The sequence below is a fragment of the Balaenoptera musculus genome, chromosome 14, assembly GCF_009873245.2.
Source record: "Balaenoptera musculus isolate JJ_BM4_2016_0621 chromosome 14, mBalMus1.pri.v3, whole genome shotgun sequence".
Lineage (NCBI taxonomy): Eukaryota > Metazoa > Chordata > Mammalia > Artiodactyla > Balaenopteridae > Balaenoptera > Balaenoptera musculus.
In genome coordinates this window covers 50,753,649-50,812,265 of record NC_045798.1, presented here as the reverse complement: position 1 = coordinate 50,812,265, position 58,617 = coordinate 50,753,649, and the positions used below count along the sequence as shown (strand labels likewise).

Here is a 58,617-nt window from a genome sequence, read left to right as displayed (position 1 = left end):
TGTATTTGGGCTTACATCTATCATGATCCTATTTGTTATCTACTTGTCTTGCCTATTTATATTCTTTTTCCCTTGCCTTCTTTGAGATTAATCAACAATTTTTATTACTACATTTTACTTTTTGTTAATTTGTTAGTTATATTCCTCTTTTACTCTAGCGATTACAGCATGCACCCTTGGTTTATTAGAACCTAATATAAATTAGTACTTCTACCATCTCTCTGAGAATGTATTTAGTTCCTAACTTTAGGCATTATTATCTTTTCTTACAGTTAATATTCATTTAGATTTACCTTCAGATTTACACTTTCCATGGCTCTTCATTTCTTCCTAAACTGTTTTTTCCTTGTGTCTGAAGAACTCTTTTTAGTATTTTTTTGTTTGAGTATGTGAGCAATGAATTCTCTCATTTTTGTTTGTCTGGAAATGTCTTCACATTGTCTTTACTTTTGAAAGTTATACTTCCAAGATATTTCATTATCTTCTGGCTTTATGTTGAGAAGTTAAACCTCAGTCTATTTGTTGCTTATTTGAATATAATGTTTTTTCCCCTTTTTTCGATTTTTCTCTTTTTCTGTGCTCTTGTTTGGTACTATGATGTCCCCAGGTATACTTTTCTTTGTAGTTTTTGGTGTCTGTGGTGCTCCTTTAATGTATGACTTGATTATTCATGAGGGTTGGAAAATTCTTGACCACTCTTTCTTTAAATATAGCCTTTGTCCCATCATCTCTTATTTCATTTTGAGACTCAGATTATGTGTATGTTAGGCCTTTTTTTCCATATCAGATATGATTCCTATGCTCTCTTCTGTATCTTCTATAATTTTTTCCCTCCATGTTTCAGCCTTCATGTTTTCTACTTATGTAGCTTTCACTAACTCCCATTTCAGTGTATCCAATCTGCTAGGTACTTCATGTAAGTGGGATCATAAGATATTTGTCCTGTGCCTGGCTTATCTCACTTAGCATGATGTCTTCAGTGTTCCTCCAGGATGTAGTGTATATCAACATTTCTTTTTTCTATAATGCTGAGTAATATTCTATTGTATGTATACACCACATTTTGTTTATCCATTTATCTGTCAATGGACATTTAGGTTGTTTTCAGCTTGTGACTATTGTGAATAATGCTGCTATGAACATCAGTGTACAAATATTTGAGTCCCTTCTTTCAATTATTTTGGGTATATACCCAGAAGTGGAATTGCTGGATCATATTGTAATTCAATGTTTACTTTTTTGAGGAACCACCATACTGTTTCCTACAGTGGCTGCAACATTTTACATTCCCATCAGCATTGTGCAAGTGTTCCAACTTCTCCATTTCCTCACCAACAATATTATTTCCTTACTTCCTTCCATCCCTCCTTCCTTTCTTTCTTAAATAATGGCTATCCTAATGATCAGTGACGTTGAACATCTTTTTATGTGCTTTTTGACTATCTGTATATCATCTTTGGAGAAATGTCTATTCAAGCCATTTGACCAATTAAAAAATCTGGTTAGTTTTTGTTGTTGTTGAGTTGTAGAGGTTCTTTATATATTCTGGATATTAATCCCTTATCTGATATACGATTTTCAAATATTTTCTCCCATTCCATTGATTGCATTTTCATTCTGTTAATAGTGTCCTTTGATGCACAAAAGTTTTAAATTTTGATGAAATCCAATTTATCTATTTTTTCTTTTGTTTCCTATGCTCATGTTGTCATATCCAAGAAATCACTGACAAATCCAATTGCATGAAGACTTTCTTAATGTTTTCTTCTAAGAGTTTTGTAGTTTTAGCTCTTATGTTTAGGTCTTTGATCCTCTTTTTTTTTTTTTTCGCTGTGCTGTGCAGTATGTGGGATCTTAGTTCCCTGACCAGTGATCAAACCCGTGCTCCCTGCAGTGCAAGTGCAGAGTCTTAACAACTGGACCACCAGGGAAGTCCCCTTTGATCCACTTTGAGTTAATTTTTGTATATGATGTAAGGCAATGGTCAACCTTCATTCTTTTATATGTTGATATCCAGTTTTCCCGATACCATTTACTGAGAAAACCGTCTTTTACCCATTGAATGGTCTTGACACCCTTGTTGAAAATCATTTGACCATTTATGGGTGGGTTTATTTCTGGGCTCTCTATCCTATTCCATTGGTTTATACATTTGTCTTTATGCAAGTATCACACTGTTTCTATTACTGTAGCTTTGTAAGTTCTGAAATCAGGAAGTGTGAGATTTCCGACTTTGTTCTTTCTCAAGATTGTTTTGACTATTGAGGGTCCCTTGATATTCTGTACCAGTTTTAGGATGGATTTTTCTGTTTCTGAAAAAAATTGTGGGGGTTTTGATAGGGATTTCACTGAATCTGTAGATTTCTTTGGGTAGTATTAAACATGGGATATCTTTTCACTTATTGGTGTCTAATTTCTTTCAAAATGTTTTGTAGTTTTTAGTGTACAAGTCTTTTGTTTCCTTGGTTAAATTTATGCTTAAGTATTTTATTATTTTTGATGCTATTTTAAATGGAATTGCTTTCTTAATTTATTTTTCAGGTTGTTTATTGTTAGTGTTAAACATAACTGATTTTTGCATGTTGATTTTGTATCCTACAACTTTGCTGAATTGATTTATTAGTTCTAACAAGTTGTGTGTGTGTGTGTGTGTGTGTGTGTGTAATTTTAAGGACTTTCTGCATATAAGATCATGTTATCTACAAAGAGAGATAATTTTACTACCTGTTTTCCAATTTCAAGGCCTTTTATTTATTTTTCTTGCCAGTTGCTCTGGCTAGGAATTCCAGTACTACGTTAAAGTGGCAAAAGCAGGCATTCTTGTGAGGAAAAGTTTTCAGTATTTCACCTCTGAGTAGACGTTAACTGTGAGTTTTATGTATATGGACTTTATTATGTTGAGGTACTTTCCTTTATTATATTGAAGTACTATTCCTGGACTGTTGAGTGTGTTTTTCATTTTTTAATCATGAAAAGGCGTTGAATTTTGTCAAAAAAAATTTTTTTTCTGCATCAATTGGGATGATCATGTGGTTTTTATCCTTTACTCTGTTAATATGATGTATTACATTGATTGACCCATCCTTGCATTTCAGAAATAAATCCCACTTGGTCATGGTGTATAATCCTGTTAATATGTTGTTGAATTCTGTTTGGTAATATTTTGTTGAGGGTTTTTGCATCAATATTTATAGGAGATATTGGTCTGTAGATTTCTTTTCTTGTAGTGTCTTTGTCTGGCTTTGGTGTCAGGTTAATTCTGGCCTCATAAAATGAGTTTGAAAGCATTCCCTCCTCTTTAATTTTTTGAAGGAGTTTGAGAAGGATTGGTGTTTCTTCTTTAAATGTTTGGTAGAATTCACCAGTAAGCCATCTGGTCCTGGGCTTTTCTTTGTTGGGAATCTGCTTACTAGCTATAGTTCTATTCAGGTTTCCTATTTTTTGATGATTCACTTGGTAGGTTGCATGATTCTAGGAATTTGTCCAGTTTATCCAATTTGTTGGTGTACAACTGTTCCTAATGCTCTCTTATGATCCTTTTTATTTCTATAATATTCACAGTAATGTGCCCTCTTTCATTTCTGACTTTAGTTATTTTGAGATTATACGTTTTTGGAAAGAATATACAGAGCTGAAGTGACCTTCTTATTACATCATACCAAGTGGTTCATGATATCCACACATCACTGGTGCTGTTAAACTTTAGGCAGTGCTTCTCTGGCAGGTGTAATTTTTGCCCTCAGGGGACATTTAGCAATGTCTATTTTTGGTTGTTGTAACTGGTGGGGCAGGGGGAGGATTGCTACTGGTATTTAGTGGAGAAAGGCCAGGAATGATACTTAAAATCCTATAAGTGGAAAAAATAGCCCCCATCCCCAACAAAGAATTATCTGGCTCCAAATGTCAATAGTACTGAGGTTAAGAAACCTTAGGTTAAAGTAGTTTTTGCCAGGTTTCTCCACTGTGGTTACTATTTTTCCCTTCCCATACTCTATTCCTTTGAAGCAAGTCAACAGGTCCAGCCTCCTCTAGGAGTGGGAGGTGGGGATTAAACTCCACATCCTGAGGGGGGAAGATCTACATATATTATTTGGAATTCTTCCATAAGGAAGATTTGTCTCTTCTGCCATATTTATTTATATCAGTATGGACCCATGTATATTTATTTGGCCTTGGGAACACTTTCAGGTTGGCTCCTATGTTCCTTTGACCTGCTCCCAGTGTTTTGTTTCTTGAGTTCTTGCTTACTTTCTGGTGCTATAACATGCTCCTGACTCATCTTGTATTTTCCCTGCCCTAGCCCTAGAATCAGCCATTTCTCAAAGGAGCACTGGTTCCTTTTATTTGTAGAATGCTATCTACAAACCATGAGCTAGGTATGCCTATTGATACTGGAGTATCATTGCCCTGAGTCCTCTCAGAGAACAGAGCTATGTTATATACGTATGTATATGTGTGTGTGTGATATATATATATATATATATATATGTGTATATATATATATATATATATATATATATATACACTCACACACATATATATATATATTTACTAACCCATGTATACACACATTCTATAACTGTTTCTGGTCTATCCATCTGCATGGGTGTGTGAATTTATATTAATGTCTATGACTCTAATGATTCTGGTAGTTTTTGATTTGAACACTGGACATTGTGCATGAAAAGTTAGTTATAGCCTCTGGATGAGGTTGTCATTCTCCAGACAGGATTCACCCTCTTTTCTCTTCTCATTGGCAGCTAGATTAGGAGTAGATAACTTAATTCACTAAAAGGCTGACCTGACTTGAGATTGCATTTCAGACTTTTTTTAGACTTGGTCCACACATATTTCATTCTTATTCTGAGGGCATATATAGCCTTTTAATGTTTACCCTGAAATTGTGGGGTGTTTATAAGAACACTTCCTACTTGGTGTGTCCTGTATTCCCAATTTTTATCCACTATCACAGTGAGTTTGCTGAGTTCCACTTGACCTTCCAGTGTCCTTTGGTTAGATTTCTTGACCCTTTGCCCTGCTAGTTTGAGAATCAGCAAATGCCTGGGGGAAATCAAATAAAATGTCAGATCCAATTCTCTGTGTTTCTCTTCCCTTTTTACTCTGTATACTTCACTACTGTTTAAATTTTTACAGTAGGCAGTGTTATTTTTGTAACTCAGAAATGACCTAGTGAGCAAGTAGATTTAGAAAACTGGGGGAGAGTGAGGAGTGTAGGATAGCAACCAGTTATTTTATCTGGATGGCAAGGTGTTTAGTAGGGGATTCAGGAAGAAGATATCATGGGTGTGTGTCAACTTCATGAATTTGAGTTTACTTGTAGGACACTAGATAGTAACGTGTAGTAAGCAGTTGGCTCTTAACGTTTATTCTCAGGAAAGATGGCTAAATTTCAGATATAAATTTGATCATCTTATTTTTTCTTCTTCACTTTTAAAATTCCCTAAAGAACAGATGATAATTGATTGTACGCTTTTTTTCCCTACTCACTTCTCAACCTATCATCATGTCTATGCATTTTAGCTCCTCTACTTCTGGATCTTGTGATTTTACTTCCAGACTTCCCAAATAGTTTTCCTTTCTGCTCCTCCTTTTAATTTTAGACTCTTCTGAAAACAGGAAGATGATCATGCCATTCCCTGGTTCAAAGATCTTAATGGCTTCCCATTACCTTGAGAATAAAATGCAGAAATATGAAATCTATTCCAACCATACCTAGTACTTCTCTGTTTTACAGATGACACTAAACCCCAGAAAGCTGAAGTGTCTGCTTGTTTAGCATCACATTTCTTTTTCTTTTAATTTTAAAAAAAATTTATTTATTTTTATTTTTGGCTGTGTTGGGTCCTCGTTACTATGTGTGGACTTTCTCTAGTTGTGGCAAGCGGGGGCTACTCTTCGCTGCGATGTACGGGCTTCTCATTGCAGTGGCTTCTCGTTGTGGAGCACAGGCTCTAGGTGCACGGGCTTCAGTAGTTGTGACACGCAGGCTCAGTAGTTGTGGCTTGAGGGCTCTAGAGTGCAGGCTTAGTTGCTTCACAGCATGTGGGACCTTCCCGAACCAGGGCTCGAACCCGTGTCCCCTGCATTGGCAGGCAGATTCTTAACCACTGCGCCACGAGGGAAGCCCTAGCATTACATTTCTTAACTGTCTTTTCTCCTATTTCATTTTAATTTCCACTTTATTCTTACTCTTTTAAGTACATGCTTCAGTCATTATTTTCATAAACATTTGAGCAAGAGGGCAAGAATCATTTTTTCTTCAGCAGCACTTGGTACAGTCCCTGACACTGAATATTTATTGAATTAATGACTAAGCACCATACTCTATATCACTTCTTATATTTTCTTGCTTCTGTTTTATTCCTTCTCTGCCTTTATGCCTCTACTCCCATCCTTCAAAACTCAAATCTCAGGAGCTCCACAAAGCTTTTCCTTTTCTTTCCAATCAGAATTGAACCCTACCTCCTGTGAGCTCTTATAAGCATCTTGCCTAACTTTATGATTATATTGAGCCATATATTTTCTGTATACATCAGCCTTTATCACTGTACAACACATGCTTTTTGGGGACAGTATATTCTTTGTGTATACTACAAAACCTAAAAAAAATGCCTTGCACATAATAATTTAACAATGTATGTTACATTAAAATATTAATTGGATAATTATGGGGGATAGTCAAAGTAAATGACAGTAGCAGGATTTTAACAAATGGTTAATACCACAAAGACAATTTTTCTTATTTTTAAAAATTGTTTCTGTTTTTCAGTTGAAAACATTGTGTACACATGGCGTATTATCAATATATATGTCAGAAATCAACAAACAAAACAGTCTGATGAATGTTGCCATTAAAAAAAAGATCAATAGGTCTTTTTATTTTTAGACAGAATATGCAATATAGTCATGTGGGTGTTACTTCAGCTAACATTTTTGTTCCATCTATAGATGACAGACAGGATAAACATAGTAGTAGAGAAATATTCACACTTTAACATATGGAATTATTTTTTAAAAAATTGTTTCACATATTTAGAAACTGTAATTAAATGGTAGTGTTGAAGAAGTAATTTCAAACCACTAAAGTTTGTGGATGGGCTACATTATTAAGAGCAAAATAAATTCATGTTTGCTGTGAACACCACAGGAACTTGAAAACTCATGCTCACTAGGAAGACCAAAACTTGGCCCCCTCCCCCAAAAAAAGGATATTTCAGAAAATGGGGCACTAGAGTTATGCAGTTAGTAAGTTTAATACCAGCATAGCATAGCATGTTCACACAGAGGGAATTTAATAACTAATGTTTGCATAAGGTAGGATTCTCCAGCTGTCAGGAGGTAAGTGGTATGCGGATTATCAGAGTGAATGCCAATTAAGATATGGGAAGGGTTTAAGTTTTCCCTACATTCTCTAAAATAACTTCTCTGATATGCAATAGGTGAGCTGGGCTCACTAAAGGTTTGAGATTATAACACTAATACATTTCCTTCTGAGTTCTGATTGCACACAACACCACACTGATTTTTACAATATCTGATAAGGTTCTGCATTAATATGGTTAGACATTTCTTATAATGATAAAACTTTCCTCTTGTGTAGTGTTTGAATAAAAGACTAGAGCTTTTCTTACATTACAGCAGATAGAAATTTTTTTCCATTGTTTCTGACATTCAGTAAAAATTTTTTCACATTGAAGGTTTTCCAACAACTCACAGGATTCATCCTCAGAAATTTTCTTTAGTAATGTCTGGGCTCTGAGTTAAACTTTCATTATAAAAATTGAATTAATATGCTTTCTCTCTAGTGTGTGTGTGTCTTTTTTTAATGTAGCACAAAAGTTGAGCATTGATTAAAACCTTTTTCATAATCATCCATAGCATTCATAAGATTTTTTTCTGGCAGAGTGTCTCTGGTACTGAATAAAGTTGGTGTATACACTAAAGGTTTTCCCATATTCAACACATTTAGAGTGTCTTCCCCAGAATGGACTTTCTCATGATTAATAAGATCAGAGAGTTGGCTAAAACTTCTGCTACATTGAACACACCTGTGGGGTTTCTCTCCAATGTGGATTCTCTGGTGTTCAGTAAGATCAGTGCATGTGCTAAAGGCTTTCCCAGACACATCACATTTATATGGATTTTCATTAGTGTGGATTCTTTGATGGTTAGTGAGATCAGAGCGCCGATTAAAGCTTTTGCCACACTGATCACATGGATATGGTTTCTCCCCAGTGTGGATCCTCTGATGTAGGACAAGAGCTGAGCACTGACTGAAAGCCTTCCCACATTCATTACATTTATATGGTTTTTCCCCAGTGTGGATCCTCTGGTGCTTGATAAGGTCGGAGTTCTGACTGAAACTTTTGCTGCACTGTGTGCACAGATATGGTTTTTCTCCAGTGTGAATTCTCTGATGAAGAATAAGGTCAGAACTCTGACTGAAGGCTTTCTCACAACAATCACAATGATAGGGTTTTTCCCCAGAGTGTACTCTCTGATGTTTAGTGAGGTCTGAGCTTTGACTAAAACTTTTATTGCACTGATTACATGCATACGGTTTCTCTCCAGTGTGTATTCTCTGATGTTTCACAAGGTCTGAACGACGACTAAAACTTTTAGTACAATCGTTACATGGATAGGGTTTCTCTCCAGTGTGGATTCTCTGATGCAGAATAAGGTTTGAGCTTTGACTAAAGGTTTTCCCACACTCATCACATTCATAGGGTTTCTCGCCTGTATGAATTCTATGATGTTTAATAAGGTCTGATCTTCGACTAAACATTTTACTGCACTGGTTACATGGGTAAGGCTTCTCTCCAGTGTGAATTCGTTGATGATTAACAAGATCTGAAAGTCTACTGAAGGTTTTGCTACACTGATTACATGGATAGGGTTTCTCTCCAGTGTGAATTCTCTGATGCAGAATAAGGACTGAGCTCTGATTAAAAGCTTTCCCACATTCATTACATTTATAGGGTTTCTCTCCAGTGTGGATCCTTCGATGTTTAATAAGGTCTGAGTTCTGACTGAAACTTTTGCTACACTGATTACATGGATATGGTTTCTCTCCAGTGTGGATTCTCTGATGTAGAATAAGATCGGAGCTCTGACTGAAGGCTTTTCCACACACATCACATTTATATGGTTTCTCACCAGTGTGGATTCTTTGATGTTTTATAACATCAGAACTCTGACTAAAATGTTTGTTACACTGGTTACATGTATAAGGCTTCTCTCCAGTATGTATTCTTTGATGTTTAACTAGGTCTGAGCGTTGGCTAAAACTTTTACTACAATGACTGCACTGATAGGGTTTTTCTCCTGTATGTATTCTCTGATGTATAATAAGATCAGAGCTCTGACTGAAGGCTTTCCCACATTCATCACATTTGTAAGGTTTTTCACCAGTGTGGACTCTTTGATGTTTAATAAGGTCTGAGCTCCGACGGAAACTTTTAATACACCAATTACAAGGATAGGGTTTCTCCCCAGTATGAATTCTCTGATGCAGAACCAGGGCTGAGCTCACATTAAAGGCCTTTCCACACTTATCACATTCATAGGGTTTCTCCCAATGGGTTCTTCGATGCCTAATAAGGCCTGTACTACAAGCAAAGTTTTGCCCACATTCATCACAGTTATGTTGTCTTCTTTTGAAGAGGTTCTGATCCTTTTCATTGAATTTATCCCCAAATCCACAGAATTCTCTGCATTCAGGATCCTGGAGAACATCATCTCTGGGGTTACCAGACTCTTCAGTCAATGGTTCAATTTTTGCTGTAATTTCCTCCTCAGAAGCCAGCTCTCCAACCTTGGCCTTAGTCTCACCATCTAGAACAATAAAATATAAATGGAATGTGTTCTCCATACTGTAAGAAAGTTTCAGGTGAAATAGATTAGTATTTTCCTATGAAAATACTAAAAATTATCTTCTGAGAGGGAAATTAAGAAGAATCAACAAGTAATGGATAATCGTTTATTGAAGTGGCTTATCAGATATATTCTGTATATGTCTGTCACAGGAGATATGGGAATACTGAAACCTAATTACAGTGATAAGGAAAGTTTGACTATATTAGAGCTAATACATAAACAACTTACTGACGTATATAAAGTAGTCAGTATGAATGAATACGTGGGTGAAGGAGTGGGGGAGGAGGTGAAAGGGAGGGAGAGGAGGAGGAGGCAGTGGCAGCCAGGCTGTCACTGTGAGTGTATACCAAGCAGGCTGGTCACATGTTGTCATTAGGGGAAAGAAAGAAGCATCAAGCCCAGGAATGGTTAGAAAAGAAGCCTGCACTTTCAAAAATAGGTCTGCATAGTCCTCCACCTCTTTTGCCCCGATTATTAGAAGGAATTGGCCTAGAAAACATGATCCTTTTGGGAACAGCCATATTCAGTGACCAAACTTCCTTACTAAGGTATGTGGACCAGAAAAAAGGTTAGGGAGGTAGGATCAGAAATCTCTTTTGAGTTGATTTTGAGGAGATTATTCCTCTGCTCAACAATACCAGAGGGCTGTAATGGTAGAGAACATGGGAGCTCCATTGAAATTCTTGAGACTATCATTCCATTATTAAGTGGTGTTTACTATAAAAGGCACACCATTCTCAGACTGCAAATGATCTAGAGAGCTGAAAACATGACAAAGATTAATTTCAAGGGCTAAAGTCCAAAATCCCAAGCCTCCAAGTGGAGGCTTATCCTCTTTGCCAAAGGCAAAGGGTACTGGAAAAAGTAAAGTATTGCGGTAAATCTAAATGTGTATATACTGAATGATATAAGCAATATGAATGTCTCATGGATTTTACAATATATATGTAGAGTTAAAATACATGGCAAAAATAGCACAAGAGGAGGGAGGTAAATAGAACTAAAATATTACAAGGTCTTTGGGTTATCCTAGAAATAGTAAATTAAGATAAACTGTAATAAATCAAATGTGTATGTTGTAACTTCTAAGGCAGCCTTTTTCAACTAGGGTTCCACAAGAAAATAAAAAGAAAATAATTTGCCTATTTTCTTAATTCTCCCAAAGATGGTAGATACCAAGTAAATCAATAGATGTACAGGAGAAACATTAATATGTAAGTTACAGTGGATGCCTTAGAGCATTTTGGCTTAATTCTCTCACAGAATCACATTTGAGAAAGGCTGCTATTAGGTGACAATTAAATAACAATAAAAGGGTGTATAAACAGTAAGCTAATAGAGAAAAAAACGGAAAAACAAAAAACTTGGTAACATAATTAAATTAGGCACAAAGGGAGAAAAAAGAAAAATAAAAAAGAAACAAAATATGGGAAAATAACAAAAAATAAGATGGTACATTTAAATCCAAACATCAACTATGTTACATGTAAATTAACTACTTCAATAAAAAGCAAAGAAAGACCAACAGCTAACATCATACTTAATGGTTAAGCATTAAATGCTTTTCTCCTAGGAACAAAGGAGGAAAACAAGGATGCCCTCTCTTACTACTTGTATTCAATATTGTACAACTTCTATTCAATATTCATAGACAATGCAATATGACATGAAAAATAAATGAGACATACAAGAAGTCAAACTGCCTTATAGACTATGCAGTCACGTATACAGAAAATCCGAAAGTGTCTTTAAAAAGTTATTAGAATTTGTAAATGGTTTTATTAGTGCAATACACAAAACCTGATTGTATTTCTGTATACTAGCAATGAACAATTAGAACCTAAAATTAAAAACAATTGTTTTCAACTGCACCAAAAAAATGAAATACTTAGAAACAAATTCAACAAAATATGTGCAATATCTGCATAATGAAAACTATAAAATGTTGCTGAGAGAAATTAAAGATCTAATAAATAGAAATATATGCCATCATTTACATATAGGAAGATTTAATATTGTTAAAGTGATGAAATTCTCCCCAAATTGATCTATGGATTCAGTGCAACCCCAATCAAAATCTCAGCAGGCCTTTTCGTAGAAACTGACAAACCAATTCTAAACTTTGTGTAGAAAGGCAGAGAAGGGTCTAAACAATTTTGAAAAAGAAGAACAAAATAAGCGAGTTTATATTCCCTGATTTCAAGCTTTACTACAAAGCTACAGTAATCAAGGCAGCGAGGTACTGGCATAGGACACACATATCCATTAATGGAATAGAACAGAGTCTATAAATAGATCCAAACATGTATGTACAACTGACCTTCAGCAAAGTTGCCCATATAATTCAATGGTGAAAGGGTAGTCTCTTTTCAAAAAAAGTGTTACAACTGGATATCATAATAACAAAAATTAACTGACTCTTTCCTTATGCTATACACAAAAATTAACTAGAAATGTAATATAAACCTAAATATAAAAGCTAAAACTATAAGACTTCTAGAAGAAAGCAAAGCATAGATGACTAAAATTAATGCACAGAACTGAGTAAATAAATTTGTGTTGTTTAAGTCACCCAGTCTGTGGTTTTGTTATAGCCCTAGCAGGCAAATACAGCATGTTTTTGAACTTTATACATTTATGGAATCATACCATACGTATTCTGTGACTTGTTTTTTTTACTCAACATTATGTTTGGAAGATTCATCCACAGTCATGTGTGTAGCTGTAGTCCATTCATGTTCACTATTATAGTGTGACATATACAACAAGTGATTTATCCATTCTTCTTCAATGCATAAGAACATTTTGCTATTTCAAACAATGCTGATATGAATATGCTGGTACGTCTATCTTGATACACATATCCAAATGTTTCTCTAGGTTATATAAATTTAGGATCAGAACTGTTAGGTCTTCAACTATACTTTTCCAAAGTGGTTAAGCCACTTCACACTTCTATCAGGTGTATATAGTTCACATTGCTCTATTTTCTAACCAACATCAAGTCTATTCTCTTTTTAACCCAATGCAATTAGGCTTTTATCTCTGTAACTCCATCAAACCTGCACTTATTAAAGTCCCTAATATGCTCTATCTTGACAAATCCAGTGGTCAATTTTCAATCTTATTCTTGATTTTTTTGACATAGTTGACTACTCTCTTAAATCATTTGCTTTCTTCCTGCTAACTTACCTTTCTCCTGCTCTCCATACAACAGTCAGAGTGATCTTTACATGTTATCCTGTGTAAAGAGTTCCAATGGTTTCCCATTTCACTGGGAATAAATTCTAAGTCCTTACTGTGACTTAGAAGTTTCCATATGATCTGGTCCCTTTCTTTCTCTCTACCCTCATTTCATTCTAAACCACCCCTATCACCTGTCTACCCCAGGCTTACTCTGTTCCTGCTATATCTATGGGCCTCTGACTTTTGCTATTCCTTCCACCTGGAAGACTCTTCTCTCAGATGGTTACATGGCTTATTCTTTCACTTCGGTTATCTCTCTAACCAACTGTTACCACCTCAGAAAGGTACAATGCTTGGTGGGCCCTGCATTTTTGAGGCAACAGATACCATAGTAAATGTGCTGAAATGACCAATTTGAGTACCTTGCAAGGTTGCTACTTTTTTTTTTTTTTTTTTAAGGTTGCTACTTTTGAGTGAGGCTTAGAGTAAAAAAACGTTCTGCAGTAGGACCATGTTGCAATGCAAGCTGTCCTGTCACATGACCCTTATTAACCAAGATAACCAATGGTATTGGAAGTGTCTGCAGCAGTCATGGTTGCTGTATGAAGCCTCTTGCAAGCCTCTATAAGAGAACCACAGTGGAGTAAGGTCATACTGTCTTCTGCCAACAATTTTCTAAGTGAAAAGCAGATCCTGGCTTGCTTTTGGGCACTAATAGAAACTTAATGCTTGACCACAGGGCACCAAATAACTATTGCAAACTGACCACTATGTATTAGTTGTTATTTGACCCATCAATTCATAAAATTGAACATACAAGCCAGTATTCCATTATAAAAGCATATCTGGAAGACAAGTAAATTCCATGTGCGAGTGACTCAGATTCCCATAGGACTTGTTCCTACTGCTCCACTACCTCTCCCCCTCAACCTATATTCATGGCCCTATGGGAATTCCCTATTACCAGTTAACAGAGGAGGAAAATGTACAGAACTGGTTTGTAGATGGGCCTGCCCAGTGTGTGGGCACCAGCTGAAAGTGAGTACCTTTCACTTACACTCCCGCTCAGGGGTGGCCTTAAACATGCTGGTAAAGGCAAATCCTTCCAGTGGGCAGAATTTCAGGTATACACCTGGTTGTCTACTTTCCATGGAAGGCAATATAGCCTAAGATACATGTATATACTGATCCATGGATAGTGACTAATGGGTTACTTGATTAGTTAGGTACCTGGAAAGAACAAGATTGGAAGACAAGAAATGAGAATTCTGGAGGAAAGGTATGAGGATGAACCAAAGAATGAATATGTTTGTGGCCCATGTGAATCCTCACCAAAGGGCATCCACTGTGGAGAAGCCTCTCAATCAGAAGGATGGACACGGTGATCCATGTTATGAATGTCAATCAGCCTTTTTACCAATGTTTGCCCAATGGACTCATGTACAAAGAGGTCATGGCAGCAGGGATGGAGGCTATATATGGGCTCAACAATATGGACCTCCACTTATCAAGGTTGATATGCCTATAATCATTGCTATGTGCCCAAGTAGCCAACCGCTAAGGCCCTAATAAGGTACCATTCCCTAGAGAGGAACCAGCTAGGCACTTGGGGACAGATTCATTACATCTGACCCCTTTTATTATGGAAAGGGCAGCAACTTCAAAGGACTAAATACATAGTCTAGATACAAATTTGCATTGACTTAAGAGAATGCCGTATTTATTATCATGGTATTCTCTATAATATTATCTCCAAAGGAGTCATTTTACAGGGAAGGAAGTTAAGCAATGAGCTCATACACATATAATTCATGGGTCTTACCGCATGTCCCATCATCCAGAAGTAAGTGGATTGTGATAATGGTGGAATGATTAAATGTAGGCTCAGTTACAGGACAAGCTAGACAACGACACCTTGATAAGTTTGGGGTGCTGTCATACAGGATGCAATATATGCATTAAGCTAAAGGGCGATAAACAGTGTTGTCTTCCCCATGGCCATAATACATGGGTATAGGAACGAAGGGTGGTAGAGAAAGTAATAATCTCTCTTCTTACTATATACCTCATAATCCACTTATATTATTTTTGCTTCCTATCCCTATACTCTTGGGCTTGGTGGGTTCAGGGTTCCGATTCTCAAAGGAAAAATACCTCTACCATGGGACAAAGTCATAATTTTGTTAAATTTGAAGTTGAGACTGCTTCCTGCTTCAGCATTTTGGGCTCCTCAAACTGCCAAACCAGCAGGCAGAGATGGGGTCACTCTACTGGCCAGAATGACTGATACCAATCACCAGTGGAAATGGTTGCTGCTACTGGAACTCAGAGGACTCAGTGGGGGTGCCTCGTAGTTCTCTCATGTCTAATAGGCCCAGTCAATGGTTCACGGAAGTAACCTGAAAGAGGCAGGATCACCAAGCACTCAGGTCATCTAGAAAAGGTTTATTTTATTTGACTAGGTAAAGAACTCTGTGCCACTGAGATTCTGGCAGAAGGTAAGGGCAATACGGAGTGGGTGATGGAAGAGGATAGTTATGACTATCAGCTTAGGCTTTGTGTACGCTGTTCTCCATCCCTTGTTGATTCTGTAATCCTTCCCATCCTCTTTATGAAACTTTGAATTACCCAATTTGAATGATCCATCTGTTTCCTGCCAGAATCCTGACTGATACATCCTCTATAACCATTATCACTATCTGATACTATACTGTATATTTATATATTTCCTGTTTCCCCTACTAGAATGTAAAGTCCTTGAGGGCAAAGGCTTCTCTGATTAGTTCACTGCTACAACCCCAGAACTTAGAACAGTGGCTGGCACAAAGTAAACCCTCAGTAACTAATAATATTATATTAATGGTTAATAATCATTAATAAGCTATGATCTTATGAACTAATAAACATTTATCAACAATAAATATTTGTTGAACAGTTAATTAAATGATTTGAAGGATACATTAATGTATTGATGTATTAATGTATCCAGTGACTATCTCTAAATGGTGGAGTTGTAGGTTATTAAAATTTCTATTTTGTGCCTTTCTATATTTTATAAATGCACTTTAATATAATTATATTGCTTTATCATAAAAAAATGTTATTTTATACACACTCTTAAGAGACACAAACACATATAGTATGTATGTCAATTTATGTTAAACAACAAGGAGGAGGCAGTGATTCTCAGTGATTCTCAGGAAAGAAGAGAGCTAGATGCCTTAGAATAGACTCTTAAGGAAAAACAAATTCTAAATACAGGAGAGAGAAACTAAATAAAATAAAATAAAAGATACTCCAAAACTAAAGACAGGCAAAAGATTTAGAGTAAAAGAAAAGGACAACAGAAGGTTAATTTCATAGGCAAAACAGCAGTAATGGGAAGACCAAAATCAAAAAGCAGCAAAATATGATGCGGAAATGAGAGCCTGCAGAACATCTGAACAAAGTCAGCACCAAGATTATCTTACTAAAAACTACAGTGACTACCATTCGTAAAGAATTTACTACCAGCCAGGTATGTGCTCAGAGCCGTATATATGGAATCTTATCTAGTGCTTGTGGTATCTGTTATAGTAGTAATGGACCCCAATGATCCTATCTCCTAATATCTATATCCTTGTGTAGTTTTCTCCCACAGTGACTCTGGAATTGGTCATGTGACTTGCTTTGGTCAATGAGATAATAACAAATGTAATGCAAACATAGGTTAGAAAAGTGCTTATGCATCCCTCTCTCTGATTTTAAAAACTAGCTGCCCTGTGAAAAAGTCTAGGCTAGCCTGCCAGAGATACGTGACCCAAGCTATAGCCAGCACCAACAGCTGGACATGTTATGACTGATACCAACATAGACCCTGGCCCTAGTTGAGCATGAGTGATTCCAGAAGAAAACTGCCCAGCTGAACCCAGCCCAAGCCGATGACCTACAGAACCATAAGAAAATAACATGGTTGAAAAATGTCTTAGTGTTTTAGGTCACTAAGTTTTGGGGTCCTTTATTATGGAGTAATAGATAGACACAACCCTCAAAATAACTTCCAAGGTATGAGTTATTATACACCTATAAAGTGAGGAAACAGGATTATTTTTAAAAAATGTAAGTAACTTACTGAAGCTAGTAAATGACAAAGCTAGTATTTGAATCCAGGTGTCAGACTCCAAAACTTTTAACTATGCCCCGACAGTACATGAGAAGGATGACTTGAAAAGATTTTAAAGGGCAAATACCAAACACTGACAGATTGGTAATAAGGTGATTATAATGGGAAAAATGGATGACACTGGGGACTTAAGGAGAGGAAGGAAAACCAAGAGAATTTGATTGCCAGAATGTACAATAAAGCCATGGGCTTGGAGCACAAGAGAAATGGTACTGCCTAATACAGTGGGGGGTAGGCAATGAGGAATACCAACAGCACTTGAAGACACTAGGAATACCAATAGCACTTGAAGACACTAACATAGCAAGGTAACACGGCGCCACCCCCCAACCCACCCAAACCACTAAGAAAGATACACACTGCTTCTCACCTGACAGAAGGTAGTGTTCTTGAGCTTCATAATTGAATTGGATCTCCATGGACTGCCAGTGGACACTTGACACCTCAGGGAGCAACTGGAGATTTACCATCTCCTCACTAAGCTTTTCTTGTCCACGTAGGAATCTGAGACCTGCAGGCAACTGGGCACCACTGGACTTGGAAGGGAATCATTGTGGAGACTGGAGATATAATTTCTGAGACTAGACCACCAGAAACATCCTCTAGATATATAAGAAGTTAAAGAGAAAACAAAATCTCATTTAACTTTCAAGTGCTTTTCTTTCAAATTTACTACGCTTCTTTCCCTATCATTCAGGAGTCAGGCATCACCCCTCTTGGACATACATTCTCTATTCCAAATCTAGAGATCTTCAAAGATAATCCGGGGGTTAATGCTACCAAAACCAGGATATAACTATAAAGATAAGGCAGGGGAGGGAATTTCAGAATTTTGCCCTAGCGGTTAGCTCTACGTTATTCGCTGCCCCTCCTACACCGAAATGACACTACTGATCCATCATCATGATCTCTCTCTCCTTCCGTTCTTCTCACACTCACACATTCGTCCGCTGATTCGTGTGAACGCATCCAAGCTCTGGATTCCACCCGCCCCCAAAGTTTCTGGTGTTCATTCAGCTGAACCCAAGGCTAGTCAAGGGCTGACCGCGTACCAAAAGCACACCAGGCCGAGAACCGACCAGCTCGCAATGCCCAGGAGCCGCGCCTGGGGGCCACGTCAGCAGCCTCGACTCCCCACGGACTCAAGAAACAGCATACGGTTCCCCGGTGGCGCTGCAAGGCCGCTGGGGAGGGCAGATCACCCGAGTTCCTCCGCCTTCCGTGAGCCGACATCACCCATACCTCGATGTATTCTCCAGGTCACCGTCAAGCCTCACAAGATGTAAAGCGGCCATCACCGCCGACCGCTCTAGGAATCTGGGAGGATTGCTCAGCTCTATGGCGCGTGGCCTCGCATGTGCGCACGCGCGGGGCGGGGGGCGGCGAGGTGAGGTGGGGGGCAGGGAGTTGCCGAGATTTAACCCTTGAACGGCTGCGGATCTGGCCCCAGCGGAGCCGTAGCGAGGGGCCTGGCTGGCCCTGTGTACCAATTCCTTTTTTTTTTTTTTTAATATATATGTGTGTGTATATTCATACACACACATAACTTAATCACTTCGGATTTTTAAAAATTACTTTATTTTTTTTTTGGCTGCGTTGGGTCTTGGTTGCTGCGCGCGGGCTTTGTCGCTGGAGAGGCGGGGCTACTCTTCCTTGCGGTGCGCAGGCTTCTCATTGCTGTGGCTTCTCTTGTTGCGGAGCACGGGCTCTAGGCATGAGGGCTTCAGTAGTTGTGGCTCGCGGGCTCAGTAGTTGTGGTTCGCGGGCTCTAGAGCACAGGCTCAGTAGTTGTGGTGCACGGGCTTAGTTGCTCCGCGGCATGTGGGATCTTCCCAGACCACGGATCGAACCCATGTCCCACTGCATTGGCAGGCGGATTCTTAACCACCGCGCCACCAGGGAAGTCCCCCTATCTGCCAATTCTTGACGTGAATGTCAGAAAACATCTTTCTAGAAAGCTCCCTGGGGCAGGGTAGGTTTTCTGACTACGTAATGAGTTCTTCCTTAATTATCTCTCTCTCTTTTTTTTTAATCCGTTCCCCCACCCACCCAACCCCAAACCTGTCAATCAGATTCGCTGGTGTGCTTCCATTCTAACTTTCTTCCTGTCCTCTCTGGTTTTCCCCCCAGCACAGTGGCATGCCTCTATTAAAATACTGATTGCTGGGCCCCACGCCAGTTTAGAATCAGTAAGTCTGTCATGGGAGCCCAGGTTTTCAGGCGATTCTGATGCTGCTGGTCCTGGGACCACAATTTGAGAACCACTGCCTTAAAAATAAATAATGCTCAGGAATTAATCCCTAAATTGCTGCGAAGCTGGATTTTCACCTACTTTGCTATCAAGAAAGGCCATGGGGTCTCCTAAAATGTTTGCTTGCCAATACAATCCTCATTGTGGCTAAAGGATCGGGGTGAGAAGGACCTGAAAGGGGGTGGGGGAGGGCATCAGGGTAGGAAAGGATATTGCTGTTTCCTTGGAAGTATCTTGGGAAATAAGGGCGGGGGCAGGGGGGGGAGATATAGAAATAAGAAATAATAGAAGTATTGAGACCGGTGAGACATGTGACTTGGGTTAAGATGTCGGAGGAAAAGGTATAGGTTTGAGAAAATGGTGGCTGGCTGAAGTAATGATTGAGGTAGAGGAAGAGGGTTTTCTGTTCCAGCCTAAGACCCTGTTCTGATTTATGAAATGTTAGGGATGTGTGAATGAGACCCTGATAAAATGTAAGGAACTTGTTTGGGTCCAGCCCTCCCAAGTAGGGAGTACAGATGCTTTTTAAAAAATAGCTTTACTGAGGTATAACAGGCATACAATAATCAGCAAATATTTAAATTATACAATTTGGTAAATTTTGTCATATGTATACAACTGTGAAACCATCACCACAATGAAAATTGTGACCACATCCCCAAAAGTTTCCTCCTTCCCTTGATAATCCCTCCCTTTCCTACCACAGCCCCCAACCACTGTTCTGCTTTCTGTTACTATAGATTAATTAGCATTTTCTACAGAGTTATTTAAATGGAATCAAACAGAATGCACTCTGTTTTGCACTCAAACTTCTTTCTGAGCATTATTATTTTGTGATTTATCTATCTTGCTGTGTGTATCAATAGTCCACTCCTTCTCCCTTTTGTTTCTGAATACTATTCCACTGGATGTACACACCACAATTTGTTTATCCATTCACCAGTTGATGGGCATTTGGTTTATTTATAGTTTTTTCGCTATTACGAATAAAGGTGCTATGAACATTCATGTACAAGTCTTTATATGGACATATGCTTTTTTCTCTTTCCTGGTTAAGTGTATGTTTAACATTTTAAGAAACTGCTACACTGCTTTTCAGAGTGGCTGAATCATTGTGCATTCCCACCAACAGTGTATGAGAATGCCATAGTTGACATACTTGTAATAGGTTTCCAGTAAAAGAGAATGGGAAAGTCAACCAAAGGTTAATTCTCACATACAAATGTAAGGGTTTTGTTAATCTTTTACACAGAAGTGATGAAGTGAACATAAATTTTCTGGGTGTTTAACCAAGAAAACCAAACTGTTCTTTCAGATTATGCTAGATTTGTTGCTTTGTGGAGTCTTACCAGAGATGTTACATTCTGTGAGTGAGTCTGAGAAGCCAGCTTGGAGTTCAACAGTTCGATGGATTGGCCAAGACAAACCTAGACCCAACAGTGGTCCACTCCAGCTGACACTGAAGAGGTTCATCTCATAAGGTAAAAGACATTCAGAGGTTTCCAGAGAGATCAGGGGTGGTAATACAGGCATGAAAATGATATCAGAGCCTCAAGAATGAAACTGATATGTTACCCCCCCCCCCAATATTCTACCTGATTTCTATTTCCTATTCCATTTCCTCTTGGGAGAAACTAGGCCAAACTAACATATATCTGATTTAGGCATGGTTTGTAGAGTAGTGGTTCTTAATCTTTGAGATAATATAATTCCTTTGAGAATATGATGAAAACTATGGACCTCTTCCTCAGAAAGTTGAACATGAAGACCTACATGAGAACTTTTGCTTACCATGTATTACATTGCATTGGAAATTAATTTTCTTCAATACTTAGACTATATAAGCAATCTTCACAAAGAATGAGCTTCAACTTAAAACTCAATCTCTAGGTTTAGGTAAAAAAGGTACATAAATCCAAATTGTGGAGCCAAATTAAAAAAAATTAACTTTCCTTTTGATCAAGTACGTATTAATGAGTAGGCTGCTCCTGTTTGTTTTGAATAAGACACCTGAATTACAACAATACAACACCTTTGAAATGTTAATGTGCGTGTCGAACCGACTTTGACTTTTCAAAAACAGAACAAGTGCTGAAAACTCAGATTCAGAAGGGGAAATAATGGCCAATATAATCAGAGTTCCTTAGGTTCACTTTGCAGAGATGGGTAGGCTTGTATCCGAAACACTAGAATTCTCCAAGACCTTTAGTGTTGAATTCAGATCAAATAATTTCTTTTGTCTTCAATCAAATGAGGTCATTGGCAAAAATTTGAAGTCTTCAACTTCAAAACCAAGTCACAGTGGTTTAAACAACTCTTAGTTTGTACTTACCACACTGTTGTGTTGAATTGTGTCCTCCCCCCCCAAAAGATATGTTCAACTCCTAACCTCTGGTACCTGCGAAAGTGACTTTGTTTGAAAATAGGGTCTTTGCAGATGTAATCAAGTAAAGATGAGGTCATACTGGTTTAAGGTGGGCCCTAATCCAATGACTGGTATCCATATACGAAGAGATGAATTCAGACACAGAGGGGACTCACAGAGAGAGGAGGATGCTATGTGAATGTGGAGGCAGAGACTGAAGTGATGCATCCATCAGGGAAAGAATGCCAAGGACGGCAGCAAGCACCTGAAGTTAGGAGACAGGCATGGAACCAGTCCTTCCCCAGAGCCTTCAGAGGAGCATGGCCCTTGCCAGCACCTTTGATTTCGGATTTCTAACCTCCAGACTGTGACAGAATCAATTTTTGTTGTATTAAACCACTCTGTTTGTGGTACCAGAAATGGGGTGCTGCCTTAACAAATACCTAAAAATGTAGATGTGGCTTTAGAATTGGGTAATGGCTAGAACTTAGAAGAGTTTTGAGGCTCATGATACAAAAAGTCTAGGTTGCCTTGAAGAGATTGTTGGTAGAAATATGGACATTAAAGGTGACTTTGGCAGGGTCTCAGAAGGAAGTGAAAAAGACAGTAGAGGAATCCTCTGTCATCTTAGAGAATACATATATTGTCATGAACAGAATTTTGCTAGAAATAATGAGCATTAAAAAAAATACTTCTATATAGACTGAAGTCACAAAGAGAAAAACAAATATCGTATATTACTGCATATATGTGGAATCTAGAAAAATAGTATAGATGACCTTATTTGCAAAGCAGAACCAGAGACACAGACGTAGAGAACAAATGTATGGATACCAAGGGGGAAGGGGGGATGGGAGGAACTAGGAGATTGGGACTGACACATATACACTATTGATACTATGTATAAAATAGAGAACTAATGAGGACATAATGTATAGCACAGGGAACTCTACTTAATGCACTGTGGTGACCTAAATGGGAGGGAAATCCAAAAGGGAGGGGATATATGTGTATGTATGGCTGATTCATTTTGCTGTGCAGTAGAAGCTATTACAACATTGTAAAGCAACTATACTCCAATAAAAATTAAAAAAAAAAAAAAAAAAAAACAACTTCTGGTGGGGGGAATTCCCTGGCAATCTAGTAGTTAGAACTCCGTACTTTCACAGCTGGGGCCCAGGTTCAATCCCTGGTCTGGGAACTAAGATCCCACAAGCCACGTGGCGTGGCCAAAAAAGAGGTCTTAGGCAGAAATGAAGAAAACATTACTGGAAACTGGAGAAAGGTGATAGATGTTAGAAAGTAGCAGAAACTTGGCTGAATCATATTCTGCTGTTGGACAGAAAACAGAACTTGTGACGACCTTGGGTAATTAACTGAGGATATTTCCAAGCAAAATGTGTAAAGTGTGGCTTGATGTTTTTTCCTTGCTGATTATAGTAAAATGTGAGAGGAAGAGATAAATTGAGGAAGGAACTGTTAAGCAAAAAGGAATCAGTGCTTGATGATTTGGAAAATCCTCAGCCTACACAGATAGCATGCTCTGGAGACAAGGCCATGAGTGTAGCTGGACAACCTTTTGGTGAAGAGGTTAGATGTGTGATTCATGGATCCAATCAACCATCTCAGCAGAAACCAGGAATAGAAATGGGGTTATCCATAGGAAGGATCTGTGGAGGACCCTTGTATCCAATTGTGTGCATCCCCTTGATATCCACAGAAGACCAACATGGCTCTTGAGAATGTTATAGCACCAGAAACAACACTGCCATCTTGGACCGAATTTTTTTTTTTGGCTGTGCTGCAGGGCATGCAGGATTCTAGCTCCCTGACCAGGGATTGAACCCATGCCCACTGCAGTGGAAGCGCAGGGTCTTAAGCACTGGACAACCAGGGAAATTCCTGACAGAGACAGGACAAAATAAAGGAAAGCTGTCAGACTTTTGGGATTCTACATCCAGGAAATGGAGTACCCAGAGGGTGGGTCCACTACTGAGGGCTGAGACACCAAGGCCACCTCAGCTGAGAGTGGCTCAGGGGCCAATGGGACCTATGTGGCCCAGAGACTGGGGTTGATAGTGTTTCCGCTGACCCAGAGGGCATATCAAGCCACAGAGTAATTTGGGAACTCTAAAATATTTAGAAATTAAACAACCCATATCTAAATAACCTGTGGTTCAAAGAAGAAATCACAAGGGAAGTTAGAAAATGTTTTACGCTGAATGAAAATGAAATGCAACATATAAAATTTTATAGGGTGCAGCTACAGCAGTGCTTAAAGGAAATTTTTTAGCTTTGAAATGCCTATATTAGAAAAGAAAATCTCTTATCAGTAACCTAAGTTTCCACCTTAAGAAACTTAAAAATGAAGAGCAAACTTAACAACAACCAAAAAAAGCAGAAGGAAGGAAGTAATAATGATTTGAGTAGTAATTAATGAAATAAAAAACAGAAAAACAATTTTAAAAAATCAAACCAAAATTTGGTTCTTTGAAAATACCAACAAAAATTGACAAGCCTTTACTAGACTGACCAAAGAAAAAAGAGAGATTAACAAAAGCAGAAAAGAGGGGACATCACTACCAACCCTATAGAGATTTAAAGGGATTATTATAAACAACATTATGCCAACACATTACACAACATAAGTGAAATGGGCAAATTACTAGAAATATACAAATTACTAAAACTGACTGGAAAAGAAATAGAAACTGAATAAATATATGAAAAGTAAAGAAATTGAGTTAGTGATAAAAATTTTTCTAACAAAGTAAAGCACAAAAGCACAGGCTCAAATGACTTCACTAGTGAATTCTATCAAACAGTTTAAGAATAATACCAATCCTTCACAATCTCTCCCAGAAAATAAATGGGGCCAGTAATTACTCTGATACCAAAGCCAGACAAAGATATCACAGGAAAAGAAAACTACAGACCAATACCTCTAACAATATGGACACAAACATTCTCAATCAAATGATAGTAAATTAAATTCCTTAATATATTAAAAAATTATACACCATAATCAAGTGGAATTTATCTTAGTAATACAAGGTTGGTTTAATATTCAAAAATAAATTAATGTACTTAGAGACTTAAATACTTCACTCTCAATAATGTTCACCAATAATAAAATATTTGAGTGTTGGCATAATCACGCAATATAATATTATTAGAAGTGAAAATGTACAGTGTACATCTACAAAACAATATGAACAAATTTCACAAACAATGTTGAAGTCTGACTTAAAAGAGTGCATATTGAGTTCCATTTATACAAAATACAAAAATAGGCAAGGCCAACCTATCGTATTCAAGGTTCAGTGTAGTCTATCTTTCAGGACTAGAGGAGGGTAGCGGCTTGAGGAGAGCACAAGGGGTTTTTCTGAGGACTGATAATATTCTGTTTCTTTATCTGAGTGCTAGTAACATGAGTGTGTTCAGTTTGTGACAGTTCAACAAACGGTACATGCACATATTTACTGGTAAAATCAGCATTACTAACTGATACTACTTGGCTGGTCTGCATTCAAAGCATGACAACATAGACCAAATGCACCATTTTTTATTATAATGCTTCATCTTATTTTCTGAGACCTATCCAGTCTTATTCTCTCCCTGTCAGCTATTCCTCTTTTCTTTTATCTTCAATTTTTCTCCCCACTCACACTTTACCTTTTTTCTACAAATATAATTAGGTCTCTACCCTCCTCAGAAAACAAAGAAACACCTTTCAATCCTGTTGCCTAGACCAACCAGTGTCCTCTCTTTTTCCTTCCTGCATTATCACATTTCTTAAAAGGAATTATTATCTATTCTCAGGGCCTTACCATACACTTCTTAACCCCTGGCAAGGACATTCCTCAGGTAACATCTCTCTCTGACCCTTCTTCTGCCCTTCGCCTTAATTCCAGCATCACCTTAGTTCTCATCATCTCCAGCTCTCTGGCACAACTCCTAGTCACCTGTTCCCTCTCCTGAGATGCTCTCCTGGCTTTTCTGATGTTTGAACCAGCTGGGCCCAACTTCTCTGAGAAGCTCCTCTTCTTTACCGACTCTTCCTCTTCCCATCCCCAGGTACTAGTATTTCATAATTCCCTGTTTATTTTCCATAAGATCTCCCTTGGTAATGTCATTCCCTTCCCCATCTTCAATCACATTTTCAGATACTAGCAAATCTTGCTAAGTTCACATTTTTAACCGCCTGTCCTCTTTCTCTCATCTCTTTTGCCCTTTAATCCTCTCTACAAAGTACTGTCAGATACTGCCCTGAAGTATAGTTCTGGCCATCTCACATATAAATGGCCTGCACCGTTCCTAATTCCTTAGCCTGGCATTTGAAACTCTCCAAACTTGACCCCAACCCATCCCTTAGCCTAGGTTCCGGCCAACCAAGATGCTGGGCTAACTCCCCAGCGTGCCCTGTACGTCCCACCGCTGGGCTCTCGCTCCTGCCGCTCCCTACCTGGGAAACCTGCGCTCCTCCAAATCTCCATTTTACTCGATCGGCAAGGCTCAGCTTGAGTAGCGCATTCCAGGGGAAATTACAGACCTTCTTTGGCTCGGCCCCAGTCCCCACGACCTTGCAGTCGACGGGAGGGTTGATCTCCGCCTTGTCCCCTCGCCATGCCAGGGTAGAGGCTCTTCCCCTACAGTCATCCCCGTAACTTCTAGAACTGTCATTGCAGACAGTCAACGTGTTTGTGGTGTGTGTATGTGATCTGGTCCTCTTCCCCAAATTTACGGATGATGGGTTCTATTTTTATCTCCTTGATGCTATACTAACCTCTATCTCTATTTCTTTTTTCCTCTTTCAGTCGCCTGTCAACCGTTTTCGACCTGGGGCTCTCCCCACCAGGTCCCACCCAGAGACGCGCTCCTTCTCCCGGACCCCGCACCGGTCCTCCGAACCCTGCCGCGCGCCCGCCACAGAGCTGCAGTCCTCCGGGCGGCCTAGAGGGGCGCGCCGCCCCCCACTTCCGGCTCGCGCGGCCAGAGGCCGTTCTGCTCTCCGCCTGGGGTCGGTCCCCGCAGCCCGCGGAGCGAAGGGTGAGTGTGGTGGTCCGGCAGCACGGGCCTGGGTGTTTCCCAAACCGCCCTTGTCCGGCCTCGGCCTTCCTCGGCCCCGGGCAGAGCCTGCGGCTGCACCAGGTGGCCGCCCCTCGATGCTACAGTCCGCCCGCCCATCTGTCCATCAGCCCATCAGTCCGTCCGTCCATCTTTCATGCATTTGTCCGTTTGCCGGTTCATCCACCCGCCCTTGCGTCGACTGACTCCACAAGCACTTACGGGGCGCCTCCTGTGTGCCAGGCCGCTAGCAGAAGAGTCGGAGGGGCACTGATGGAATATCTCCTCCCACTTCACGCGCCCAGAAATCGCTTTTGAGTCCGCTCTCAGCCGTCCTTATTGACTTCCCAGTCTAGGTTAGATTTTTTACCAGACACTTTCAGAGCACTTTCTGCTCTCTCTTTTGTAGTTCTTATCACGATTAAATCAGGTAATTCCGTGCGATTTTTGTTTGACATTTGCTTCTCCTTACTATTTTTAAGTTCTCTAATGCAAGGGCACTGTCTTGTTTATAACTCTTTGCTCAGTGCCTGGCACAGTGCCTGCACAAAGTAGGCACTCAATAAATATTGTTAGAGAAATGTGCGAAAACCACAGGCTGTCCTTAAAAGTGCTCTTGGTTTGGTGGGGGAAGGCAGATGTGAAAGGGCAGTTCAGCAGAACACACATCCAAGAGTATGGACTCTGGAGTCAGACCATATGGTTTCAGAACAGTCCAGACTACGTCACTTACTAGCCATGTGACCTGAGACAAATTACATAACTTCTCTGTTTCTCTTCTGTAAAACTGTAGAGCACAGAGTGCTATGAAGGTGAAATGAATGAAGACACTTAAAACAGGTGGACAGCACTTGACTATAATAAAATCTCAATTAGTGTTTAAGTAAGCAGACAGTGCAGATACATTATACTGCAGTAAGCAGGATTGTCCAAAGGTGCCGTGGAGGTTCTTGGGTTGCTTGGACTAAGAGCTAACTGGAACCAGGATCTTATCTCCCAGAGGTGCTTCCAGCCCCCCCCCCCCAACTGGGTTCCCTAGACAACTCCATAAACAACTGACACTTAAATCCACACTTCTGGTCCAAAGCACTCAACTTATGCCACACATTGGATTGGGTGTATACCACACATTGGATTGGGTGATGGTAATACAGTGGTGAGCAAAAATGTTGATGTAGCTTACAATCTAATCATGGAGAAGATATGTATTACCCCAATAGTCCTACTGAAGTATATATACTGACAAAATGAGAGAGGTGCTCTGAGGGAAAGGAATGCAATTCTCTTTCATGGTGTCTCTCATGACTCCTTGACTGGCCCAGGGTTCTCAAGCCTGCCTACACATCAGAATCACTTGCGGAATGTTTTACAGATCTAAAACCCCACCCACAAGTTTCTGACTCAGGCTGGGATGCGGCCCAGGCATCTGTAAAGTGAGGTGACTTCAGTCAAAGAAAGCCTCACCTTGGCTAAAGGATTTTGTTTTGTTTTGTTTGTCTTTTTTAATTTTTATTTTATACCGGAGTATAGTTGATTAACAATGTTTTGTTAATTTCAGGTGTACAGCAAAGTGATTCAGTTATACATATACCTGTATCTATTCTTTGTTTTGTCTATCAGATTTTTTTTTCACACACACACACTGTATTTTATTTTTACAAGAGATAAATAAACTGACACCAAGCATTGTAAATGGATGACCACAACAAAAGCAACAATGATTGCAATTACCAAACATGAAACACACTCATATTGTGTCATAATATTGACATTCAGTCCAGTAATCCTCCACTGTAACAGCTCCTTTACTTTGCAGTGAAAATTGATTTGTATATTTTTTGCCTCTGAGTCCTTGTGGGATTTTTTTTTTATTCAAACAGAAAGTCACAAAAATTATAATCATCCTCATCAGTTCACTGAGTCCCAAGTAATTATTTTTTTTTCATCTTGATCTTTTGTTAGCACTTTTATGAATTCATCAGTTTTCCATTCATTTGAATGGAAAGAATGAATTTCCATTCATTTCCAAGCATCTAAAAATGCTTATTCATTCAGTTCAGCAGTATAGTCAGTTACCAGAAACCTGTACTTGTCAGTCTTTTCCATGAATTCCTTGAAGATGAAACCCTTTTATAGGAACATTTTTGCAAAAGCATCAGAGTACACCCAGAACTGTCTGTAAATGACAAAAGACTTAAAAATGACCATGGTTAAAGATTTGATGAAAGTTCATAATAATGCAATTGACAAGGAAATTTAGTTATTTCTGAGATATAAATTTTAAAGTAATAACTAGAATTATGAATTATAACATTATACCAGAACATATAAGATTTTTAGAAATTTTATGTAATGTCTGAAACATTTATATTAACATATTTCCGTACAAATAACCCAAAGAAAGTTTAGCATTAGTTGTTTCTTTTGTTTGTTTGTACTGCAGGTTCTTATCAGTCATCAATTTTATACACATCAGTGTATACATGTCAATCCCAATCGCCCAGTTCAGCACACCACCATCCCCATCCCACTGTGGTTTTCCCCCCTTGGTGTCCATACGTTTGTTCTCTACATCTGTGTCTCAACTTCTGCCCTGCAAACCGGTTCATCTGTACCATTTTTCTAGGTTCCACATACATGCGTTAATACACAATATTTGTTTTTCTCTTTCTCACTTACTTCACTCTGTATAACAGTCTCTAGATCCATCCACGTCTCAGCAAAAGACTCAATTTCGTTCCTTTTTATGGCTGAGTAATATTCCATTGTATATATGTACCACAACTTCTTTATCCATTCGTCTGTCGATGGGCATTTAGGTTGCTTCCATGACCTGGCTATTGTAAATAGTGCTGCAAGGAACATTGCGGTGCATGTGTCTTTTTGAATTATGGTTTTCTCAGGGTATATGCCCAGTAGTGGAATTGCTGGATCATATGGTAATTCAATTTTTAGTTTTTTAAGGAACCTCCATACTGTTCTCCATAGTGGCTGTATCAATTTACATTCCCACCAACAGTGCAAGAGGGCTCCCTTTTCTCCACACCCTCTCCAGCATTTCTTGTTTGTACATTTTCTGATGATGCCCATTCTAACTGGTGTGAGGTGATACCTCATTGTAGTTTTGATTTGCGTTTCTCTAATAATTAGTGATGTTGAGCAGCTTTTCATGTGCTTCTTGGCCATCTGTATACCTTCTTTGGAGAAATGTCTACTTAGGTCTTCTGCCCATTTTTGGATTGGGTTGTTTGTTTCTTTAATATTGAGCTGCATGAGCTGTTTATATATTTTGGAGATTAATCCTTTGTCCGTTGATTCATTTGCAAATATTTTCTCCCATTCTGAGGGGTGTCTTTTCGTCTTGTTTATGGTTTCCTTTGCTGTGCAAAAGCTTTTAAGTTTCATTAGGTCCCATTTGTTTATTTTTGTTTTTATTTCCATTACTCTAGGAGGTGGATTAAAAAAGATCTCGCTGTGATTTATGTCAAAGAGTGTTCTTCCTATGTTTTCCTCTAAGAGTTTTATAGTGTCCAGTCTTACATTTAGATCTCTAATCCATTTTGAGTTTATTTTTGTGTATGGTGTTAGGGAGTGTTCTAATTTCATACTTTTACATGTAGCTGTCCAGTTTTCCCAGCACCACTTATTGAAGAGACTGTCTTTTCTCCATTGTATATCCTTGCCTCCTTTGCCATAGATTAGTTGACCATAGGTGCGTGGGTTTATCTCTGGGCTTTCTATCCTGTTCCATTGATCTATATTTCTGTTTTTGTGCCAGTACCATATTGTCTTGATTACTGTAGCTTTGTAGTATAGTCTGAAGTCAGGGAGTCTGATTCCTCCAGCTCCGTTTTTTTCCCTCAAGACTGCTTTGGCTATTCGGGGTCTTTTGTGTCTCCATACAAATTTTAAGATTTTTTGTTCTAGTTATAGAAAAAATGCCATTGGTAATTTGATAGGGATTGCATTGAATCTGTAGATTGCTTTGGGTAGTATAGTCATTTTCACAATATTGATTCTTCCAATCCAAGAACATGGTATATCTTTCCATCTGTTGGTATCATCTTTAATTTCTTTCATCAGTGTCTTATAGTTTTCTGCATACAGGTCTTTTGTCTCCCTAGGTAGGTTTATTCCTAGGTATTTTATTCTTTTTGTTGCAATGGTAAGTGGGAGTGTTTCCTTAATTTCTCTTTCAGATTTTGCATCATTAGTGTATAGGAATGCAAGAGATTTCTGTGCAATAATTTTGTATCCTGCAACTTTACCAAATTCATTGATTAGCTCTAGTAGTTTTCTGGTGGCATCTTTAGGATTCTCTATGTATAGTATCATGTCCTCTGCAAACAGTGACAGTTTTACTTCTTCTTTTCCAATTTGTATTCCTTTTATTTCTTTTTCTTCTCTGATTGCCATGGCTAGGACTTCCAAAACTTTGTTGAATAATAGTGGTGAGAGTGGACATCTTTGTCTCGTTCCTGATCTTAGAGGAAATGCTTTCAGTTTTTCACCATTGAGAATGATGTTTGCTGTGGGTTTGTCGTATATGGCCTTTATTATGTTGAGGTAGGTTCCCTCTATGCCCACTTTCTGGAGAGTTTTTATCATAAATGGGTGTTGAATTTTGTCAAAAGCTTTTTCTGCATCTATTGAGATGATCATATGGTTTATATTCTTCAATTTGTTAATATGGTGTATCACATTGATTGATTTGCGTATATTGAAGAGTCCTTGCATCCTTGGGATAAATCCCACTTGATCGTGGTGTATGATCCTTTTAATGTGTTGTTGGATTCTGTTTGCTAGTATTTTGTTGAGGATTTTTGCATCTATATTCATCAATGATATTGGTCTGTAATTTTCTTTTTTTGTAGTATCTTTGTCTGGTTTTGGTATCAGGGTGATGGTGGCCTTATAGAACGAGTTTGGGAGTGTTCCTTCCTCTGCAATTTTTTGGAAGAGTTTGAGAAGGATGGGTGTTAGCTCTTCTCTAAATGTTTGATAGAATTCACCTGTGAAGCCATCTGGTCCTGGACTTTTGTTTGTTGGAAGATTTTTAATCACAGTTTCAATTTCATTAATTGTGATTGGTCTGTTCATATTTTCTGTTTCTTCCTGGTTCAGTCTTGGAAGGTTATACCTTTCTAAGAATTTGTCCATTTCTTCCAGGTGGTCCATTTTATTGGCATAGAGTTGCTTGTAGTAGTCTCTTAGGAAGCTTTGTATTTCTGCAGTGTCTGTTGTAACTTCTCCTCTTTCATTTCTAGTTTTATTGATTTGAGTCCTCTCCCTCTTCTTCTTGATGAGTCTGGCTAATGGTTTATCAATTTTGTTTATCTTCTCAAAGAACCAGCTTTTAGTTTTATTGATGTTTGCTATTGTTTTCTTTGTTTCTATTTCATTTATTTCTGCTCTGATCTTTATGATTTCTTTCCTTCTGCTAACTTTGGGTTTTGTTTGTTCTTCTTTCTCTAGTTCCTTTAGGTGTAAGATTAGATTGTTTACTTGAGATTTTTCTTGTTTCTTGAGGTAGGCTTGTATAGTTATAAACTTCCCTCTTAGAGCTGCTTTTGCTGCATCCCATAGATTTTGGATCGTCGTGTTTTCATTGTCATTTGCCTCTAGGTATTTTTTGATTTCCTCTTTGATTTCTTCAGTGATCTCTTGGTTATTTAGTAACGTACTGTTTAGCCTCCATGTGTTTGTCTTTTTTACGTTTTTTTCCCTGTAATTCATTTCTAATCTCATAGCATTGTGGTCAGAAAAGATGCTTGATATGATTTCAATTTTCTGAAATTTACTGAGGCTTGATTTGTGACCCAAGATGTGATCTATCCTGAAGAATGTTCCGTGTGCACTTGAGAGAAAGTGTAATCTGCTGTTTTTGGATGGAAATTCCTATAAATATCAATTAAATCTATCTGGTCTATTGTGTCATTTAAAGCTTCTGTTTCCTTATTTATTTTCGTTTTGGATGATCTGTCCATTGGTGTAAGTGAGGTATTAAAGTCTCCCACTATTATTGTGTTACTGTCGGTTTCCTCTTTTATAGCTGTTAGCCTTGCCTTATGTATTGAGGTGCTCCTATGTTGGGTGCATATATATTTATAATTGTTATACCTTCTTCTTGGATTGACCCCTTGATCATTATGTAGTGTCCTTCCTTGTCTCTTGTAACATTCTTTATTTTAAATTCTATTTTATCTGATATGAGTATAGCTACTCCAGCTTTCTTTTGATTTCCATTTGCATGGAATATCTTTTTCCATCCCCTCACTTTCAGTCTGTATGTGTCCCTAGGTCTGAAGTGAGTCTCTTGTAGACAGCACATATATGGGTCTTGTTTTTGTATCCATTCAGCAAGCCTGTGTCTTTTGGTTGGAGCATTTAACCCATTTGTGTTTAAGGTAATTATCGATATGTATGTTCCTATGACCATTTTCTTAATTGTTTTCGGTTTGTTTTTGTAGGTCCTTTTCTTCTCTTGTGTTTCCCACTTAGAGAAGTTCCTTTAGCATTTGTTGTAGAGCTGGTTTGGTGGTGCTGAATTCCCTTAGCTTTTGCTTGTCTGTAAAGCTTTTGATTTCTCCATCGAATCTGAATGAGATCCTTGCCGGGTAGAGTAATCTTGGTTGTAGGTTCTTCCCTTCATCACTTTAAGTATATCATGCCACTCCCTTCTGGCTTGTAGAGTTTCTGCTGAGAAATCAGCTGTTAACCTTATGGGAGTTCCCTTGTATGTTATTTGTCGTTTTTCCCTTGCTGCTTTCAATAATTTTTCTTTGTCTTTAATTTTTGCCACTTTGATTACTATGTGTCTCGGCATGTTTCTCCTTGGGTTTATCCTGTATGGGACTCTCTGCACTTCCTGGACTTGGGTGGCTATTTCCTTTCCCATGTTAGGGAAGTTTTCGACTATAATCTCTTCAATTATTTTCTCGGGTCCTTTCTCTCTCTCTTCTCCTTCTGGAACCCCTATAATGCGAATGTTGTTGTGTTTAATATTGCCCCAGAGGTCTCTTAGGCTGTCTTCATTTCTTTTCATTCTTTTCTCTTTAGTCTGTTCCACAGCAGTGAATTCCACCATTCTGTCTTCCAGGTCACTTATACATTCTTCTGCCTCAGTTATTCTGCTATTGATGCCTTCTAGTGTAGTTTTCATTTCAGTGATTGTATTGTTCATCTCTGTTTGTTTGTTCTTTAATTTGTCTAGGTCTTTGTTAAACATTTCTTGCATGTTCTCGATCTTTGCCTCCATGCTTTTTCCGAGGTCCTGGATCATCTTCACTATCATTATTCTGAATTCTTTTTCTGGAAGGTTGCCTATCTCCACTTCATTTAGTTGTTTTTCTTTGGTTTTATCTTGTTCCTTCATCTGGTATATAGCCCTCTGCCCTTTCATCTTGTCTATCTGAATGTGGTTTTTGTTCCACAGGCTGCAGGATTATAGTTCTTCTTGCTTCTGCTGTCTGCCCTCTGGTGGATGAGGCTATCTAAGAGGCTTGATGGGAGGGACTGGTGGTGGGTAGAGCTGACTGTTGCTCTGGTGGGCAGAGCTCGGTAAAACTTTAATCCACTTGACTGTTGATGGGTGGGGCTGGGTTCCCTCCCTGTTGGTTGCTTGGCCTGAGGCAACCCAACACTGGAGCCTACTTGGGCTCTTTGGTGGGGCTAATGACAGTCTCTGGGAGGGCTCACGCCAAGGAGTACTTCCGAGAACTTCTGCTGCCAGTGTCCTTGTCCCCATGGTGAAACAGAGCCCCCCCCCTTCCTCTGCAGGAGACCTTCCAACACTAGCAGGTAGGTCTGGTTCTGTCTCCCCCAGGGTCACTGCTCCTTCCCCTGGGTCCCGATGCACACATTACTTTGTGTGTGCCCTCCAAGAGTGGAGTCTCTGTTTCCCCCAGTCCTGTCAAACTCCTGCAATCAATTCCCCCTAGGCTTCAAAGTCTGATTCTCAAGGAATTCCTCCTCCCACTTCCGGACCCCCAGGTTGGTAAGCCTTACATGGGGCTCAGTGGGTGGACTTCTGTGGTATAAGTGTTCTCCAGTCTGTGAGTCATCCACCCACCAGTTATGGGATTTGATTTTACTGTGATTGTGCCCCTCCTACCATCTCATTGTGGCTTCTCCTTTGTCTTTGGATGTGGGGTATCTTTTTTGGTGAGTTCCAGTGTCTTCCTGTCAATGATTGTCCAGCAGCTAGTTGTGATTCTGGTGTTCTCGCAAGAGAGAGTGAGAGCACGTCCTTCTACTCCGCCATCTTGGTTCCTCCTCCCCTGTGTCTATTCTTTTTCAAATTCTTTTCCCATTTAGGTTATTACAGAATATTGAGCAGAGTTCCCTCTGCTATACAGTAGGTCCTTGTTGGTTATCTATTGTTTTTGTTTTTGCTTTTTTAAAACTAGTCAGAGGAACAGGATCAGATTTGCAATTTGAAGAAGTCACTGTGGTTACACTATAAATAGACTGTGGGTTATTGTACAGTGTGACAGGAAGGATAGTTGCTGGAATGAAGAACGTGGTGGCAGAGATGGGAAAGGGCAGATTCTTTAAATAGGAAGTAAAATCAATAGGACTTAATTTGCATTAAATACAGGAAGGAAGTGTTAGGAATGCTTCCAGGTTTCTGGCAGTGCAGCCGTATGGTTGTTCCTACTTCCGAGAGGGGAATCACTGTGAGAGGAGCAGGTTGGGGTGGGAGGAATCATCAATTGATCTTGGATGTGCTGAGTTTGAGGTCCTTTTGAGAAATTCAAGAAGAGTTATGATGGGGCTTCCGTGGTGGCACAGTGGTTAAGAATCCACCTGCCAATGCAGGGGACATGGGTTCGAGCCCTGGTCCAGGAAGATCCCACATGCTGTGGAGCAGGTATGCCCATGTGCCACAACTACTGAGCCTGTGCTGTAGAGCCCGCGAGCCAGAACTGCTGAAGCCCACACGCCTAGAGCCCATGCTTCGCAACAAGAGAAGCCACCACAATGAGAAGCCCGTGCACAGCAGTGAAGAGTAGCCTGCACTCACCACAACTAGAGAAAGCCCACACGCAGCAACAGAGACCCAATGCAGCCAATAAATAAATAAATAAATTTATTTTTTTAAAAAAAGAATTATGATGGATGTGAGTCACAATGGATAAATAGGGCTGGAGCTCAGATGAGAGGTCCAGACTAGAGATTGATGGTAACCGAAGGTAAGGATGAGATTGCCTGGGAGAGAATGAGAACAGTGGTGGACTTAGGGCTGACCTGTGGAACTCTGATGTAAAGGAGGATGGACTTGTGAAGGAGATGGAGAAGGAACAGCGATAATTCTTCAGCCACCCAATGGAGGACAAATTGCTGAGGCATAGTATTTATACTGATGCCCAGATCTGACAATGCATCATCATGGGATTTCTTAAATGTCAGTTGTCATAATAAGAACTAAAGAAATGTATTTAGTATTTTCCAAATACCACAAAATTAAGAAGAAAAATGCCCCCAAGTTTCTCTGTGTTTAGGTCCCTCCTCTCTCACTATTCCTTAACTCTGCCGAGGCTCTGGCCCAGGATTTTTACCCTGGCTGCACATCAGAAGCATTTGTGGCACTTATTGAAGCCCCACCCATGGAGATTCTGATTCAACAAGTCTGAGGACCATGCTCATGGCTGTTTCTGAGCCATATCCATGAGTCTGGCCTTTCTGAATCACCTGCAGTTTCCTCAATGGGCTACATCCTCTCATACCCACTGCTCCTTGCCTGAATGACCTCCCTCTACAGCTCCACCCAGCTCACTCATACCAGACTCTGCTGAGATGGTTCCCCCAGGCAGGCAGTTCTTCCTGGTCTTAGTCATCTTTCCGGGCTACCTTGTCTGCTTCCCTCCATCGTTGGATGTATTGCACTGTGTTTGCCTGTTTCCCTGTCACTTTCCCTTATTAAACTAGGAGTCCTTGAAGACAGACCTCTGAATCCTGAGAGTCCTGTTCAGTACACTGCCTAGCACATAGCTCAAGTATTGTTGAGATAATGGATGAAGGAATCCATTCCTCTTTCCTCTGTGCTGTCTCAGAACCTTGTGACTTAAAGTCAAGAAAAATTCTTCTAGGCTTCCCTGGTGGCACAGTGGTTAAGAATCCGCCTGCCAATGCAGCGGACACAGGTTCGATCCCTGGTCCGGGAAGATCCCACGTGCACGTGAAGCAACTAAGCCCATGTGCCACAACTACTGAAGCCTGCACACCTAGAGCCCATGCTCCGCAACGAGAGAAGCCACCGCAATGAGCAGCCTGCGCACTGCAATGAAGAGTAGCCCCCGCTCGCCGCAACTAGAGAAAGTCCGTGCGCAGCTACGAAGACCCAACACAGCCAAAAATAAATAAAGTAAATAAATAAAAATTAAAAAAAGTAAATAAAAAACTAAAAACATTAAAAAAAAAAAAAAAGAAAAATTCTTCCTTTTTTTGTACATTCACCCTGGCCATTCTCCATGACCTTTTCCTAACATTTTCACTCTTAGTTTTTTATTTTTATTTTTTCTAGAAAACAGATTTTAAAAAATATTTATTTATTTATTTATTTATTTTTGGCTGCGGTGGGTCTTCATTGCTGTGCGTGGGCTTTCTCTAGTTGCGGCGAGTGGGGGCTACTCTTCATTACAGTGTGCGGGCTTCTCATTGCAGTGGCTTCTCTTGTTGCAGAGCACGGGCTCTAGGCGCACGGGCTTCAGTAGTTGTGGCACATGGGCTCTAGGGTGCAGACTCAGTAGTTGTGGCACACGGGCTTAGTTGCTCCGCGGCATGTGGGATCTTCCTGGACCAGGGCTTGAACCTGTCTCCTGCATTGGCAGGCAGATTCTTAACCACTGTGCCACCAGGGAAGTCCTTCACCCTCATTCTTTTTTTTTTTTTTTTAAATTTATTTTTATTTATTTATTTCTGGCTGTGTTGGGTCTTCGTTTCTGTGCAAGGGCTTTCTCTAGTTGTGACAAGCGGGAGCCACTCTTCATCGCGGTGCGCGGGCCTCTCACTATCGCAGCCTCTCTTGTTGCGGAGCACAGGCTCCAGACGCGCAGGCTCAGTAGTTGTGGCTCACGGGCCCAGTTGCTCCGTGGCATGTGGGATCTTCCCAGACCAGGGCTTGAACCTGTGTCCCCTGCATTGGCAGGTGGATTCTCAACCACTGCGCCACCAGGGAAGCCCCACCCTCATTCTTAATTTATAGTATCAACCAAGGTTGTCCTGGGCATTAACCCATTCTGTAATTTAAAAAAACAAGTGCTTTAGAGTTGGGCTACTCTAGGTTCATGTCTTGACTTTGCCGTATACCAGTTTGGGACCTTGGGCAAATTACTTAACTTTCAAGAACCTCAGTTTCCTCGTCTGTAAAGTGGGGATGATAATACATACCTACTAGTGTTATTTACAAGCCTCAATAAAATTGTATTTGTAAAGTGCCTGGCCCATAGTAGGTTTATTAAGTGCAAATTCCCTTCTTTGGGGAGACCCTATGGCTTCATAGAAAGAGCTAATAAATCCTCTGGTTGCAGAGAGCAGTTCTGCTGCTTACTGGCTGTGTGTCATTGGTCCCCTTGTGATTCTCAGTAGCCTCATTTGGAAAATGGGCATAATTATGATTATCCTTATAGAATTATTACGGAAATTATATTAAATTTATGTTAAGTATCTAGCTAGTGCTTGGCATCTAGTAGGTGCTCAGTAAAATGGTGGTTATTATTCTGAGAGGTGATAATATACTGTAGTGTTTTTCCTGATTTCCATGATGTATAAGCATTATTTATTATCCCTAATGTTGTCTCTAACATTGTTACCAAAAGTTGAATTTATTTCAGTGATACTTTAACTTTTCTGTTTTACATCCTGAGAAAAATCCTGACTCATCTATAAATGTATTGTTTACCTGGAAGCTCCCTTTTAGTCAGTTTTCTTTACAGCGCTACACTCAGTAGTAACTGGTTTTCAAACACCTGAATTTATATTCTAAACACATTTTTTTCCCTGTGTGATATTAGCATTGTCCACCTCAGGAGCTCTTTGAAGAATTGGAATTCAGAAAGAATCTCTCAGACACAGACGTCCATCCCCTCCCCGCTTCAACTAGGCAGCCTCTTCAGGCTATCTCTGCCCAGAATGGCAGGGAAGTCTGCAGCCTTGGTCTACCATGCTCCAAAAGAGCAGGAAGGACTCATAATTGTGAAGGTCGAAGAAGAAAATTATGTTTGGGGGCAGGACTTTGGCCTTCAGGGAAATGCCTATAGTCAGGAGGCCTTCCGCCAGCGGTTCAGGCAGTTTGGTTACTCTGACTCCGCGGGGCCCCGGGAGGCTCTGAGCCGGCTCCGCGAGCTTTGCTGTCAGTGGCTGAGGCCAGAGGTGCACAGCAAGGAGCAGATCCTGGAGCTGCTGGTGCTGGAGCAGTTCCTGGCCATCCTGCCAGAGGAGCTGCAGACCTGGCTTCGGGAGAACCGACCAGAGAGTGGAGAGCAAGCCGTGATGATGCTGGAGGAGCTGGAGAAAGAGCTTGACGAGCCAAGGCAACAGGTAAGTAGGTGTTTTGTTTGCTTGTTTTACTGATTGTAAGTTAATGAGGAAGCCATTCTGAGTGGCCTTGACTGGGCTACCCGAGAATTATAAAATTTTTGTCCTTTGGGTTATTATTTGTGCACTGGGATCAAGTCACTAGAGCTTTTAGTCTTGTTGTTTTCTATCTAATCATCTGAATGAGTTTCTGACTCTGGCTGCCCTGCCCTGTTATTCTACGGGTTTTCCTCTTGTATGTCCTCAGAATCATAGTGTTGGTACTTGATTACTCCTAGGACACAGCTCATGGCCAAGGAATGATCTGGAAGGAAATGACATCTATGGGAGCACTGAAGTCACTGAGTATCCAGCTCCAGCCCTTGGAGAACCAGGGCAAGAATGAGATTCAGGAGCCCCAGGGTTTCTGTGAGAGAGGTGAGGAGCCACAGTCCATTTGGGGTTGAGGGCGGAGGTGAGGGCTTAAATCCGTGGCATGGGTCATTTTCTTAATAACTGCTTCTTATGACTGTCATTAAGTACTGTGAAAAAGCCCCCTTGCCTAGAAATATTCTTCCATTGGCTCTGCCTAGAATCTGAAATTCCAATATAATTTCTAATTTGGGGTTAAGAATTAAGGTCTCTAATAAAATTCTCTAATAATATCCATAATATTCAAAGAGCAGTATTCTGGTTTTTTAATATTATGGTCCTACTGGCAAGGCAGTCCCTAAGATGGAGATGAATAATATATCAATAAGAGAAACCACATAGTAACTTGAAAAGGGAAAATTTAATGTTAAGAATTATTAACTATGACAGAGGATTACTTACTAATTAGTTTTTAAAACCCCCATAAAGTATACAGAAATAACACATATAGGGAGTCTCTAGGGTTGAGGCAGAGCGCCCAAGAAAGGAACAAATCTGCAAGAGGGTGCTGCATCTTCCCCCTCCCCTGGCAGAACTGAGATCCAGATCTTGTTGGAGAGGACACAGCTATGGCCCACTGGATGGAGATGTTCCCTGAGTGCTTTCTGGCAGATTTGCTGGGAAACTGCTCTTTGGGGTATGAAGGAAAGCCATTCATGGGTGGGGGGAAAGTGTGTGTTCTAGGGGGTAGAACTCACTGAGAAGCTACCCTCTAGGGTGCCAGGAGCCCCTCCGCCATGGGGAGGTGCCATGACACAGAACTTGCTGCAAAGCCACCCTCAGGGGTGGTGCTGCTGAAACTGATTGGCACTGCTGGATGCCCCACACGTTGCAGGGAAAAAGAGAGCACACCAGCACCAGGAAGAAAAGCCCCTTCCTCCTCCAGGGTCTGTTCAGCCCCTACTGTTAAAGCTCACATCGTTGTCAGCTGGCCAGGGAGAAGTGTAGCACAGGCAGGGCACTGAAGGGTGGATTTGAAGCTGACCAAAAGGGCTTTGATTATGTTATTGGCAAAATCATCCCTATGGGCAGCATGTACATCAGGCTTATTAACTTGTTCTCATTAACAAGTTTGTTACACCCAACTACCCTTCTGATTTCATCTTTACCAAGCAATCTTATTAAATTCCTATGAAGCTTAGCTATAATAAAAACGTACATTAGTCTAGTCTGGTCTGTGTGACAGTTACATTACTCATTAATTTTTGTTATGGTTTTATTGCTCAGTTTCATGAGCTTGGCTAATGAGAGTTAACCCCAAGAGGTAAATCTATTCATTGTATGATGATAAAGTTAGGTTTATGAGGCCACGAGGTCAAGGGCTAGATCTTGGACCTTGGCATTCACCAAAGGTATCCATGCATCTGTACACTGAGACCTCCTGGGAAATTCCCTCCCAGCCCCCCCCTCCCCACACATCATTAGCCAAGTAAGCGCACTTAAATATCTTCTGCATCAAGCAAAAACTACATTCAAGTGGATTTAAAAAATCATCTCCTCAAGTCCCCTGCCTTGAAGTAGGTAAATATCTAAATCAGGGTAGATTACTTCTATTTCCTTCTTTTAAGGTCTTGAGGAACAGAGACTGTGCTGTAATTTTTTTTTTTTTTTTTAAAGAATTTCGCTTTTATTTATTTATTTATTTTTGGCTGTGTTGGGTCTTCGTTTCTGTGCGAGGGCTTTCTCTAGTTGCAGTGAGCGGGGGCCACTCTTCATCGCGGTGCGCGGGCCTCTCACTATCGCAGCCTCTCTTGTTGCGGAGCACAGGCTCCAGACGTGCAGGCTTAGTAGTTGTGGCCCACGGGCTTAGTTGCTCCGCGGCATGTGGGATCTTCCCAGACCAGGGCTTGAACCCGTGTCCCCTGCATTGGCAGGCGGATTCTCAACCACTGCGCCACCAGGGAAGCCCCTGTGCTGTAATTTTTTAAGTCGTTATTGGGCTTTTCATACTGATATTTGTTGTGGGTTGAATTATGTCCCCCCCAATTTCTATGTTGGAGCCCTACCCCCCAGTACCCCAGAATATGACTGTATTTGAGATAGGGCCTTTAAAGAAGTAAATAAGTTAACATGGAATTGTTAGTGTGAGCCCTAATCCAATATGACGGTGTCCTTGTAAGAAGAGGAGATTGGGACATAACACAAATCGAGGGACAACCATATAAGGACACAGTGGGAAGGAGCCACTGCAAGCCAAGGAGAGATAGGCCTCAAATGAAACCAAACCTGCCAACACCTTGATCTTGGACTTCCAGCCTCCAGAATTGTGAGAAAATAAATTTCTGTTGTTTAAGCCATCCAGTGTATGGTATTTTGTTATGGCAGGCAGACCAGCAAACTAAAACGGTATTAAACTTCTTCTCTGTGTCCATATGAACTATTTCCAGCTTTAATTTAATTCCATTTTATTTTATTTGTTTAGCAGAATCCTCATAAAACAACCTGTTCCTGAAGGTAATGAGTACACTGCCCTTTGACTTTGTTTTAACTAAGCATCTCACTACCTCTGATTCCATCTGTGTTCCACCTCTCCAGTCATCACAGCTCATTCCTCTGGATGTGCTTCAGTTTCTCCACATTCATTTGAAGTACAGGGATAAAAAAATAAAGTACTCTAATGAAGATCTGGTCAATTTACAAGGTAGATTCACACACACCCTCAACTCTTATTTGTTGCACTCTATATATTTTTATTTGTTTGCCCCTTCACAGTGGTATTATGTTGTTGACTCAATCAACTTATGGCCACAGTGATTCCATCTTCCAGCCTTCCTTGGCCTTAGCAAAATGTCCTCATCCTCCGTTTATGCCTGATTCCTAAGTATATGGTCTTGAATGGCCTTGACTGGGTTTCCAATAAATCTCATTATGCTGATCTCTTTTTAGTCTTGAGGGTCTTAGCTCCACCTCTGAAGAATTAATGTGGATCATTTCACATCTTTTACCTAGGTCAATAAGGATTAAATCATTGGAGGAATCCACCTTGATAAGATTGTAAGAGTTGCCATGTCATTTTTACAACCTTACGCTCTTGGTTATATAATATATAATACAATATATAATTTTCCTTAGCTTCTTCACTAGCCTAGCCGTATGTTTTGCTAGAAGAAGAGCCTGAGATGGAGATTTGAGTGCAGGTGGTTTACTGAGGGCATGCTCCTCAGGAGAACTCTGTGATGGAGTGAGAGAGGTAGGGTTAGGAAGGGAAAAGATCAAGCAATGATATGGTCTCGGGTAAAACCTAGCCTTGGCTTAATCCATGAGGTGGGGCTTTGGGAGGACCCTCTGGAGCATAATTGTACTGCTGAGTTGTTCCTTCTTGAGGCGGGGTTGGGGGGCAGTGAGGGTGGAAGTAATTTCCTAGGCCAGGTGGCTTTCATCAGCCAGGGCAACGCTCCAGAGAAGAGGGCAGCTATGGGTCGTTAGGAGCCAACACTCACAGCAGCTGGGGGAAGGAGGCACCCTGTTGGTGAAGGGGATCTGAGTGGGTAGTGGAGCCTCATCTATATAGTATTAAGGCTGAATCATATTTGTCCATGTGCGATTAAAGGCCAAGTCCCGAGTTAAGATGATTTTAGACCATACAGGTCACTGAAAAGGTAGGGAAGTAGTGGGATGGGGTGAGGGGATGTTATATAGAAGAGCTCTTCTACAGAGGAACGTGTGGCTTATTTCTCTTCCAAAGAGCCTCCTATAATCTGTACTCTGCCCTCCAGCATCTGGACCTTGGGGTTGATTGTAAATTATCATTCATTCTTGGAAGATATCAATTAGATTATTTTTGTACCGATATTTCTAAATATTCAAGTAATCATCTCTTATTCTACTTTTAATCTCTGTCATTTCCAGGAATTACTCTAGTTAACCCTAATTTTTTAAATATAATATACATATATTGTTGAAAGAATAAGAGTCTTAATATTTTCCTGATCGATACATCTAAGGTCAAGATTTTTCTCTGGTCTCATAATTTGTCTTCATGTGATTATAGAATTTGAAGAAGTATTTTAAATCCTATAAATTACATTGCTTTTCTAATTTTCACAGCCCTAAATTTGTCCCTACACAATTTTATTGCCACTTTATACCCTTTATAATTTATACTCTTTATAATTTGACCTATTTACTACTTTCACAAGATTTCTCATTAGGTTGTCAGGTCTCTGACTTTAACCAAGTTGGTGCTTATTATTCTTCTGCCTTTTTTTATATATTATGCTTTTATTCATAAATTTTCCCTTTTTGAATGAGCATAGCCTTGAGTAATTTAAATTTCTATTTAAGATCCAAGAACAGTGTGAATTTTAGTGTTCTGTCCTACTAAGAGGCAGTGTTGTCCATCTGTGATTTCTGGTAAGGAGTGAGGAAAAGGGAAGCTGGATAGCCCTCTGCTTTGGTCAGGTAATCATTGTGAGACTTTATTGTTGTGTTTAAAGTATGATGAACTCCAAGAATATCAAAAAGAAGTATTTGTTTTCATAGAAAAACATGACTTTTCTGAAGCTAAATAAAAATGGTTTTTAAATTAATTTTTTTCTTAGTGCAACTACAGCCCTACTTCCTTCCAGTAGGGAAAGCAGATGACATAGGGGGAAAGTGCAAGCCTTGATGTTAAGCATCTTTGTTTGAATCCTGACACTACCAGTTATTAATTCTGTGGCCTTACATCAGTGACATAGACTCTCTGAGCCTTCGTTTCCTGATCTGTAAAATGCATATAAGTTTAGAGGACTTTGGTGGGGACGAAAGTAACTTAACAGTTCTTCAGATTTTCCCCACTCAAAATAATTGAAGTTACCTCAGCCATCATCCAGTAGTCTCCTGTTCTGGGTTACTAGAAATCTAGAAATGAGAGGGGCGTGTCGTGTGAGAGCTGAAGGTTTGGCACCAGGCAGTCACATCTGCCTCTTGTTTCCATGCACCATCTTTGACCATTTATACATAAAAAAGTGAACATAGAAGACTCCCACCTGGCCTCAGAATGAGTCAGTAACTCACAATATTCCTTTTCTTATGCTCTGCATGTCTTATTCTATTTGCTTATAATCATTTGATCAACTTAGAACCTGCCAGAATCTGCAATTTACCTTTGCACCACCTACCTCTGTCCAATTCTAACCCCTAAAGCATTTCCTAATTGTATCTCCTGCTCTCCTATTTTTGTAGAAGCACTGCTGATTCAAGACTCTTAGACATCTGTCTTTATTCTAATCACTCTCTATCTCCTCTTTTCCTTTCCCTCATTACCTAAAAGCACATCTTCTCCTCTAACCCAAGATTGTCTCCCAGCTTCCTGGTCTTTCACTGCTACTCCTGTTTATCACTATCTCCTTTAACTAATGTCTTGCCCTGTTCACCATCCCTCCTTTCCAATGCTGACTCTCATTCTAGTCTATATTACTCTCTGAGGGTGCCACCTCTCACTACCCCAGGCCACTTTTCTAAATTCTAGGTTGGGAAGCTAGTTTTTAAGAATTTTCCTTCTAATAAGTAAATACCTATTTCATTTGGTTTATTTTCTGTTTCTGCTACAATAATTTCTTTTCTTCCAACATAGGGAGCAAATGACACTTGCATTTTCTATTCACATTTTTAGATGGCAAGCTGGTGGCTGACAAATTGTTGACAGCAAAGCAAGAAATTATTGAATGTGTGGCATCAGCAGCCATGATATCCTCAAGACGACTCCCTGGGGAAACTCCTTCAGGACAGATAGTTGAAGAAGCTTTGGGAGGTCTGGACAATTTTGAGAAGCCAAAAGGAAGTGCTTCAGGGGACAAAATGAGTCAGCTCCCTTCCCAGGAAAGACATTTTAGCCTGGCAAGCTTCAACAAGGAAATTTCCACAGAAGAGAGTGTCCTGGAATGTAATGAAGGTGAAGGAAGTCTCAGTCTGAACTCAAATGTTATAACACAACCGAGAATTCACACTGGGGGAAAGCTCTATGAGTGCTTCGACTGTGGGAAAGCCTTTTGTCAGAGCTCAAAGCTGATTAGACATCAGAGAACTCATACTGGAGAGAGACCTTATGCATGTAAAGAATGTGGCAAAGCCTTTAGTCTGAGCTCAGACCTTGTTAGACATCAGAGAATTCATAGTGGTGAAAAACCCTACGAATGTTGTGAATGTGGAAAAGCTTTCAGGGGCAGCTCAGAGCTCATCAGGCATCGGAGAATTCACACTGGAGAGAAACCTTATGAATGTGGTGAATGTGGGAGAGCTTTCAGCCGGAGCTCAGCCCTTATTCAGCATAAGAAAATTCACACTGGAGACAAAGGCTATGAATGTATTGAATGTGGTAAGGCTTTTGGTAGAAGCTCTATCCTTATTGAACATCAAAGAATTCACACTGGAGAGAAACCTTATGAATGTAATGAATGTGGAAAATCCTTCAATCAGAGCTCAGCCCTCACCCAGCACCAGAGAATCCACACTGGAGAAAAGCCTTATGAATGTAGTGAATGTAAGAAAACATTTAGGCATAGATCAGGCCTTATGCAGCATCAGAGAACTCACACCAGATTTTAACTCTTTAGGTAAGAGTTGTACAATTATGAAATACTAGGAATTCACTTTGGGGGTGAATAATGGGATATATATATATGATATATATGTGATATATTGAGATATATGATATATATATATATGATATATATATGGTTCTGTTGAAATGCGTGTATGGCAGGGGAGTACCTAGCCTGGTCCATGAGTCACTAAAGGCTTCCTGGATGTGACGAAATCTCAGCTGAGACATAAAAGGTGGGTAGAAGTTAGCCAGACCAAGGCAAGAAGGAAGAGAAGAATGTTACAGGCAGAGGTTATAGCACGTGCAATGGCATGAACAGAGGATCTGGAGACATCCCTTCCTCTGAACTCTTCTCTCTGGCAAGAATTTTTTCTTGGGGCCCCTGGTTCAGAAGCCAGGACAGGTGTTTGTTCCTCTCTTCCTATTTAGTCACTGAGTTGGGTGGCCTATCCCAGTTCTCTTGAAGTACTGAGGAGAATTAGTGTGATGGGAGACTTTGCTGCATTGTATGGAAAAACGCATGTTTGTACACCAAGGAAAGAATACATATTGGAGGGTAGAGGGACAGTGGAGACTGGAGTGTTTGTGTCCCATGACCCTGGGGCCCAGGAAATGGGAAGCTGACAGGAACACGGGAATGGGAGGTCTGCCTTCCTCATTTCCTGTTCCCTCCCCTCATCACCAGACTTACAGATGCTAAGCTACTTGAGGGCAATGAATATTTGTTGAATATTCCTCAAAACTCTACTTCTCCAATTTTTATTTTGGCAGTTTTAATTAACTCACAATTGCTGAGGGCAGTTAATACTTAAGAGAAAGTTTGAGTCCTCTTCTAAGATGTCCTGATTTCTCTTCCTGATACTGTCATTTCTGAAAAAGACGTGGTAATCAAAGCTGTTGTGGGTAATAGGAGAGGTGAAATTAGGGGGACAGCTTTTGCGTCCAGAGGTTGTAGGATTATTAGTGAGGCCAATCAGAAATCTAAAAAGATCCTTCAAATGGATAGAGTTGCCTTTTCCTATGGGTGACAATCAAATGATTTCATATTTTTAATACCATTTAATATTTTTTTCACTGATTGTGAATTAATTGTAAACGTTGATAGTACAGAAAATGAGAAAGTATAAATCACCCACGATCCCACCATCCATAGAAACTTTGTTAACATTTTGGAGTACTTCTAGTAGATTTTTTTTTTAACCCCCCAACCCTAATATATGTGTACTTTTTTTTGGTGAAAATCTTGTTTGGTAAATCATTTTTAGTAACTGATTTTAACACTTAAACTTTTGATTATATACTTCAACTGTTTATTTAAAAATTTTTTTGAAGTATAGTTGACTTACAATGTGGTGTTAATTTCTGCTGTACAGCAAAGTGATTCAGTTATACATATATATATACATTCTTTTTTAATATTCTTTTCCATTATGATTTATCTCAGGATATTGAATATAGTTCCCTGTGCTATACAGTAGGACCTCATTGTTTATGCTTTAACTATTTAGTATTAGAATGTAATGCAAGATGTCTTGTAATAAAATTTGAGTTTTAAGTTTTGCTTTGAAATTAATCATTCAGTAATAGGGAGCACCGTAACACGAGTGGAGATGTGCTGGGAGAATGGGGGAAGTAGTTGTGGGAAGAAGGCAGGGAATTGGTGGTCTTAGCTTTGATTCCTGGGCCAAAACATGTCTGGAAACGATACCTAGTCCCTGGGGCTGCAGTTCACCAGGTGAAGTCACAAAATTGAGGGGACATCTGGAGCTGCACTGTGGTTGAAAGAACATGGGAATGAGAGCAAGTAGCCTCTACAAACAGATGCATCGTCCACAAGAATCAGGATGCTTCCCCACCTTGGGAGCAAGAGCCTTGGAGAATGCCACAGCTTTCCCCACCCCTCTCAGCAGGTCCTTAATAGACACACATGTGCAGGAACACCCCATGACCCTTTAGATCTATCATCATTTGTGCCTGCCAACAAGACAGCTGTGAACGATAAAGTTACTGAGCAGCAACATCTGGTTTTGGGCCATCAGAGAGCAGGGGGTAGGTCTGCCTACCCTGCTCACCCTTCCTCTTGACTTTGCAGAAATGCTCTTCAGGTCAGTTCCTTCTGCATGGAAATGATCGGCAATCCTCCTTGCTCTGAGGATTCACTTTACGGGGCAAAAGAAGCAAAGTTGTTCACAGTGGGGCTTGGAGAGACCAAGGTCAGACTTGTTTAAATTTCTAATCCTCTCATCTGGACAGTGTTAACTGCAGCCTGTGGAAGTGAGGAGGGAGGAGTGGAGAGATAGGAAACTGGTATTAAGCACTTTGCCTAAATTCCACATCTTTTTAAATCCATGAATCTGCGCAGGACCCATTTAAGGTAAACAGTGGACTGCCTCTACACCAAGAGAAATGAGGGTTCTGAGCAGAAAGGAAAGGGATGGATTACTTTTCCTCAGGCAACTCTGGTGAAGGAAAAAACAATTACCTTTGACATCCACCTACTTGGTGCCCCCTCTGTTTCATATAGACTGTTGAAGCTTTAACTGTAAGAGATCACCTACTTCAGCTCTTTTAAACTGAGGGTCCAGAGTTGTCAGGTGACTTGCTTATGGCTGCAGAATTCACGGAGAAGCACTAACGAGAACAGAAGTCTTCACTTCAAGGCTATTGCTTTTCTCAACTATAATCACCTTCATGCAAATAACTTATATTTGCACAGAGATTTATAATTTGCAGACTTTCTTTTTGTACACTAGTGAGATGAGTACATCTGCCATTGTCATTTACCAGTTAGGAAGTCACAGATCAGTTAATGAGTTAGCTAACTGCCTAGGACTTGGAAGGCACAAAGATGCCATAGAAAGCACATGCTTTTCTTGATAATTTCTCAGCTATCCCGGGCTTCCACTCCCTTTTAAACCTTTTTTTCTCTAACTTTAGAAATTTTAGATATTTATTGTAGAAAAAATTGGAAGACACAAACACAAGAAAAAATTAAATCTCCTATAATCTTATTACTCAGATATAACCAGTATAGCACATTGAGATTATATATATTTCCAATATTTTTAATGCATAAATATATTTTTACACAAATCATATTGTACATATCGTCCTATATTTTTACTTAAGATATGAACGCTTTCTTATTTAGTATTAATCAACATCACTTTTAACAGCTTTTAAGACTTTGTATACATTCATGATGGTTTCTGAAGCATACATTTCCAGGTAGAATTTTAAAGTCAAAAGGCAATGTTTAAGGCTTCTGGTATTGATTGCCACAGACAGCATCTATTCACATCTCACCAGCAGCATTAGAGTCCCAATTTCCCTGAATCTTTGTTAGTTTCATGAGGGAAAAAAAGTGCCATCTCAACTCTTGCTTTAATATACATTTTTAATTCTAGCAAGGCTAATATTTACTGTCCATTGGCATTTATTCTTTTGTGATTTGCCTATTTATGTACTACTTTTTTCTATTGGGACTTTTTCATGGGGAGATAGTACAGAGAAGTGGCTCCCCAGACGCGTTCTGGATTCCTACTGCCTGGGTTTAAAGTCTGACCTCACCACTTGGTAGCTACATGACCTTGAGTAAGCTATGACCTCAAGCCTTCATTTCTTCATCTGCAAAATATGGGCTGTCTGAGAAGTAATACATATACACAAAGCCCTTTGCAAGTACCTATTATGTTTCTTACCAATACGTGTAAGAACCCTCTATATAAAGAATATTTGCCTTTTGTAATATATATTGTATCAATTCCTAACATTTGTTCTGCCCTTTTCAGTTTGATTGGATCTTCCTCTGTAGAAGAATATGAGTTGAATAGCTTTACCATGCTATTTTGTTATTTAACCTAGCCCTTTCTTTTCTCACATTCTCTCTCCAAGCATGGACAGCTAGTCCTCCTGCCATTCTTACTGGTTAGTACATGCTCATGCCACAATAGAAGCATTACTCCTCTATTTATCCTCATGAAAACTCTACCTATGTACAGGACTCGAGATTCCCAAAGGTTTGAATTTTTGGTAAGGTGTGTTATAACTCTGACCTATTAGGTATTTTAAATAACATGTCTTTCTGTTGCTGACTAACCTACACACCTTTCTGCATTGCACTGAGAAGCACCCGTCTAGGGATCCTTTTCCTGCTGGGTCCCTCAGAAGAGGGCAGTCTCTCTGGATGGACCGTGACTGTTTCTGTTATTTCCCTTTCGCGTGGTCTTTAACAAAATTCACAAGACTGTGAAATACTGCTGATATGACAAAACTGAACACACGTGAGGCGCCTGGAGAGTAACAGACCCAGCAATGGAGGAAGTCTTTAGCGCCTGAGCCTAGGGGTGCGCACTAGGAACTGTGGGACTACAGACCCACAGACAAATGATACGACAGCCTTAGCGGCTTCCGACCCGGAGCCTGGGGAGTTAGGAGGAAGCCGACAGAAGCGCTGGTCACGTCTTTAAGAACCAAAGGAGCCCTTATGTCTGCGAGGGAGAGATTTGGAACTCTAAGACTCTTAACTTCTAGACTGGGCTCTTTCTGGCCCCCTGCCCTCACCCACATGGAAGGCCTAGCCTCCAGGTTGGACAAGGAAACTACATTTTAACCCTTACCCTGGGGTCATACAAACCAAGACAAAGCTCCTCACCATCCCATGCTCCAAGGACTCCAGGTTTTGTCTATTAACAAATTTCTCCACTAGCTCATGTTTCGCTATAGGCACTGTAGTAAATAGAGATTCTGGCCACATGCATGATATTCCTACAGACAGGAATCCACTTCAAAAAGAACTCAAAAGGAATACTCCAGGCAAAGTGGCCTTTTCCTTTCCTCAGATGTGCCAGACTTTCTTCCTGGCCGGCCTACCTTCCTGGCCACTCATCCTTCAGATAATTTTTCTCAGAAGCCTTCCCTGATCCAAGGTTGAGTCAGGTACTCCTTAACATCACACAGCACTGATCGTACCACAGTGTCACTGCCTGTTTGTGTTGTCCGTGAAACTGAAGATATGGTCTTATTTTCCACTGTATCCCTAGCGCATGGCACAAAGCAGCCACTCAAAAAATAACTGTTGGATAACTTAATTTGTATTTTCTTTTCACTTCTGGTCTGCCCTGGGCTCAATAAGTCATCGATGAAACTGTTTCCCCATATCTTGCTGCCCTGCCACTGTTCTTAACTGGTCAGTAAAATTTTTGCATTCCTGAGACAAAATGTCCCTCATACTCTCCACACCATCCTCCAAATCTGGCCCACTGACAATGAGATGCAGTGACAGAGTTGCTGTGCCCTCTTTGTGACATTCTCATGGAAAATGATGTTTCAATGTTATAGTTCCATCTTTCGCAGTTCCTGAGTATTCTTACTGGTAAGAGAAAGGTGGAAGTCAGGTTGATTTGAGACCTAGTACAGTACAACCACCTCCATGGAGTCTTACTCCAAAGTAAATTAAACCCTTTTGACTAACAAAGATAGAAGCCTGACTGAAGTATTTACAGTATTCATTGTATTCATAAGTCACTTTACAGTGTGGACTCTCTGATGGCGCATGAGGACTGATCTGTGCCTGAAAGCCTTCCCACATTCACTACATATGTAAGCCTCATCCCCGGAGTGGATTCTCTGATGCTGAACAAGGGCTGAGCTCCTTTTGAAGGTTTTGCCGCATTCATTACACTGATAAGGTTCCTCTCCACTGTGAATTCTCTGGTGTCTGATGAGGTTTGAGCTCAGACTGAAGGCTTTTCCACACTCACTACATTCATAGGGTTTCTCTCCACTATGTATTCTCTGATGGGTTATCAGCTCTGAGCTCTGCCTGAAAGCTTTTCCACACTCATTACATTCATAAGGTCTTTCTCCTGTATGAATTCGCTGGTGTCTAATAAGCTTTGAGCTTTGGCTAAAGGTTTTCCCACACTCATTACACTCGTAGGGTTTCTCACCAGTGTGAATTCTTTGATGGATAATGAGATACGAACTTTGACTGAATGCTTTGCCACATTCATTACATTTACAAGCTTTCTCACCAGTATGGATTTTCCGATGTCTAATGAGGGCTGAGCTCTGGTTGAAGGCCTTCCCACATTCACTACATTCATATGCTTTCTCACCACTATGAATTCTCTGATGAATAATAAGATAGGACCTCAAACTAAAGGCCTTCCCACACTGGCTACATCTGTATGGCTTTTCTCCAGTATGGATTCTCTGATGTTGTGTTAGAGCAGAATGCTGTTTGAAGCTGTGCCCGCATACATCACACCTGTAAGGTCTCTCTTCTGTAGGAACTTTCTGATACGTTATAGAGTTTGTATTTAGAATCAAGCTTCTCTGGGGCTCAGGATGGTCTTTGCTTCCTAGAGATTTGTGTGTGAAGATTACTTGACTAAAACTGCCCCCTTGGGAAGGGGATCTTCTTAATTTCTCCCCTGTAGCACTTCCATGCTGCCACTCTGAACTGCTTTCATGTTCACTAATTCCTCCAAATGAAGGCTCCTGGGGAAGTCTTTGCGATTTCTCTCCTGAAATGTCCTTCTTTGTTGATGATCCATTGTTCTCACAATCTGAAATGATAACAGAAAAAAAAAACTTTTTATTTCTCCACTTTCAATATGAGAGAAAATAGATGCTTCTACTTACAAAGATAAAGCCATCTGCATGTATCTTTTCTTTAACTGGTCAAAATAGGGTCCCGCCTCCTTTCTAATACTAAGGCCTACATCTACAGTTTGAAATTTATCCTTTCCTGCTTCCTCTGAGACTTCAGTTGATCAGTTACCCACTATTCCTTTCCTATTGTTTTCAATCTCTTTCTCTGCTGACTCCTGTTCGTCAGCATTTAAATAAATTCAAGTCTCTCTCATCTTTTTAAATCAAGCTCCTTGCCTACACATCTCCCTCATGCAACCTCACTCCCAATGAGAATAAAGCTTCTTCAAACGGTTGTCTGTACTCGTTCCCATTCTGTAATCTGGTTTCTGCCATACCTGTGCACCTCCCACCCCCCAAACTACTCTCATCAAAATCAGCTTCATAGCTGCTAAATCCAGTGGCTTCTTTCTGGATCTTACTTAGTTGGCCTCTCTGTAGCACGGACACTGGGACCACATCTTCCTTCCAGAGCCATTCTCTTCCAAATACACTAGCCTGATTTCTGTGGCTGTTCCTTCTTAGATTCAAGGTCAATCACTCGAACACGAGTTCCTCAGGGTTCTGTTCTGAGCTCTCATATATCCTCACTCCACCAACTCTCTATGTCCTAAGCTTCAATCACTACTTATGTTATAAGCTAATATCTCCCCAGATCCCCAGTTCTATCCCAGTTCTATGAAGCTCTAGACTCTCGTATCCAATGCTAATTGGCCATATTACTTGTAAATATTTGACAAGCACCAAAATGTCCCAAACTAAACACATCATCATATGTATTTTTTCCCTTATGTTTTCCCACTTATATGAATAGCACCGCCATTAACCAAGTTGTTCAAAACCGAAACCTGAGTATCACCCTCAACTCCTCTCCCACATGCTCCACGTTTAACAATGACCAGCTACTGCAATTCAAGTTAAATGCTGAAGAACAGGAGTCAGCCGTGATCCTTCTCACCTCTCACCACAATACATCTTGATTTATTCACTGTGGCCACTTGGATTACAACTGTCTCTAACCAGACCCTACTCTTGCCTTCCTCAAATCCATTCCTGCTCTGCAACTGAGTCCTAAAACACAAATCTGATCATGTCACTCACTCGTCTAAAACTCTTCAACTGTTCCCCACTGCACTGTACAAACGAATGAGGATGACAGACACGTTTTCACAACCTGCGTCCCGGTTTCCTCTCTAGTTTCCCTCTAACCAGCTCTCCCTTAGGAGTTTTCTCTTCAAGTTAAATTGAATTACCTGCAATTCCTGGAATGGATTGTATTCTCTCATCTTCAGGATTTTGTGGACTTTGCTCGTGTGATACTGTAATGTGGGAAACATAGATTTGGCCTCATCCCCAGTTCCTGGCACAGAGCTTATAAAACCCCTGAAAATTTCCTCTGTGGTAGAGATGAGAAGGTGCCGGCGGTTATGCTAATGAGTTGACTCTTGGAGGGCAGGGGGGCTGGTTGATTAGAGGGTTAGGACTTTCGGACCCATCCTCTGACCTCCAGGGAGAGGGGCTGGAGATCGAGTTAATCAATCACCAATGGCCAATGATTTAATTAATCATGCCTACCTAACAAAACCTCCATAAAAACCTTAAACAAAGGGGTTCAGAGAGCTTCAGGGATGGTGAATGCACCAAGGAGAGTGGTAAACCCCAAACTCCAGAGAGACAGAAGCTCCTGTGCTCAGGACCCTTCTGGACCTTGCGCTATGGACCTCTTCATCTGGCTGTTCATTTCTATCCTTTACGATGAACTGGTAATGGTAAGTAAGGTGTTTCCCTGAGTTCTGTGAGCCATTATAGCAAATTATGAAACCTGAGGAGGGGGTTGTGGAACCACCAATTTGCAGCCAAATCGGACAGAAGTGTGGATAATCTGGGGACTCATTACATGCGACTGGCATCTGATGTGGGAGGCAGTCTCTTGGGACTGAAACCTTAACCTGTGGGGTCTGCACTGGTTCTGGGTAGTTAGTGTCAGAATTGCTTAATGGGAGGGAAAACCCCACATATGCAGTGTCAGAAATGTTGTGAGCAGAGAAACAGTTTTTCCCTTTAGCTCGGGAATCTCCTCCTCCCACCTATTTACCTGGCTTTCTTCTACTCAGAGTTCAAGTCCTAGCTTAGATGTCTCTCCCTCCAGGAAGTACTCCTTGGACCTCTAAGGTTGAGTTAGGTGGGTGCCTTTATATGTGCCCCCATAGTACATTAATTATTCTGTAATTTACTACCCTATACTGTATTGTAATTGCCTTTTTGTTTGTCCACCACCCCATCTAGGCTTGAAAATTCTTTCAGGATAGAGACCCAGTGCCTACCACAATATAGATGTGTATTAGCACCCTATTAAGTCATGAAATGAAGGAATAAGTGGATAAATGATGGGGAAACTGACACAAGGAGGGCTGACTGCAATTCATCAGGATTGCTGAATACAAAGGTGCTCAAGAGTGAGCACCTCCACTCTAGAATAATAAACGTGAGGCTCACATGGGGCATGCTGTAAAATATCGTTAATTCTCTGCCCTCAAGACCAGAGGCCTGATAACAGTTCCCACATGAGTTTCTATTTCTTACCGCTTCTGGGGGAAAGGCAAGGTTCCCAGGGTTTCAGCTGTCTCTTTAAAGGCTGGAGTTCAATGTTTGTTAACTCCTGGGATGCTCCAAGACGTGTCAAATCCGTCCATGGCACTGCTGGTCCCTGTGGACTAGCTGGGACCTGAAATCAGTAAAATTTGTGAGAAAATTTCTTTGTGAGAAAATCCCTAGGGAAAATGCTTAGTAAAAATCTCCAAGAGGTCACCGAAGACATCTCCAGGGATGACGGATAGGAACAAAAGAACTGTTTAAGGACAGAGACAGGTATGGCCCTGGTAGTCACTTCAGGGTTATGGTTCAACTGGAGACAAATTCTCACCCCATTCTTATGATGCTGCCACATGCTCCAAGAAGTATATTCCTTTTCCCAAAACATATCACATCTCCCTGTTCTCACCTGCTGCCCTGGATCATCAAATTCCCTCTCCAAATCCTCCAACAGAGTCACAGCTTCCTCGCCACTTTTTGGACTGTGTTGCTGAACCCAGATCTGCAGCTCCTCAGGCAGGATGCTCAGGAACTGCTCCAGCACCAGCAGCTCCAGGATCTGCTCCTTCGTGTGCAACTCTGGCCTCAGCCACTGACAGCAAAGCTCCTGGAGTCGGCCCAGAGCCTCCCGGGGCCCAGGTGTCTCCTGGTAGCAAAACTTTCTGAACTGCTGGCGAAACAGTTCCTGGCAGGATCGGTTACTCCTATTCTGCTTAAGTTTCTGACCCCAAGAAAGGCTTTCTTCTACTTTCACTAGTATTAGCTCTTGTTCCTGAGAATTCTGAGGTACCGGGGTTGAAACTGCTCTGGATTCCATAGCCGTTCTGGGGTGAAACAGCTTAGCAAAAAGCTCACTACAACTGGGTCCTCTACTTCAGAGTTTCTTTTGAGTAATCTCTTCTTTCCTGAAGGATATAAAAGCACTGTTAACTTACAGCAATGAAAAAAACCTCTAAGAGCTTACAATAATAAAGATCAGTCATCGCTCTAAGAACTTACAATGATAAAGATCAGTCATCGGAGTAATATATGGAAAGGGATCAGGTTTGAGACTGTAACTAAGTAATAATCAAATGACAAAACTAAAAATCACTCACCTCATTCAACGTCTCTCATTTTGTAGAATTCCTACCACATTTATGCTGTAAGAAATTATTTTAGAGGCAAAAGAATGCAATATTAACATGAATCACATATTGAGAAATTTCCTTTTCAATTCTCTTTCAATCCTGTTTGCATCAAGGAGAATAGTCTGTCTTTAACATCTTCTGAAGATGTTACTTACAGAATTCCCTTTTAAATAAACTATAGGCCTCAGACTTCCATGGGTAACAGTATCTAGCTAGGATTTGATATGCTGATTTTTAAACATTTATTTTTAGTTACCTTTAACCTATGGCACATAATGGTGCTTTTCATTTAGGTAGTAATAAAACATTTTTAAAAATCCATATTAAACATGAGTTGATTTAAATAAAAACATTGTTGGACGTTTGCCATTCGATTAAATTTAGTATTTAATGCGCTTCTTCAACAAACACTGAGGCACTTATTATGGGCTCTGTCCCCAGCCAGGTATTAAGATACAAAGGTTTTTGCTCGTGAATAAATGAGTCTACCTAGGAATTAACCAAGAAGTATTTGTTAAATGCTTACCATGTGCGCAACTGTCATATTATAGAGAGACAAAAGCAAAAACGTTAATCTCCACTCTCAAAAAGCTTAGAAGATAGGGGAGTAAACATTTTAAAAAGTGAAATATGGCAACAAATAATTGTTTTTAATTTTGTAATATATAGACCGATCATGATCTGATCTTTGGATGGGAGAATATTGATAGAAGGGTGTACCCTTGAATTAGCAAGACAGATCAGTACATCTGAACACTAACACTACAGTTAACTTCAGAGAACAAAATATTTAGCCTACAAATCTGTGGTTTATTAACCAGCCCTGCCGCACTAGCCTATTTTTATATCCCGGTTAAATCGCAGCATCTGCGAAATCACGGCGGTGGGGGAATAACTGCCCTTTCCGCTGGAAAGCAGGGGCTTGAGTGCTGGTCTCCTCTGCGTCCCCAGGACGCTAGGAGACGCCGCCCGGACAAGGTGCCAAGACCCGGGGATGGGCAGGCCGAGGAGCGGGTCTCCTCCACCCAGCGCCCGCCGCCCCGGCCGCGCGCCCTCCCCGCCCCCGCTCCGTCTCAGGGCCCGTGTCCCTCACCGCGAAGCTCAGGAGCCGCCAGGGCGCGAGCCACAAAGACCGGAAGTGCGCGCCCGCGGCCTTCCGCTCGCGCGCCCTCCCGAACCTCCATCCGCCCCGCCCCGTGCTCACAGTCAGCCAATCAGCACGTGGCTCCAGCCCTCCCACCGCCTTCCCGGGGTGGCTGCGGGCCCCGCGGAGCGTCGACTGCAGGGTGAGGATGCTCTAGAGGCGGGGATCTTAGGGGGACGTCGCCCTCCCCTAGGGCACTGCTGCACGCCTCGGCCACCTCCTACCCTGGCTTTCTTCCTCCTGACTTTGTGTCTTGTCGTTCCCGTGTCATCTTACCTCCAGTTTTCCAGAAAGTAATTTGGATTTTCCTGTAATTCCTGTGCATTTCCAGTACTGCCGACAGAAGTAAACTCGTGGATGAGCGGGCTGAACAAAAAGTAACAACCACTTATATTCCTTTTCCCTCTGCGTATCGTTTGAGCCTTCCAACTGCTCTGTGCGATAGCTGTTTATGCCCATTTTACAGCGCTAGACTCTGCCCAAAGTCAGGCAACGTGTGACCAGAGACGCCGAAGTCGCCGTAGTTCAAGGACAGTCTGCGGTCCCAGACATTGCGCCTCTAATGCAGGATTTTTCCATTTTTCACTGGAACTTAGCTGGCTTAAGTTTTAGGGTTTAAATTTTTCTTTGGCTATTCAGTAGATTAAAAAATGATGCCTCATGTTGTTTTAACTTGCATTTCTTTTAAATTA

At 40.4% G+C, this 58,617-nt stretch overlaps 2 protein-coding genes across 7 annotated transcripts; one reads left to right on the top strand and one right to left on the bottom strand.

The window, feature by feature from the left end:
- Window positions 1–6,866: 6,866 nt before the first annotated feature.
- LOC118906644 (zinc finger protein 397) lies at window positions 6,867–57,928 on the bottom strand. Of its 6 annotated transcripts, XM_036874170.1 has the most exons (6): window positions 57,875–57,904; window positions 56,749–56,793; window positions 56,061–56,556; window positions 55,643–55,784; window positions 54,313–54,378; window positions 49,444–52,974 (listed from the first exon to the last, which is right to left on the bottom strand). In XM_036874170.1, exons 3-6 carry the CDS (start codon window positions 56,466–56,468, stop codon window positions 51,926–51,928), a joined length of 1,665 nt encoding a protein of 554 aa, XP_036730065.1. In that variant the 5' UTR covers window positions 56,469–56,556; window positions 56,749–56,793; window positions 57,875–57,904; the 3' UTR covers window positions 49,444–51,925. The 6 variants fall into 6 exon arrangements, with proteins under 6 accessions (XP_036730068.1, XP_036730063.1, XP_036730064.1 ...); XM_036874173.1 differs by lacking the exon at window positions 57,875–57,904 and adding an exon at window positions 6,867–9,592 and having other exon boundaries at window positions 52,010–52,974; window positions 56,061–56,908; XM_036874171.1 differs by lacking the exon at window positions 56,749–56,793 and having other exon boundaries at window positions 57,875–57,928.
- Window positions 26,853–54,121, top strand: LOC118906652 (zinc finger and SCAN domain-containing protein 30-like). The gene is made up of 4 exons (XM_036874185.1): window positions 26,853–26,910; window positions 38,943–39,468; window positions 39,744–39,882; window positions 53,874–54,121. The coding sequence occupies exons 2-4, from the start codon at window positions 39,061–39,063 to the stop codon at window positions 53,909–53,911; spliced, it is 585 nt and encodes a 194-aa protein (XP_036730080.1). The 5' UTR covers window positions 26,853–26,910; window positions 38,943–39,060; the 3' UTR covers window positions 53,912–54,121.
- Window positions 57,929–58,617: the final 689 nt, after the last annotated feature.

Excerpts from the sequence above, each read along its gene's own strand:
- LOC118906652 (XM_036874185.1), top strand. The coding sequence starts at position 39,061 with ATGGCAGGGAAGTCTGCAGCCTTGGTCTACCATGCTCCAAAAGAGCAG. Across the intron at positions 39,469-39,743 it reads TTGACGAGCCAAGGCAACAG|GACACAGCTCATGGCCAAGG; the intron begins GTAAGTAGGTGT and ends GATTACTCCTAG. Across the intron at positions 39,883-53,873 it reads CCAGGGTTTCTGTGAGAGAG|CACCGCCATTAACCAAGTTG; the intron begins GTGAGGAGCCAC and ends TTATATGAATAG.
- LOC118906644 (XM_036874173.1), bottom strand. The coding sequence starts at position 56,468 with ATGGAATCCAGAGCAGTTTCAACCCCGGTACCTCAGAATTCTCAGGAA. Across the intron at positions 55,785-56,060 it reads TTGATGATCCAGGGCAGCAG|GTCCCAGCTAGTCCACAGGG; the intron begins GTGAGAACAGGG and ends TACTGATTTCAG. Across the intron at positions 54,379-55,642 it reads TTGCCTTTCCCCCAGAAGCG|TATCACACGAGCAAAGTCCA; the intron begins GTAAGAAATAGA and ends CCCACATTACAG.